The sequence below is a fragment of the Engystomops pustulosus genome, chromosome 7 (assembly GCF_040894005.1).
Source record: "Engystomops pustulosus chromosome 7, aEngPut4.maternal, whole genome shotgun sequence".
Lineage (NCBI taxonomy): Eukaryota > Metazoa > Chordata > Amphibia > Anura > Leptodactylidae > Engystomops > Engystomops pustulosus.
The window spans coordinates 22,062,547-22,129,474 of NC_092417.1; the positions used below are offsets into that span (position 1 = coordinate 22,062,547).

At 42.0% G+C, this 66,928-nt stretch overlaps 1 protein-coding gene across 1 annotated transcript; it reads left to right on the forward strand.

Annotated features, from left to right (window-relative positions):
* The first annotated feature begins 3,069 nt into the window (after positions 1-3,069).
* RPRD2 (regulation of nuclear pre-mRNA domain containing 2) lies at positions 3,070-52,164 on the forward strand. Its single transcript, XM_072115099.1, has 11 exons — positions 3,070-3,507; positions 25,715-25,844; positions 26,129-26,229; positions 34,041-34,109; positions 36,715-36,770; positions 37,757-37,883; positions 37,958-38,133; positions 38,274-38,562; positions 44,599-44,922; positions 45,018-45,212; positions 45,998-52,164. Exons 1-11 carry the CDS (start codon positions 3,312-3,314, stop codon positions 48,448-48,450), a joined length of 4,116 nt encoding a protein of 1,371 aa, XP_071971200.1. The 5' UTR covers positions 3,070-3,311; the 3' UTR covers positions 48,451-52,164.
* Positions 52,165-66,928: the final 14,764 nt, after the last annotated feature.

Genomic DNA, 66,928 nt, shown 5'->3' on the forward strand with positions numbered 1-66,928 from the left:
TGTGGCCTTATGGAGTTCCCCAGGTCTTCCACTGTAAAATAAATCTGAGGAGTAGAACAGTTAAATCATAGGAAACATTAATTTGATATTTTTTCTTACATTTTTCCCCATAGTTTCACCATCCATCAATCAATACAATATCATGTATGTCACTGTGTTGAAGAAAAAAAAAAAAAAACAACAACTCGAACCACATAAAAACAAGCTCTCATACGACTCCAGGAATGGAAAAATAGAAATATATACAGGAGGGGACAATCGTTTTTGTTTTTTTTTGGCTTTTGTAACTTGAAATCCTCCATTTCAGGCCCTTTTCACACAGGCCGTGTGGGGACGTGTATATATACATATACTCGAGTATAAGCCGAGTTTTTAGCACAACTTTTGTGCTAAAAATTCAACACTCAGCTTACACTCGGGTATAAAAAATAATAAACTTATTACTCACCATTCCGACGGCCCAGACAGCTCCTCTTCATCTTCATGCCGCAGGTTCGCGGCAGCTCTGTGGCCACGCCTCTTCTGATTGCATGCCGGCTCGGGGCCGCGGCAGCTCCGTGCGCACGGCCTGGCACTTAACTGAGATGTCATCCGCTGTTGACGTCACAGAGTGCGCCGGGCGGGCCGTGCGCATGGAGCCATCGCGGCCCCGAGCCGGCATGAAGACAGAAGAGGCGCGGCCACGGAGCTGCCGCGGACCTGCGGAATGAAGATGAAGAGGAGCTGTCCGGGCTGTCGGAATGGTGAGTAATAAGTTTATTATTTTTTTACCGGCAAAAGGGGGCTGGCTAGCGGCAGAAGGGGGCTGGCAGGCTGGCTAGCGGCAGAAGGGGGCTGGCAGCTATATACTGGGAGGCTGTGACCAATGCATTTCCCACCCTCGGCTTATACTCGAGTCAATAGGTTTTTCCCATTTTTTGGTGGTAAAACTAGGTACCTCGGCTTATACTCGGGTCGGCTTATACTCGAGTATATACGGTACACTCACCGGCCACTTTATTAGGTACACCTGTCCAACTGCTCGTTAACACTTAATTTCTAATTAGCCAATCACATGGTGACAACTCAGTGCATTTAGACATGGTCAAGACAATCTCCTGCAGTTCAAACCGAGCATCAGTATGGGGAAGAAAGGTGATTTGATGCCTTTGAACGTGGCATGGTTGTTGGTGCCAGAAGGGCTGGTCTGAGTATTTCAGAAACTGCTGATCTACTGGGATTTTCACGCACAACCATCTCTAGGGTTTACAGAGAATGGTCCGAAAAAGAAAAAACATCCAGTGAGCGGCAGTTCTGTGGGCGGAAATGCCTTGTTGATGCCAGAGGTCAGAGGAGAATGGGCAGACTGGTTCGAGCTGATAGAAAGGCAACAGTGACTCAAATCGCCACCCGTTACAACCAAGGTAGGCAGAAGAGCATCTCTGAACGCACAGTACGTCGAACTTTGAGGCAGATGGGCTACAGCAGCAGAAGACCACACCGGGTGCCACTCCTTTCAGCTAAGAACAGGAAACTACAATTTGCACAAGCTCATCGAAATTGGACAGTAGAAGATTGGAAAAACGTTGCCTGGTCTGATGAGTCTCGATTTCTGCTGCGACATTCGGATGGTAGGGTCAGAATTTGGCGTCAACAACATGAAAGCATGGATCCATCCTGCCTTGTATCAACGGTTCAGGCTGGTGGTGGTGGTGTCATGGTGTGGGGAATATTTTCTTGGCACTCTTTAGACCCCTTGGTACCAATTGAGCATCGTTGCAACGCCACAGCCTACCTGAGTATTGTTGCTGAGCATGTCCATCCCTTTATGAGCACAATGTACCCTGTAACATCTGATGGCTACTTTCAGCAGGATAATGCGCCATGTCATAAAGCTGGAATCATCTCAGACTGGTTTCTTGAACATGACAATGAGGTCACTGTACTCAAATGGCCTCCACAGTCACCAGATCTCAATCCGATAGAGCATCTTTGGGATGTGGTGGAACGGGAGATTCGCATCATGGATGTGCAGCCGACAAATCTGCGGCAACTGTGTGATGCCATCATGTCAATATGGACCAAAATCTCTGAGGAGCTTCCAGCACCTTGTTGTATCTATGCCACGAAGAATTGAGGCAGTTCTGAAGGCAAAAGGGGGTCCAACCCGTTACTAGCATGGTGTACCTAATAAAGTGGCCGGTGAGTGTATATGGCTATGGCGCCCGGCGGCAGAATGGTGCCACATACTATACTGTGTACAAGTAAAAGATAGAGCATGCTTTACGGCTGTGCATGGCTATGGCGAGCAGTGCTCACCGCTTCCCCTCCTCTTGGGCGCGCCTTTAGTGTGAAAGTAGCCATACTGTGATTTCCGGGGTAGACATACACATGAAACCATGGCGGGTGGCAACATGCAAATAATACTACAGTGGATAAACAGATTAGCTTTTAGTTTCTGCAGGAAGAGGGAGTCTGGTCTGTGGTCTATATTTACCAGAATTTGAAGGGTGTAAAAAGACATTGTCTTTTTTTAATTTCAGGGATGTTAATGGTTTTTAAGATTACACCGTACATCTCTAAGTAAACTGTGAATGGCTCATTAAATCAGTTACGGCAATTGAATTGCTTTTATACTATTTAACCATTGTGTTTGCATAGAGTTTACATGAAGTTAATATTGCATTTACGTAAACGTGATGTTAACGTATTTGATGACACCATGTAAGTTGTTAGTGCAGCGTAAACGCAACGTGTGAATGCTACTTAAACGAAATACTCGGGCACCATTGTGAAGGTCACTTGACGGATACAGCACTGCTGTCACGTTTTATGAGAATTACCACAAATGTGAACAGAGGCTTATATACTGTGGACAGGGAGCATCCCATGTAAATGGAAGGGACATGGCCATATTATTTCAGGGGATGTTTTTGTGATTATCTGGGTGATTTCTATTTTGTGACTACACATCGTTTACGAAGCGTTTTACACCGTTTGTGTACACCGTTTCCCGCCTCCTGTGGCGCTATGAGACGGGGGCGTGTCTCGGCGCTGTGTGAGGAGAAGTGGGCGTGCCTCAGCGCTGCGCGTCCCCGTCGCGTCCTCGTTATAATTTAGCGCGGCCCCGGTTGCGCGCTCCCGCGTCGCGTCCGCTCTTCGGTGACGCAGTGCTCCGTATTCCCCGTTCGGCCCGAGTCTTCTCTGCCGCCGTATTCGCATCCGGTACCGCTGCGCCTATCCCTATCCAGTGTCAGTTTGTCCTCATGGCGAGCGCCGGCCTGTAACACACCCCCTTCTCCTCAGCGGCCGCAGAGCGTTCTGGGGGAATCATGGCGGCCGGCAGCAGTGGTGGCGGTGGCGGCTCTAGTAAGGCCTCTGCCGGGGCCCTGGAGGCTGCTCTGGACAGGAAGCTGCAGGCGGTCACCAACACCATGGAGTCCATCCAGAGCCTGTCCGGCTGGTGCATAGAGAACAAGAAGCACCACTCCACCATCGTGCACTACTGGCTCAAGTGGTTCCGCAGATGTGAGTATGGCGGCCATCATCATCATCATCACCAGGGGGAGGGGGCATGTCACTGCTGTGCACAACTACAACTCCCAGCATGCTTTACCCTGGATACCTGACAGGATGGGGTAGTACAAGGCGCATCATCCACTCCTGTGAAGTTATAGAACTATAGCTCCCAGCATGCTTTACCCTGTGTACTTTGCAGGATGGGGTACTACAAGGCTCAGCATCTACTTCTGGGAAGTTATAGAACTACAACTCCCAGCATGCTTTACCCTGTATACCTGACAGGATGGGGTACTACAAGGCTCAGCATCTACTTCTGGGAAGTTATAGAACTACAACTCCCAGCATGATCTGTCCTGTATACCGGACAGGATGGGGTACTACAAGGCTCAGCATGTACTCCTGGGAAGTTATAGGACTACAACTCCCAGCATGCTTTACCGTGTATACCTGACAGGATGGGGTACTACAAGGCTCAGCATCTACTTCTGGGAAGTTATAGAACTACAACTCCCAGCATGATCTGTCCTGTATACCGGACAGGATGGGGTACTGCAAGGCTCAGCATGTACTGCTGGGAAGCTATAGAACTACAACTCCCAGCATGATCTGTCCTGTATAGCTGACAGGAATGGGTACTACAAGGTGCAGCATCCACTCCTGGGAAGTTATAGAACTACAACTCCCAGCATGCTTTACCCTGTATAGCTGACAGGATGGGGTACTACAAGGCTCAGAATCTACTCCTGGGAATTTATAGAACTACAACTCCCGGCATGATCTGTCCTGTATACATGACAGGATGGGGTACTACAAGGCTCAGCATGTACTCCTGGTAAGTTATAGAACTACATCTCCCAGCATGATCTGTCCTGTATACCTGACAGGATGGGGTACTACAAGGCTCAGCATCTACTCCTGGGAAGTTATAGAACTACATCTCCCAGCATGATCTGTCCTGTATACCTGACAGGATGTGGTACTATAAGGCTGAGTGCACATGTCTGAGCATGTAGTGTGAATATATTACACATATTGTGGTACTAAACGTCTCACAATGCAAAACCCTCTTATTTTGTTTAAGCTGTGGTACCACACTGTTCAGACGTTAGAGCTACAACTCGCAGGATGCTTGATAATTGATGTTCTGTCGTACTACTAAGCCCAGCATGTATTCCTGTGCAGTGGTTTAAATATTCAAAGAATACATGTCCCAGACTACCTTACCCAGTACCCTGTCCTGTTGTGGTACTACAATGCTTAGCATTTACTTCTGAAAGTACTAGCACTAAACGGCCCAGTCAAAGTAGGACCATAAGTCCCAGCAGGTTGTACTTGGTATACCTGGTATTTTGTATTAGGACAAACCTCCCTGTGACTTTCTGAGAAGAGTGGAACCACAATTCCCATCATGCTTTGCTGCCAGTAGACCTGACATTCAGCATGCACCTTTGCGAAGTACAGCATACAACACTGTAACTTTACAAAGCATAACTTCTAGTAGGACTGCTGAGCATTGTATAAAGGTATATCTGGTATAAAGGTATGGCATTCTGGGACGTGACAGTGGTACCAAGGATTCGCAGACTGCCTTAGATGAATTTCTCTGACCAAACACTGCACATAGGAAGGGACCAGAGCATCAGAATTATAGTTGCTGCTGCTAAGTGGGGAAGCAGGGACTCCATACATCATGTACCATGATGGTGCTCGGAGTCCCTTCCTTTGTATTTAGGTATGTCTCTGAAAACTGCAGAGCACAAGGTCCTTGATCCATGGACTCACCATGGTCGTGTGGCCTAAGCTTAGGAATACTGTGCTACAACAAGTGCAATACCTTTATGCTTGACGCAGTGGAACTACAATGTTCAGCAGTCATACTGGAACTACAGCTCCCAGAATGCATATCTGTCTAGACCTGACATTTGATAATACATGGTTTGTTGTTTGCGCCTGCAGAGTGTAGGCTCATGTGTCCCAACATGTAGTACCGCAGTCTATTAAGCCTTATGTGGTACTACAAGTCTCAGAACTGCATGTTTTTATCTCTTAGTGTTCTAGCACCGCAAGTCCCAGCAGCCTCTCCACACTGTGTTCCTAAATTGCTGTGATACTATAGAGCTCAATAAAGCTTCCTGTGTAGGTACAGCACTACAACTCCGAGAAGACAGTTGGGCTGTTTTGGTTGTTTTAGCTCTACAAGTCTTCCGGAAAGTGTAGGATCACAAGTTCCAGTATGCTCTACAATCAGTATTGCGTGTATGTGCTACCATGCTCCGTATACCCAGTGTGCTGTTCAGTGTCCATCTTGGAAACCACAACTCCCAGCATCCTCTACTTTAAATATTCTTGGCATTAAATAGTACGACAAAGCTCAGCATTCTCCTGTGGGGGAATGTAGAACTACAACTGCCATCATGTTTTACTTGGGGGTTTTTACCACCTCAGATTTTTTAGAGTAGACCTAGGCTTTGTATTTCAGTGTGATAGGATTACTCACAGTAGAGCATGCTGAGAGCTGTGATTCTAAATTTTGTTAAGCTTGTGGAGAACAAGAAGTCTCTGTATGCTCTATCCCCAAACATCCCAGACATGCTGTGATACTGAAAAGCATAGTTTATATCTAAGAAGTAGAGAACCACATGTGCCAGCACTGAAGGGGATAAATTGCTGCTGATGGGGTAGCAGGGTTTTGTGTTGGCTGGCAGCGGGCTTGCTGCGGATGGCTTATGGAGTGTTTGCATCTTCTAAACTAATTATGTATTACAGGCAGTCCCCGGGTTACATACAAGATAGGGACTGTAGGTTTGTTCTTAAGTTGAATTTGTATGTAAGTCGAAACTGTATATTTTATCATTGTAGTTCCTGACAATTTTTTTTTTTGCCCCAGTGACAATTGGAGTTTCAAATTTTTTTGCTGTAATAGGACCAAGAATTATCAATAAAGCTTCATTGCAGACAATTTTAAGCTGATTATTGCAGTCTGGGACTATTTTAAAGCATCCAGAGAGCTTCACCAGAGGTCACAGTGGGCAGAGGGGTCTGTCTGTAACTATGGGTTGTCTGTAAGTCAGGTGTCCTTAAGTAGGGGACCGCCTGTACTTGGGTCTGACTTCCAGTAGGAGGCTGCAGTGCAGCATGGCCATGTGTTTGAGGAGGGGGCCCTGCGCTGTTTTCTCTCACAGTCCTGTGAGTATGCATGTTACCACCTCTCAGGTCATGAAGGCTGTGACCCCACGATCTGGAGGTAGTTGTGGCCTTATTCTTGACTATAAATAATTGGCCATCATAAGGTGGTGCTGAGGCCTTGCGGTCTGTCTGCGTGTTCCCTTCTAGCGGGTACTACAGGTCATGCCAAGTAAAATGTATTAGATGGTAGAACATGCTCCCAAACAAGTGCAATGTATGACAATGTTTTTTATTTTTTTTTGCGGTCGACACGCGCACTGTTCAAAACTTTTATTCTTCTGGCATCCACATGTGCTTGTAGCACCTACTGACCTGGCACAGTGACGGTCACCTGTGTGGATATCTTTGAGCACTCCTGTCCCGGGGGTCATGCTGACCTCTAGACTGTAAGCAGGATGATGTGTGTCAGTGTTTTCAGGTTGATCATTGGTGAAGAGGAATTATTTTATTTGCTTTCTATTTTCTTATACGGCACACGTTGGAATATTTAGAATTTTCCGTTCAACTTGATCTATCTATCTTAACCATTGGGTAGCTCCCAGCAGCGTAAATGCATCTATATGTTTATATATGTTTAAGATGTAAATATGTTTAAATGTAACATATTTATATATGTTTCAAATATGTAAATGCAGCTATAGGTTTTAATGTTGCTTGGCTACTATAGTCATACAATTTTAAGTTTATGTAAATGTAAAACAAGTGCTTCAGGGAGACTTCACTAGAGCCCCTCCGAGGTTGCATGCCCCCCTAAATTCACATGCTGATAATACACTGCTTCCCGGTGTATTTGCAGCCCGATGTTGCACAGGTAAGGTAGCCTAATACATGCTTTACAGCACTGAGGTTTGTGCGCAGCACTATAAGATGTGTAAGTGCCATCATGAGGTCAAATGTCCCATCGGGGAGATCTTGTAAACGGCATGCGATGTGATAGTAAAATATTTACAGAAGTTAAGCAAAGCCATGAAACTTCAGCAGCATTGGGCTGCATTTAGATGAACTTATGCCCTCGCGGCTACGGCCAGGCGGGCATACGTCCGCCGCGATGGAGAAGAGGAAGGGCCATAATACGAGGAAAGATAGGACATGTATGATCTTTTCCCTATGTTGGGAGCGGTACGGTGCCTCGTGTGTGGCACCTTATCGCTCTGTGCGCCCATTGCTGTCTGTGTGGTATATGTACGGCAAGCTTGCGGCGGTTCATACGTCCCCCATAGTTGTCTGAATGCAGCCTAAGTCTTTGGGAGTGAGTGGGAGATTTAAAAATGTGTTCTGTTCATGGAAAAGTTAGCCTGTTTTTGTTTTGTTTTTTTAAATCTGGGGGAAAAACAGTATTTCTATTTACCCAATGAGGCACTAAGAGGTTAGCTGCACCTATAGCTTCTTTATCCACTTTGTGTCTGTATATGTGCTGTTAGTGAACAGGTGTGCAATGGTCTTTGCTTATCCTAATATGTGGTTCAGCAGGATGTGGAAAATATGCACAAATTTCCTGAAGCATGTATTTGCTTTCAAGTGCCCCTTTAGATGACTGTTTTTACTTTGTGAATCTTACCCCATGATTCGGGCTTTGGCTTATACAGGCAGTCCCCGAGTTATGTGCAAGATGGGTTCAATTTGTATGTAAGTTGAAACTGTATATTTTATAATTGTAGATGACGACAAATTTTTTTTTTTGCCCCAGTGACATTTGGAGTTTCAAAATTCTTTGCTGTAATTGGACAAAGGATTATCAATAAAGCTTCATTACAGACACCTCACAGCTGATCATTGCAGTCTGGGACTATAGTAACATCCAGAGACCACCAGAGGTCACAGGGGGCGGAGGGGTCTGTCTGTAACTAGGGGTCGTCTGTAAGTCTGGTGTCCTTAAAGGGAACCTACCACCACAAATCTACCTATAAAGGTAGATTGGGTGGTAGGTGGATCAATGGGACGTGAGGATAGCCCTTTTAAGGGCTAATCCTCACGTCCCTGCACTTTTTTAATAACTTTTATTAGATATTTATTTAAACTTACTTATGCGTCTACTGGGGCGTGGAGTAGCCGCATATGAGATTACACGAGGCGGCTACTCCACGCCCCGGTAGCCACTTTACCCCTCCTACTCGCCCATCTTCGGCGCGCAGCTCTGCGTAGCTGCGCGCCCTCGTCCGGCGATACTGCCGTCTGCGCATGCGCAGAAGAGCAGGCCCGCGCCTGCGCGGTCACTACTCCGAAACAGGCGCGGGCCTGCTCTTCTGCGCGTAGCTGCGCGCCAAAGATGGGTGGTGAGTAGGAGGGGTAAAGTGGCTACCGGGGCGTGGAGTAGCCGCCTCGTGTAACCTCAGATGCGGCTACTCCACGCCCCAGTAGCCGCATAAGTAAATTTGAATAAATATCTAATAAAAGTTATTAAAAAAGTGCAGGGACGTGAGGATTAGCCCTTAAAAGGGCTATCCTCACGTCCCATTGATCCACCTACCACCCAATCTACCTTTATAGGTAGATTTGTGGTGGTAGGTGCCCTTTAAGTAGGGGAATGCCTGTATAGGGCTAATTCTTGCCCTTCCTACTTCATCATGTTTTTGCTTCAATTATTTTTACTGTGTCCTTCTGCAAGCGGTGAATGGAGAGGGCTCATGTGCTTAACCCTCAATATACAGAATGGATCAGCAAACACCACTATCACCTACAGCCATGCCACCATATTCCTTTATCTTAACCCCCTACCCTGTGTGGTAATCTCTGTCCAGTTATTCAGCATGATCTTTACTGTGTGCCACAAAGAAAGCTACACTTGTGCGTGCGCAAGGGCCTCAAGCCGGTTGCCCACAAGGGCAACTGTGCACTGGCAAGTTTCCCTGAACCGAAGCGCAAATCGCTGAACTGAACTCAGAAATTTGATGTTTAGTCCAGGAAATCCATAACACGCCTGGCTGCTTACCTATTACCGTTCAGTTTAATGTCTGTAGTTTGGGCAATCGCCTCTACCTCTAGCAAGTTTGCATGACTGGTCATAGATTATTTTTCATTGTGTGGATACAGTAAAGTGTTATGTTTTGTAGTAACTTGTGCAGTCTGTGCCAGGGATAGTGACATTGTTGTGTACATAATGACTGCTCTGCTTATCATTGTGTTTCAAGGTATAAAAAAATGTCTGTAGAGCTGCAATAACTGCTGATACATGTGCACTTTTATTTTTACTTGGCTAAAGCAATAACAATCCCTCTCTCCAGACAACTGCTGGAGCTTGTCACTGGCCGTGGCAATCTTGTGCTGCGCTATTGCCAGTGATACAGCTGTCATGTTGGTAGGAGATTGCCATTGTTCATGCTAAATAAACTAAACCAATTGGTGTCTTTACGGGGTAAATATGTGTCCTCAATGTCACTTATTTAATTGCAACGCAGTTTATACATTTGTAGGTGAAAAAGTGCCGGAAAATGTTATTTTCCTGACATCCTGTTTACACATCACCAGTGTGTTGGCAAAAGTCTCCACCAAAGGCTACTTATATTGTAGCAGTAGCAGGTTGCAAAAAGTGAATGTTTGTCTAAATGGATACGGTCAAAGTTTGCAAGGTTTGTTTTCTGCTAAACAAATTGTACTTCCTAGTGACTGTATTTTATATTCTCCATGCTGTTTACTAGGAAGCTGGAATTTTTAAATGCAGTGAAATTGGCATGGCATTCTCACCATCTCTTGTGGGCTCTGCTCTTGCAGCTTTCACTCTGCGCTCCAAATGACACCTCTACCTTATTTTTTTAGGTCATGCTTCTGAATAACAAATTAATATAGGTTTTATTAGAATTTTATTAAAAAAATTAAAACCTTTTTTTACAAAAAGAAAAGTTCAACATTTTTTGCCATATTTTTATGGTAATAACTTTGTTATACTTCAGTATGTAAGGTGTCATTTTTGTAGGAGTTATTTTTTCCACCATTTTTAGGATTGTACGACCTTTTTATTTAAAAAAAAAAAAAAAAAAAAAAATTGTTACAAAAATTTGTTGAAATAATTAGGACACTTTTTTCAGTTATGGGTTTCAACGCTGAGAATAAAGTTTTGATGGCTATCGCCGTATCCCAAAAGTCCCTAACATTAACACGTTTTTTAAAATTTTATTTGTGTTCAAGGGAAACGGCAAATGATTTAAAATAAACCTACCATGAGGAATCTACTGTCAGAACCGGGTAGATTCCTCCTCACGACCTCTGCCCTAATCTGTAATTTATTAATCCTGGAATTTAACCTACCGTAATTTGTTAACTTTTTTTTTTTACAGTATGTAAATTACCTGCTCAGGCTACTTGGCCATGTACTAGCCTGGCCGGGCACTGGGAGCGAAGGCTACACCATGCCCAGTAGCCTCTGCAGTTAATGTACATATTACTAAAATAAAGTTTTTAAAAAAGTTAGGTTCCAGGATTATTAATTTACAGAGACAGACTGGAAAAATCTACCATCAGATCTTCTTCTTATAGGAGATTCCTAATGGTAGGTTTCCTTTTAAGTTCTTTGTATTTTTATTTGTTTTTTTTTTCCCCACAACTTTTATTTCAAGACTCCTTAGAGTCTTGTCTGATTTAAGGTGTTTAGCTCTTGGCAATCATTCAACGCCCCCTTATGTTATCAGGGGCACTGGCCGGATTAATGATGGGCCCCTATTGTGTAAGGGCTACAATCATATTTGATGGCGGCTCTTTAGGGGTGGACCCCCGCGATTGGTGCCAGCTACATAATGTAACGAACAGCCGCGGCACCAGCGATGAGTAGGTGTACCTGGTTTATCACACACGATTTTCATTGTGGATTTCCTTCAAGCTGAATAGGTCATGGGTTTTCACCATACAAAGTTACAGATAGTGTTGGGTATTGTCCTTGGATATCTGTTTGTGTACTAGTAGCAGCAGCCGCCGGACTGCAAGAAAAATTGGCTTATTTCAGGATTGTAGCTGAACTTGGATTGCTTGCATACCAGTGGACTGGAGAGATCCAAGTCCAGCTACAATCCTGGAATATAAATGCATTCTTCACAGTCCAGCTGCTACTACTTACTAATAGAAAACAAAAAGGTTGAGCGAATTGTACATGTCAAACATGTTTACTGATTCCTTCTAAGTCTGTTTCCATATGAAAATGTTAATCTTTGCCTCGGTGAGAAGGAAAAGTTCCTCAATTGTAAGCATTTTCAAGGTTGGCCCACGACTTTGTCCAAGTTTCAAGCGTGTATTTGATTTTGTCCCTCCCACCCTGAAGTACAGGCGGTCCCCTACTTAAGAACACTCGACTTTCATACGTACCCCTAGTTACAAACGGACCTCTGGATATTGGTAATTTATTGGGCTTTAGCCCTAGACTACAATGATCAGCTATAACAGTCATCACAGGTGTCTGTAATGAAGCTTTATTGGTAATCCTGGTTCTTATGACAACCCAACATTTTTAAAATCCAATTGTCACAGAGACCAAAAAAGTTCTGGCTGGGATTACAATAATAAAATATACAGTTCCGACTTGCATACAAATTCAACTTAAGAACAAACCTACAGACCCAATCTTGTATGTAACCCGGGGACTGCCTGTATATTCCTTGTGTGCAAGTTTGGGGCTGAATAAGGTTTCCTTCTTTAGTTTTATCTGCTGATTGACTATATTTTACTCTTCTGGGTGACCTTGTGTTCATGAAATGTATTGCAGATGTTGGAGTCTGTACACAATGTATGCATCATAGAGGAGATTTATTGAATTGTTTTCTATATGAGTACGCATAAATGTTATATATGTAAATCTCACCTCCGAAACCATGCCTCTCTAACTGTGGTCAGGGACCCATATATTTGATTTTGAAGTAGCATATACCTCTTCTATAGACCTTGGTCTGCAGGTGAATGTGCATATTGCCATGAACTTTGAACATTATCTGACCGCAAATAGAGCTAGCTTTCACATGTATGTTTATGCTGCGCTGTATGTTGGGGGCACTCTAGTTTAGCTAAACATGGTGGGAAGCTGTGTCCTGTAGCATAATCTATTGCAGTGTGTCCTTCAGTGCATGGGAATGAGATGTCATAGGATGATTTGCTGCATTACTACATATTTGCTGCGTATACTCTCTTCCCCACCGCCAATGACCTTCTGTTTCCATCTTTAACAGCCGGATTTCATCGGGAAAAAACTTTATAAACTATGCAATGAGTGCGTCATGGCTCCACTGATAAGTAATTGAAGCAAGCCCCTCTGGGCAATTGATACACATACCCAATGCTAAGAGCCGGTAACATCAGCAGAGCGCCTTTGTCTCATTTGCATAGTTTATAAAGCTTTTTTTTTCTATGAAATCCATCCTTTCTGAAAGATGTAAAAAAGTTATTGGGGACGTGACGAGGTCAGTATGAGCATCTACTATTTGGTTAGCTGATGGTAGATGTCCTTTAAAGGAAACGTACCACTGCTCGCAGTTTCGCTAAAAAAACGAATAACTTACATATGTAAATAGCCCTTCGGTACTACCCCTGCATCATCCGATGTTTAAATATTCACGCCTCCTTCATTGTACACGTCCTCCTTCAGGTGCCAAGAGCCGTGACGTCACCAAGCTCTCGCCACCTAACGCTGGCCGGATGTGCGAGAGTTAGTAACTGTGCATGCGCGATAGGTGCCGAGAGCTTGGTGACGTCACGGCTCTTGGCACCTGAAGGAGGACGTGTACAATGAAGGAGGCGTGAATATTTAAACGCCGGAAGCCATCGCCCTTCCGAAGATGACATAGGAGTAGAACCGAAGGGCTATTTACATATGTATGTTAATAGTTTTTTTTTTTTTTTTTTTAGCGAAACTAAAGATCGCCGTGCCTAACTAAAGTATGTGCCGGCATCACTATTAAATAGGCTTCCGGGTGGTCTGCTCACATGATTTCATCATGCGAGCAGTGGTAGGTTCCTTTAAGTGAACTCAAAAAGCAATGTAAGGGTGCGGTCACATGTTGCAGTTAAAACTGCATCGCAATTGAGGTGGTTTTATGTGCAGTTTTGTCAATTTCACAGGTGAAAGACTTGAACTGAATGTGTGAATTTGATTTTGAAGGAGAAAGCAGTTCCACTAATTTCATCCACCTTTTGATTTGATGCCTTTCACTTGTTAAAATAAGTAATACCACTTAAAACCACCCCAAAACTAATTGCAATGCAGTTTTAACTGCAACGTGTGACCTCACCCTAAGAACCAGGTAACATGTCCTTGTGTAGTCAACTGGGAAGTAATAAAACCTCCAATACCAAACCATATCCTAGGTGTCTTCAAGATAAGACAAAAGAAGCCTGATGTTTCTGCGGTTATATTGCTTCTAGATATATATATATATATTTTTTCTTTATAGTAAGTATTTTGACAGCGGCTTCAACCCCTAGGGATTTCACATGTGCACAAATTATAGTGTTGAAGTCACTGAAATTGGTACTTGGTTTTTCTGCCGGCATCAGGTGTCGGTATAGTAATTTGACAGAATGATCCTATGTCTTAAAATGATCCTGTCTGCTCCCAGGTCAATCACACTTCTGTGAAATCAACTTGCCCAGTTATGAATCAACATAGCCGTGGTTCTATAGGTGGTGACCACAGACTATTTCTATGTTCTCATTATGTTTGGCAGCTGTTTTGTTCACTTTTGCATTTTCTCATTGCTCTCATCCGTAAAGGTAGCATGAGTGTCTGTCTACAACCCATAGAAGTTGATCACCTTGTGCATCTCATCCAGGATGGCATATTAATGTGATGCGTGGACTTCTGCTGTAAAATAATTAGCCTTTGGCCCATGCCTTCTGGCTTTGTATTAGAACTTTATTGGGCAGATAATGTACATAGATTACTCTTACATGTAACGGGTCCAGAAAACCGTAGTAAATGTGCACTGGTTATGCTGAATGGTCATCTTTATTTTACATCATGTTGTATCATTGCAGTGGATGGGATTTTATCCCCTGTTAATGAAATTTTCAAAGATCTATTTCTGAAAACATGGGGATTCATGAAAGCAGAGGTTGCATTTTTCCAGATGGAAAAAATTTGGAGGAGTATTTTTTTTGGTAATGGAGGAGTGAATAAATTAAAACATAAGCTGCTCTGAGGCACTCTGGTGATGTAGCAGAAGTTCCCAAGACTGATTGGCATAATTTTTAACATGAGTGAAGTTGGAGAAAGGGGGGGGGGGCACTATATGTTTGTGCCACTATAGTTTTCAAGATATTAATAAGTTTCCAGAGGTCAATCAGCCTCCCCACGTTACCCTAATCAAACAAAACTGGTAGCAATCAATTCTGCTACGTTAGTGTTGCTCAAATTTTTGTTTGTTCTGCTTTTGTTGTGAAGATATTAACAGAATTGTAAAGGTCAAAAGGTCAGCCAGCCCCCCCAACAAAACTGGTGTCAAACGTTTGTGCTATCGTTTTTAATGTATTGATTTTTTTTTTTTTCTAGATGTCATCAAAGTTCATTCCTTCGAAAGTACAGTGTGTTTTCTAGCTCCCCCTGGTGGTCAAAGCAGACAAGTGTCACTATATATATGTTTTCGCAGTTCATCCAAAACACCTTGACTTGTGTAAACACCTAAACATTCCTTTAAAACAATAGGGAACAAACAAAAATTTTTATTGCACAAACGTTTGACACCACTTTTGTTTCATTTGGTTAATGTGGGGGGGCTGGATGACCTTTTGAACTTTACAAGTTTAGTTAATATATTCAAAACAAAAGCAGCGCAAAAGTAGCAGAATTGATTGGCACCAGTTTTTTGATTGTAATGTGGGGGGACTGGTTGACCTCTGGAAACTTTAATATCCAATTTTGTTAGGTTTGAACAAGGTGGTGGGCCAACTTCACTCAGATAAACTTTTAGAGTTCTAATAAAAGTCATGTGGAATAGTTCCTCAGGAGCTAGATAGTATGCCACATCTACCCTATAATCTGCATACCAGGGGACCACGGGTCTCTCAAAGCATCATCTGTATTTGGTAGGATTTCTATGTTGGTTTACAAGACAGTCCATTCCTAAAAGACCTACACAGGATGGTGGTCTGGAAGAAAACCCTGTATACATTACAATAGGATTGGCTTACTCTTGTGATTTAAGCTTATCCGATATGTATAGGTCATCCAAACTCTCTTCTGATGAGATGTTGGGGAACAGTTGTATTTTACATCTCGTGAGGAGGAGCATAGGATGTAACCCTAGAAGACGGTCTCCATTTATAGCTTATACTGTTCTCATTGTGTCTACACAATCCCTGGAGGCCAAAGATTACGCCTCCGCTTTTGTATCTATATTTTGCCTATTGGAACACTAAGTACATGAGGCTTGTTTGTTGTCCTTAAAGGAATTTGATTTGATGCATTATGAAGCAAACATATCTTGGTTAATCTCTGAGCTGAGTGTTTTTGCTGATTAAAACGGATATAAAATTATAATGATGCTCTCTCCTTCTGTGGCTGGTTCAGCACTTCTCCTAGCATGTGAGTTATTCTCTGCAGGAGAGGATTATATAATTGGTGGGTTGTGCCTGAAGGCAGAATAATCAATTGCTGCACCATCCCCCAGCTGCTGTGTATGAGTGATCCAGCTCAGGTTGATTAGTCATGCTTGACTAACCTCCATGTCTAATGAAAAGTTCTGTGTGTAATGTGTTTATGTAGGAAGTCCGCCTGACCCAGCTTTCCCAAGGTCCTGAATGATAGAATTATTTTTTCAGCAAAACCACTCAACTCAGGGATTAACCAAGATATGATCCTCCATCAGTGTCGCTACAGCATTCCCAAGGTATGTTTGTTTCATAATGCATCGAATCAAATGGTAGATTTCCTTTAAAGGGAACATGTCCTCAGGAATTGGTAGAATAAACCACTACCAGTTTGCTGTTAAGCAGGTTCTATATCCTGTTTTTTCTTGGCCCAACTTGGCGGCATAATCCAGAAAATAAACTTTCCAGGAGATGTAAGTTAGATGAATAAAGTCAGGGAGTTGGAGAGTTTGTTACTTAAGTTAAACTCTTCCTTCCTCTAAACATCTCCATCCATGTGATTGCCATCAAGAGAAGGGGGCGCTCTTAGGCAGGAAAAGCTTGACTTCAGTGTCAAACTCTCTGCCTCACATCCAGCGTATAGTTGATTTTCTGGATGATGCCACCACACCAGGCCATGAATGAAACATCATCTAGAAGCTGCTCAACTGGTTAAAACATACTGCTAGTGGTTTACTAGGCCATATTCTGACAGGTTCCCTTTAAAGCCTGTGACATGTTCCCTTTTAACTGTACATTTTTATTTTTGTGGATTGCCTGTTAGGGGGCAGTCAGATGGGCTAAAGTATTGGCTGGTTGCTGCTTCACTAAAAAATGGGACAAGTACCTAGTAGTTTACTGCTTTAACCCATTGGTGGTTTTTGCGAGATCTTTGGGATCTCAATCGATTGTTTCTCATCCTAAGACTGTAGTAGCATCATGTACTGAAATATGTCCAATTTTGTTGCATTGTACTATTCTATGAAATGGAAGGATAGCAGACAAAGAACACAACAGCGCTCATAGGGTGATATCGTTTGGTTCAGGGTATCTGACGTGGTTAGACAGTCGCTTACCTGGATCAGTTGTGCTTCAAAGTAAGGCACAACTCTCTTATTGGCATAAAGGGTTTTGGTCGAGGTGCAACCGGCGTCTTTGGGTTTTCCGGGCACGAGATCGTCTGCAGTCAGAGAATAGGTGCAGTGAAGTCAAGAGCGGAAGGCGCACAACAAGACCGGGTAATGGTTCCAAAAGGTTTTCTTTTTATTTAAATCATGGAAGGTACACGGAAGAAACACAACGCGTTTTGGGGATCTGTGGTCCCCTTTTTCAAGTGGATAAGTGATCTTGATCCTGATTGGATGGCAAGAATCTGACTGAAGACTAGTTTACAGCCAAAAATGACTTATGAAAAGCAGAAGCCTCAGGCAGGGAGGGGCTGCTACAGCCGTATTCCAGTTAGCGTCATAAATCTCAGCTACAGTCAGCTCCCAAGCTTATCCACTTGAAAAAGGGGACCACAGATCCCCGAAACGCGTTGTTTCTTCCGTGTACCTTCCATGAAAAGAAAACCTTTTGGAACCATTACCCGGTCTTGTTGTGCGCCTTCCGCTCTTGACTTCACTGCACCTATTCTATGAAATGGATGGCAGCTTAGTAAATCTTCTTTCCAATCTGTGGGGACAGTGCACATACTAGCTGTCTGGATGTTATACAAGAAAAGCACTTGCTGGGTTATGTACAGGCAGGCCCTGGGTTATGTACAGGATAGGTTCTTTAGATTTGTTCTAAAGTTGAATGTGTATGCAAGTAGGAACTGGTATATCTTGTAAGTGTAACTCCAGATTAAATTTTTTTTTTCTTCTCTCTTCATCCCTGCGACAATTGGATTTTGCAAAATTCTGGGTATGAAGGGAACAAGGAATAATAAAGCTTCGCTGTAGACACCTTTTTGATAAATTTTACAGTTGATCATTGCAGCCTTTAGCTAAAGTACAGTAACTTTGCAGAATCCAGAGGTCAGTCTGTAACCCTGGTGTCCTTAAGTCGAGGAATGCCTGTATATTCTTTACAAATGTATATATATCTTTGTGAGTGGAAAAGTTTTACCATTTTTCACATGTCCAGCCTAGGATTCTTGCCTGGTATCCTGAACTATATCATATGACGTTGATGCATTTCACCGGACTCACCTTGCACTTCTGAGCAATATGCTCCTTCTATACTACTTTTGTACCAAAATAGTCATAGACATGATGCTGAGTTTCTATCCCTGTATCCGATGAGACTGGTTAAGTCTCATGGGGGCACTAACCGTACCAGTTCCTTTATCTGCATTAAAAATGTGTGTTGTGTGCAAAGATACAACTTGAAGTCTTATTTATAAATCGGTGTCTTGTCAATGTTTTACACCAAGAACATTTGCTTGTCTAAAAATAATCTTCTTGTTTAGGCTGACAAGACTAATGCAAAACACTGATGTATGAATAGCGAAAACCGGGAATTGTCTCTATCTTTTTTTTGAAACTTGCTGTCAAAGGACACTATTACCCATAATGGGAAGTGAGAGTCCAGAGTAACATCCTATGGACTCAATCACCCAGGTAGTGCAAACAAAATACAGGTTACAGTCTCTTTCCACAAAATTATATAATTTGCTCAGCTCCTCCTGCTCTATAACCTACAGACTGGAGTGTAGTAATCATGTGACGGGTTTTCTTTAATGTGATTCTCTATAATTGTAAAGGGAAAATGCCTTCAACTATATGAATATGATTAGGACATGTCCACATTCTTTTTGCTAATGTTGCTACACTCACATAAGTTTTTCTGTGATCTTGCAATCTTAACCCCTTCCCGACATTTGACTATAAAAGTAATAGTACTGCATGGCGGGATGTGCGTTCCCGCAAAATGCAGTACTATTACGTCAAGCTTCTGGCCCCGGCTCCTGAACGGAGCCGGGGCCAGAAGCTGCGGGTGTCGGCTATATATTATAGCTGACACCCGCGATAGGAAATTTCTCCGATCGCGGGTGTTAACCCCTAACACACCGTTGTCGCGCTGACCGCGGCATGTTAGGGGCATTTCACAAGAATCGCCCCCCCCCGCAGCGCTTACCGGGGGGGGTCCGTGGTTCCGATCGCAGCCCCGGGACTGCCAGTGCCCGGGGCTGCGCGATCCTTCTCCGTGAGCCGGGTCCTGCCTTCTGGCAGGACCCGGCTGTAACACACTGCGCATGCGCAATACATCTGTATTACAGCAAGGTGAAGAATAGCTTGAACCAGCTATCAGTGGATCGCTTGTTCAAGCTTACCTGTAAAAGTGATAAAAAAAAACTGTTAAAAACATTTAATAAAAACCTTTTTTAACAAAAATAAATAATTAAAAAAAGTTAAAGTTCCCTATACACATGTAAAATAAAAAAACCCACAAAATCGCCAAAAAACCCTGCATATTTGGTATCGCCGCGTCTGTAACAATCCGTACAATAACTCAAACATTATTGGGCCCGCTCAGTGAACGCCGTAAAAACAAAACCCGAAAAACTCGCCAAAAATGTAAGTTTTTCATAAAATCTCTTCACAAAAATGTTCTAAAAAATGATCAAAAAAAGTTATGTGCGCCAAAATGGTATCAATTGAAAAGACAACTCAACACGTAAAAAATAAGCCCTGAACCAGCTCTGTCAACCAAAAATTATTAAAGTTACGTCTCCGAAAAGATGGCAAAAACAAATGAGATTTCCTCTGTATTAGTTTTTTTTTCAGTAAAATTGTAAAAATAAATGAAAAACTATATAAATGAGGTATCGCCGTAATCGTAGTGATCTGTAGAATAAAGATATAGTATTTTTAGTGTACGGTGTACGACCCCCAAAAAATACAAAAAGAAAGGAAACCAAAATTGCCAATTTTTTTTCCCTCCATACATTCAAGAGTTAATAAAATTTCATCAATAAGCTCATGACCCACTAAAATGAAGTATTTGTAAAGTGCATCTCATGTCGCAAAAAATAAGCCCTTATATGTCCAAATTGCCAAAAAAATAAAGATTGTATAGCCAATAAAAAGTGACAATGCATAAACTGTTCTGAACGGCGCAGCTTCCCTTCGATGCCCTGGCGTGTGCCCATACAGCAGGTTACCACCACATATGGGGGATTGTTATACACGGGAGAGATTGGGGATCACATTTTGTGGAGCGTTTTGGTATTTTATCCACTGAGAATTTGTACATTTTATGAAAAACACATTAATTTAGCCAAAAGAAATGTACTTTCAAAATTGTATCTGATTTTGTTTTAACCCCTGTAAAACAATTAAAGGGTTAACAAACTTCATAAAAGTTGTTTTACGTACGTTGAGGGGTGTAGTTTCTATAATGGGGTAATTTATGCGGTTTTACTTTTATTTAGGCCTCTCAAAGTGATTTGAAACCTGAGCAGGTCCCTCAATAGCAGGATTTTGCGGTTTTTATGAAAATGTGAAAAATCACACCTAACATTCAAAGCCCCGTAACATCCTACAATAATAAGAGTATGCATAAAAAACCATGTCCACATAAAGAAGACATTTGGTGAATGTTAGTTATTAAGTTTTTTTGCTGTTATGACTATGTGTGGAAAAAGTAGAACATTTTGAAGTTCGAAAATCGAGAATTTTTCCAAATTTTCACCAAATATCTGATTTTCTCATAAATAAATACAAAACACTAAAATTTTTCAACTAACATGAAGTACAATGTGTCACGAGAAAACAATTTTAATATCACTTGGATATGTTAAAGCGTTTCAAAGTTATGACCACTTATAGTGACACAGGGCAGATTTGAAAAAATGGGGCGTGTCAGGAAGGTGAAAAGTGGCTTCGGCGTTAAGGGTTTAATTGCTATTCTTGTGGTATTGCCCTGGCCTAAAGCAATGCCAGGTAATGAATGGTTTGTTGGTGATAACCTTAGAAAACAAAAATGGCTTGTACTTGACTTCGTCAGCGCTCCCCTTGTCCTGCGCTGTCTCCCGGCAGAACACACTGACCCGACCGCTTCCATCTGCTGGACAATGTGTTAGATTCAGACAGCAATTGGAAGTTGTCTGGTCAGCGTCCCCTGCCATGTACACAAAGGCATGGCACTGACGGGAAATGGTGCCATTTGATGAAACCAGAACAGCCCCTTTAAGTTGCAGTAATAAATTTTCCCCTTTATGTCTCTCTCTGATGTGCATCTAGAGGAGATAACTGAGGGATAGATGGAGGCTAGATGTTGCCTGCTCTGTCCAGATAAAAATTGCCTGGCCTCTGGTGAATAGGCTTTCTATGCAGGGGTCACACTTGCAGTTATGAAGTATTTCTTAGATGTTGCAGTGATGGCGTTTGATGGAGACTTCTATGCATATAAAGAAGGTTTTGGAAACTTTGCAGAATCCTGAGAATTGTCTGGTCCCAGCCAGCAGCTACATTTCTATAACTGTAGTAGTTTTAGGTTCACAGTGGTCGTTGAACCAAAACAATTTCATTTACCATATTTTGAGACCAATCACTTTTTTTTTATACTTTGATGTACAGAGCGGTGTAAGGCATAATTTTTTGCGGGATGCAAGGAAGTTTTTGTTGCTATCACTATGGGGGAATGTACAACCTTTTGTTAGCTTTTTATTAAAATTTTGATGTCACAAAATGGCAAAAAGTGACTTTTTTTGGGTGCTATTTTCCGATATGGATTTCACCAACGGGAATCTTAAACCCAAGGTTGTGTAATGGATGCTACCATATACTGCTATACTACAGTATAGTAGTATATAGGGAGTTTGCACATAATCTGTTACAATGTGCCACTGGTACATTGTAACATATCTTCAGAAATGACAAGTCTTGGGGTCTTGTGAAGACCTCAGGCGTTTCGTCACTCCCTGATGACGTCGTGGGAAGCAACCAAAAAGAAGGCGGCGCCTCCATCTGTTACATGCCACTGGCAGCCAGTGTGCCCTCTTCATACACCCCTTGCCGCACCATGACTATGGGGAACGTCATGGTGGGCTAAGGGGTTAGACCATTACATATCTGGGCCCGTCTGAAGTACGCTAGAGAGAATTTGGATGTTGCAGGGGAGTATTGGGAGAATATCGTATGGTCAGATGAAACCAAGGTAGAAGTGTTTGGAGGAGAGTGAAGGCTGAGTTGCATACATAGAACATCCCACTCCTACTGTGCAGTGTGTGGCAACACCATGACAAGGGGGCTGCCGAGGACAATTTGTGTACATGAAAGAATAAATGGGGCCATGTATCGTGATATTGAATGCAAACCTCCTTCCATCAGCAAGGGCATTAATCTGTGTGCGCTATATAAAGGAATTATATATTATAATTGTATGAGCAAGGGGCTGTACAGAAGCACACAGGTGGGGGCTGTGAGCTGAGGTGTCTGTAGCACAGACAAGTCACATGTTTTTTGAAATGCATTCAAACCAAAGCCCGATCCCTGTGACTTAAAGGACATCTATCACCAGGATGAAGGGCTATGCAAATGAGCCTGAGGGGCTCCAGGCTACATTGCCACCAATGGAGCCTGGAGCCCCTTATTTGCATACAGTCCTTCGTCCTGGTGGTAGATGCCCTTTAACAGATGGTTCTGTCAGGAGGCAAGTTAAATCACACAGTTCTATTGTAATGCAAATGATTAGGGAAAGTAGAAAGGCATATTTGCAATACAGCTGTAATGGGCTTCTGAAACCTGTCATTAGTGAAAATGAGGTCTCTGGTGACAGGTTCCCTTTAAGTGGGAGAACTTGCACAATTGGTGGCTGACTAAATATTTTTTTCCCCACTGTATGTCACACTGCGGATTGCTGGTAAGGCTTTGGGAACTAATAAGATACAGGCATATTTCTGTCATGTAGGCTTATAGGACTCGATTTACCCTGTTTTAGTGTTTTACACTATTTAATACTGTGCCCTTCTAAATAATGGCTGGACCATTATACAAGCTCTTTAACTCGTGTCTTCCCCCCTCATCCTCATAGACTGTAAGCTCTTGTGTCCCCCCTCATCCTCATAGACTGTAAGCTCTTGTGAGCAGGGCTCTCACTCCTATTGTTCCATATGACAGTTTGTACTCTGTAATGTAATATTATTATATTTGTATATGTTCCCTATGATTTGTAAAGCACTATGAAATTTGATGGCCCTATATAAAGATTATATTATTACTATTATTACCCTGGCCACAGGGTGTTAAAATGGCATTAGAAGTGCCCACATGGTAGTGTCATCTTGGTTGTCCCATAGTCTTAAAAAAATTAGGGAGCTTTCGGCACCATGTATGGCTCCCGTCAGTAAAAATAAGAGAAAAATGTGCCATGTTGTTGCCACATTAACCCGGCTCAAACACATACATATATGTCCCATAGGTGGAAGCGAAATCTATCCAAATCATGTTATTGGTCACAGGTGACATAAGGTCTACACGCTTGGTTCACATGAAGTTTTTTTGGAGCAGGTTAAGGCCTGTCTGTCTGTCGAATCCACATCCGGAAACCAAATCTGCTGAATGGCTTAGTGGTTCAATCTGTGTGCGGCCTCTCGGCCGGGTGTCCTCAGGCCTTCTGTAACTCAAACTATGGCAAGATGGGGCAGAAAATTAAAAGAAATAAATTTTGGACACCCCTTAAAAATAATTCTGGATGAAATAGGGACATTTTATGGTAAAGGCATTCAATACCTTCAATACATGCTCTCTTTGTGTATCTGTATTGCGTCCTGTCTTGTGGCACAGGTCAGAATGCACATTTAGTGGATGTTAATAAAGAATATTATATGTTTGAGCATATTATATCATGTTTGTAACCATGGCTACAGTATGTGACCATATTTTTGTGCTTTCTGTTTATTTGCAGACTACATGTGTACATCTGGCTACCTGTCCTCTACAAAACCACGTATTTGTTGTCTGCATTAGCTACTCAAACCTTGATTCTGCATATTCTCTGCAGTACCTGATGGGGAGATGTACTAAGTACACAATTTCTATGACTAAACAAGCTAGGTCTTGGAATTGGAGTTGGTATTGGTTATTGCTGTGACTTCCTCTTCTACCAAAACGGAAGGTAGCAAGTGGTAGATTTGGATCCTCGATGTGTCAATTGGTGCATTAGGTGAACACATACTTGACATGCATGATGATGAGGTCATAGGCCATGGATACTTGTGTCTTTAGCATTGGACTGTGGGCATCCAATACCTGGTCCCTCCACCAAGTCAGCTGATCTGGGCCATGTCTGCTGCTGGCACAGGGGACTGGACTATATTGGGTAATGGGCTTGTGTTATACCCCCACTAATCAACTATTCATAGATTTTTAACCCCTTAAGGACCGCAGGGTTTTTTCGCTCATTTTTCACTCTCCACCTTCAAAAATCCATAACTTCTTCATTTTTCCGTGTACAGAGCTGTGTGAGGGCTTATTTTGTGCGTAACAAATTTTACTTTCCCGTGATGTTATTTATTATTCTATGCCGTGTACTGGGAAGCCGGAAAAAATTCCAAATGTGGAAAAATTTAAGAAAAAAATGCACGTGCGTAATGTTCTTGTGGGCTCAGTTTTAAACGAATGTGTACGAAAAATGAAAAAAAAAAATTTGGCCATCTTCTGACACTAATAACTTTTTCATGGTGGTGTGTAATTTATTTATTTATTTTTTTGCATAACGAGACGACGTTTTTATTGCTACCATTTTGAGGATGGTGCGACATTTTGATCACTTTTTATTACATTTTTTATGTCATGTAAAAAGGTGTAGAAGTCGCGGTTCGTACATTTAGGCGCCATTTTGGAGGTCACCTTCGGCAATAACCCTTTTTATAGTTTGATCGGGCATTTTGGGAAGCGGCGATACCTAATGTGTTTGATTTTTTTTTTACTGTTTATTATATTTTATATCAGTTCTAGGGAAAAGGGGGGGGGTGATTTGAATTTTTAATATTTTATAAATTTTTTACATTTAAACTTTTTTTTTTTCTTTTTCCCCCACTATTTCTTAGACCCTCTAGGATACATTTAACCCTAGATGGTCTGATCGTTCCTACCATATACTGTATTGCAGTATATGGCATTTTTGCATATGATTCATTACAATAAGCCACTGGTTCATTGTAATGAATCTGCAGAAACCATGCAGCCTTGTGCGTGAAAATAGGAAGTGGCGGTGATGTGACACGTGCACGGTCGCGCGCATGGTGCACCGAAGATGCTTCACATATAAATATTACAAAAGTGTTTTAACCGCAATACATCGGTTTATGAGAATAACGAAAATATGCTCCGGCACCAGCTCACCCTGAGCTGGTGCTCGGTATTTGATGCTTAGAAGTACAATTTCACGTGGTAGGTTTCCTTTAAAGATGTTTACAGATGCACAGATCTTTATGTTAAAAAAAAAAACACATTCCAAACAAACGCCGCTTTAACTTTTTATTTCTCTTTTATCCTCACAGCTGGCTTCTCACACAGACTGAACCTGTTCTACTTGGCCAACGATATCATCCAAAATTGTAAAAGGAAAAATGCAATCGTATACCGGGAAAGTTTTGCTGATGCAATTCCTGAAGCTGCCTCCTTAGTGAAGTACGTATATATTTAGTATTTACAATATACTAGAACACAACAGTATTGCAGGACTGTCTGTATATGCGCACAGAATTGCATGTGACAGATTTATCTGTGGATTAGTCGGTGAATGGGGCGAAGCTGCTCACATTTGTGTAAAAGTATTCTAGCTAAGGTGTAGTGTGTGTTTCATCGGTTATGACTAAAGCAGACATTGCTGTCACTTGAAGTAGTTTAATTTATCATGTTTTTGGTTGATACAAAATTCATTTGTGGATTTTTTTTTTTCTTTCTCCCCAAAGGGATCCATCGGTTTCCAAATCTGTTGAGAGAGTCTTCAAAATATGGGAAGAAAGGAGTGTGTACAACGAGGAAACTATTGCTTCGTTTCGATCTGGTTTAAGTAAGTTTTCTATTAAAGTTACAGCTACAAAAATATTAAAGCTTCACTAAGATTAGTATATTAGTTAATTTACAAATCAAGTTCAAAGATTGAAATATATTATATACCCATAAATTTATTATACACACAAGACAGTTTGTAACATGCATTTACTCAGTCTGGGCCTCTTAAATATGCTATAAACCAATATTTTAACAATATAAAATGCTAAAGCTTCATAGGGCAAATAAAACAATTCTGTCCCGATCCACTTTACAGATCACTTGAAAATAAGGTCACATAAGACCGTCCTCCATTAAAGTTCTATCCTGATATTCATAGTATCACAATTGATAGGATGCGTCTTTTCCTGTAACAAAAATTGCATCCCTTTTTGTTAAAACATAGGGAACCCTCATATACACAAGCTCCGTATAATATTGTTAGTATCATCAATGCCTGAGCCCAGGCTAATCTCTTTATAACTGGATATGGTCTTTCTACTCTTAAATAAACATCCCTGATTAGGATTTCATGTAAATCCTATCCATGTATATCATCCAAATCTGGAAAATGTTAGCGGTCTCACCTCCTAATTATCTTCAGTGAAAGCCTATTATACTCTCAGACTGCAATGTGCTGCGGCATCACAGAAAGACTTCTATTCAAACTAAGCTCCTGATATTGCTATGCTAGACGCGCTTGGGGCTATCTAACCCCATCCTCAATAGCAAAAGTTATACCTCTTGATGGTATTTAACCTTTTTTATGATGATCCAAGGAAAAACCCTCAATGGAATTCACTCCCAGGATTTCCGGAATGGTCCAAAAACCTGTACTGGACACATTCTGAATACTTAAAGGGGTATTCTCGTCTGGGCACTCACATTCAGTTTCACTAATCTTCCATTTATAAACATTTCTTCAATTGGATGTTATTAAAAAAAAATGTTCCTGTGTGAAGATAATTTCTCATAAATGTAGCCATTCTGTCCCTTAGAAACGAGATAGCTTCCTCGGTTACGATCACGTCACTCTCTGGCAGTGGTGGCCAGACATGCACAATAGAGCCCTGCCGGACCACCAGGATTCAGCGATCATTACCACAGGACGGCTGTGCGACATGTAGTAACTCGCGGACATTTCATATACAATAACCTTTTGTTTCTTTGTGCAATCCCTCCAGCAGACGTGGCCGTATCCGTGGAAGCCATCTCGTTTCTAAGGGACCATATGACTACATTTATGAGAAATTATCTTCACACAGGAACATTTTTTTTAATAACATCTAATTGAAGAAATGTTTATATATGGCAGATTAATGAAACTGAATGTGAATGCCCAGACGAGAGAATACCCCTTTAACTGTCCGAAACCCTCTTCCTACTTGTTTAATACACTTATGCATAATAAATATAACTCGAAAAGGTAAATAAATGAAAATACAAATGCTCCCCAAAAATCTTGTATTATAAAATAATGTACAAAATATACAAATACAATATAAAATTTACAATACACCTAGTATTAAAATCCAAAATTCTTTGGTTTCTTTAGTATGATACTGTCTATCTGATATCGATACTACTTTTCCTGAACCTATAATGAACTGAAACAACTGTAAAACTTACATCTCCAAATAATATGTTGTATTGCACAGATGTTATTCACCTATTCAAAAAATGTATATACAAAATGTGAACTATATAAAGAATATGTAATTATCTGAATATAACCTTGTACATTTGTAGGAATTTGTGAATGTGGTATTGAATGAGGGGAGAAGTGGTCCCCTTGCTGATAAACCGCACATCTCCCCATACAATCCCCTATAAAAACCCAAACAATTACTTTTCAGCATTTAGTCCTCCTGGGACAAATTTATTTAATTTGTATTAAAATGTATTAAATTCCCCTCCTCACCATAATACCGTTAATATTTCTAGTATTCTCCCCTATTCTCTGTTTTAGTGGTCTAATTGTTCTACCGCTATATTGTTTGCCACATGGGCGCCATAAAATATACACCAGAGGTGTTGCTAGTTAGTAATTTTCTTGATGGTGAATGTTCACTCCACTCATTCAATTCCTAGAAATGTATGGGGTTATATTCAGATAATTACATATTCTTTATATAGTTCACATATTTTATATACATATTGCCAAAGAACATTTGTGCAATACAACATATATTGATGTAAGTTTTACTGTTTTTTTTCCAGTTCATTATAGGTTCATGTAGTGTTGATATTAGATAGAAATAACTAACCTTTGCTTAGAATAGTATCATACTAAAGAAACCAAAGAATTTAGAATTTTAATGCTAGGTTTATTGTAAATTTTTTTTATTGTATTTGTTAATGTAGTACATTATGTATTTAATATTATGGGTTTTTTTTTTTTTGGGGGGGGGGCATTTGTATTTTCATTTATTTACCTTTTGGAATTATATTTATTATGTGTAAGGATATTAAACAAGAAAGAAGAGGGTTTTGCACACTTAAGTATTCAGAATGAGTCCAGTACAGGTTTTTGGACCATTCCAGAAATACTGGGAGTGAATCCATTGAGGGTTTTTCCTTGGATCATCATAAAGGTTAAATATCATCAAGAAGAGGGATAACTTTAGCTATTGAGGAAGGGGTTAGATACCCCAAAACTCGTCTAGCATAGCAATATCAGCAACTACTTTTGAATAGAAGTCTATCCCCACTTACAGCTACTATTGGGACCCACAATCTTTCATGTAATATACTTGCACCAACGCTGATGGCACTGTACGAATGTTTACCACAGTTATATTCTAAGAACAATGCCTTGGTATGCTACAGCCACATGATCAGTCAGCTGACCGGTACCCGGCAGCTGCGAGCACCGCGTAAAGAAGGCTTACAGACAACCCATAGTTAAAGACGGGCCCCTCTGCCCACTGTGGCCTCTGGTGAAGCTCTCTGGATGTTACTATAGTCCCAGACTGCAATAATCAGCTGTAAAGTGTCTGTAATGAAGCTTTATTAATAATCCTTGGTCCCATTAGAGCAAAAAAAATTTAAACCCCGATTGTCACTGGGGCAAAAAAAATGTTTTGTCTGGATCTACGATTATAAAATATACAGTTTCGACTTGCATACAAATTCAACTTAAGTACAAACCTCCGGACCCTATCTTGTAAGTAACCCGGGGACTGCCTGTATTAGGATTCCCTCTGTTTTAACAAAAAGGGATACAATTTTTGTTATAGGACAAGATCCATCCTATCAATTCTATGAATATCAGGATAGAACTTTAATGGAGGACGGTCTTATGTGACCTGATTTTTAAGTGATCTGTAAAGTGGATTGGGACGGAGACAATCATTTGATTTGCCCTATGAGGTTCTATCATTTTATATTGTAAAATTATTGGTTTATAGCATATTTTAGTGGCCCAGACTGAGTATATGTATGTTACAAAACTTGTGTGTGTGTGTAAATTTGAGTATATTTACTTAAAAGGGATGTGGTAGCGTATTTATCCATCTTTAGTATATTTGTTATTTTTACACAGATTGACACCTGGTTGGATTATTGCACACCAATGGTAGTTCTTTGTGAAGTTGGTGCAGTCTGTTTTCTACTTGTTTAGGGTCCATTCACACGCGGGCCGTGCGGGCATACGGCCGTGTGCTGGAGAGGAGGAGGAGGTGACCCCTCCTCCCTCCATAGAGAATAGAGGCGCACGGCCGCACACACGCCAAAAGACAGAGCATGCTCTATCTTTTTGCGGTGTGTGGCCCGGATCGGTGCCACACATGTGTGGCACTGTATCTGCGCCGTGCCGCTATTGACGTACATGTGGCCGCAGACGGCCATGTGAATGAGCCCTTAATTTGTAAATTGTTGCAATGGAATTAAGAATTTTTTTTTTAACCACTTCCTTACTGCTGTAGCACAACTTTCAATCATATCAGCCTCTTTAGGACAGCAATACAGTTGAAAAATGGGGGGCAAATTTGGATTATCGTTGTAGTTTCTTGCCATGGTCCCCCTGTACAGGAAGAAACATGGGGCCAGCAGGAGCTCCAAAGATAATCCGCCCCTTTCCACATGTTCTACCTCTTCCTGCAGTCCCAAGCTTTCAAGAATGTGTTGCTTTAAGACAGCAGCATTTCTGGAGTTGCCTGCGACTGCAGGATGATTCTTTGAGTCCTGTGTGGATGGTGAGAGACTCTTTGCTGTATGGATGGCTTGGGTGCCCACAAATAGGGCCCGTGCCAAAGGTTCGCCACCACTGCCCTAGGGGAAAGGGGGGGGGGGATGGAAGAATAGTAAGAATAATTTTTTTTTATTTTAAATATAACATTTAAAATCCCCTTTTTTCTAGAACAAATAGTAAAGTAAAAATGAGAAATGTTGGCTATCCTTGTGTCCCAAATGTCATATCTATCAATATATAAAAACTATTATTCCCTGCGGTGAACACCATAAAGGAAGATTTTACGGCCCCTATATTGGTGTTGATGAAAATGTCGGCTTGTCTCACAAAAAAAAAAAAAATCTGTACACTGACCTGTGCCATATTCTGCTGCCAATAACTTTTTCAAAGTGTGTGTGTATGTGTGTATATATGTATGTATATATATATATATATATATATATATATATATATATATATATGTATATATATATGTATATATGTATATGTATATATGTATATGTATATATATATATGTATATATATATATATATATATATATATATATGTATATATATATATGTATATATATATATATGTATATATATATATATGTATATATATATATATATATATATATGCTTCTACTCGAGTCAACTAAAAACAGGGGCTGGACAGGCTGCATGCTACAGGGGTTGGGCAGGCTGTATGCTACAGGGACTGGCAGACTATATACTGGGAGGCTGTAACCAATGCATTTCCCACCCTAGGCTTATACTCGAGTCAATAGGTTTTCCCAGTTTTTTGTGTTGAAATTAGGGGTCTCGGCTTATACTCGGGTCGGCTTATACTCAAGTATATACAATATATATATATATATATATATAACATACACACTCACTCACCGGCCACTTTATTAGGTACACCATGCTAGTAACGGGTTGGACCCCCTTTTGCCTTCAGAACTGCCTCAATTCTTCGTGGCATAGATTCAACAAGGTGCTGGAAGCTCCTCAGAGATTTTGCTCCATATTGACATGATGGCATCACACAGTTTTTGCAGATTTGTCGGCTGCACATCCATGATGCAAATCTCCCGTTCCACCACATCCCAAAGATGCTCTATTGGATTGAGATCTGGTGACTGTGGAGGCCATTTGTGTCCAGTGACCTCATTGTCATGTTCAAGAAACCAGTCTGAGATGATTCCAGCTTTATGACATGGTGCATTATCCTGCTGAAAGTAGCCATCAGATGTTACAGGGTACATTGTGCTCATAAAGGGATGGACATGGTCAGCAACAATACTCAGGTAGACTGTGGCGTTGTACCAAGGGGCCCAAAGAGTGCCAAGAAAATATTCCCCACACCATGACACCACCACCACCAGCCTGAACCGTTGATACAAGGCAGGATGGATCCATGCTTTCATGTTGTTGACGCCAAATTCTGACCCTACCATCCGAATGTCGCAGCAGAAATTGAGACTCCTCAGACCAGGCAAAGTTTTTTCCAATCTTCTACTGTCCAATTTCCATGAGCTTGTGCAAATTGTAGCCTCAGTTTCCTGTTCTTAGCTGAAAGGAGTGGCACCCGGTGTGGTCTTCTGCTGCTGTAGCCCATCTGCCTCAAAGTTGGACGTACTGTGCGTTCAGAGATGCTCTTCTGCCTACCTTGGTTGTAACGGGTGGCGATTTGAGTCACTGTTGCCTTTCTATCAGCTCGAACCAGTCTGCCCATTCTCCTCTAACCTCTGGCATCAACAAGGCATTTCCGCCCACAGAACTGCCGCTCACTGGATGTTTTTTCTTTTTCGGACCATTCTCTGTAAACCCTAGAGATGGTTGTGCGTGAAAATCCCAGTAGATCAGCAGTTTCTGAAATACTCAGACCAGCCCTTCTGGCACCAACAACCATGCCACGTTCAAAGGCCTCAAATCACCTTTCTTCCCCATACTGATGCTCGGTTTGAACTGCAGGGGATTGTCTTGACCATGTCTACATGCCTAAATGCACTGAGTTGCCGCCATGTGATTGGCTGATTAGAAATTAAGTGTTAACAAGCAGTTGGACAGGTGTACCTAATAAAGTGGCCGGTGAGTGTGTGTATGTATATATGTGTGTATATGTATATATATATATATATATATATATATATATATATATATATATGTATATATATATATATATATGTATATATATATATGTATATATATATATGTATATATATATATGTATATATATATATGTATATATATATATGTATATATATATGTATATATATATATGTATATATGTATATATATATATGTATATATGTGTGTGTATATTTTTTAATTCTTTTTATTTGGTATTAAAACTACAAGTTTCACTGTTATTGAAACAATGAATATAGGGGAGTCGTTATTTGTAAAAACAAAGTTCATAGGAATAAGGTGCAACTGTTTGTTTGGCATTTCTACCACACGGCTTACCTGTACAGTGGACAAAATCTAAAAGTACAATTTATCCACCCAATAATCCCTCAAACTTCTCTCGTACAGTTTTGGTTAGGGTTAAATTTTTGTTTTTATGGGGGAATTTACTAGCAGGTTTGTTACAAAAACAATCTCTGGACTCCTCTAAATGTAATTTGCAGAGACACTTAAAGGGGTATTCCCATTTCAGCAAGCAATTGACATTGTTTAAATAATGTAAAGTTATACAAATTTCTAATGTACTTTATCAATTCCTCAGGGTTTTCTAGATCTCTGCTTGCTGTGATTCCTTGGGAAGCTTCTAGTTTCACTTCCACTGGACAGAGATCTGACCTTGGTCACACAGGTGCTTGGCTCGTTAGTATGAGAGTAATCAGAGCCGTGTTTTCTAACGAGCCAAGCACCTGTGTGACCATGGTCAGATTTCTGTCCAGTGGAAGTAAACCTAGAAGCTTCCTATGGAATCACAGCAAGCAGAGATCTAGAAAATCGTGAGGAATTGATACAGCAAGTTAATGGGAAAATTGTGTCATTTCTCAAACAAAAAGTAACATTCATTTGCTTAAGTGGGAATACTCCTTTAATGTGACACTGGTAATTTTATATTTTAACTGGTTCGCGACCGCCCGCCATGTATTCAAGTAGTGGGTCGGGTCTCGGTGCATGGAGAGGGCTCACAGCCTGAGCCTTCTCCATAGCCAGTAAGTGTTTGCTGCATATTGCAGCAAAGACTTACCGGTAACACCGGCGATCGGTAACATCCGCATGGGCGCCGCCATCTTCCCGAGGATCGTCGCTCCCTGTGACGTCATTGGGGAGCGGCGATCCGTCGCCGTGATAGCGTCTGGTCTTCCGAAGACCCAAGGCTGCCTCCTTTTAACCCCTTCATTACAATGTGCTATCAGCACATTACCAAATATAAGAAGATGGCCACTGTCACGGTGCCTGGATCTATGAGTAGTGTCCCTGGTTTATCAGGATGGATTTTGATGGCAGATTTGCTTTAATCTTGAAGTTCTCTCTTTCAATTAAAGACTTGGCTGATTTATTTTTTTCCTAAAAGTTTTTTTTTTTTTTTTTTGTCATGCTGTATATTTTTGTTGCTCTTCTCCACAACATTTTTACTTTTTATTGTTTCTGTGCTGGAATGTAATAATTGCTCAATTTCTGTGATCAATTTAGGTGGAGGATGGAGTAAACGGGAGAGAAGCAAAAGCTCACGTGCTAAGCCGGTAGAGAAACCAGCAGAAAGTAAGTTTTTGTTCATTTTTTACTGTTTGCCAGATATGTACATCCGAAGGCTCCCGTCTGTGCTGCTATATACTGTGGGTCTCAAAAAGTATTCATACTAAACTTGTTCCTCATTTTAAAAGTCTACAGCCAAAATTTGTGCAAATTTAAGGACTGTAAAGTGTGGTGTGCCAAATGTGGCGATCGGTTCCCTTTAAACACTAGTGGAAATCTACCATTTTGCTTTTATGCATTCTGATCCAAACATACCTTGAGAATGCTGAAGGTACACTGATGCAGAGACATGTCTTGTTTTATCCCTGAATTGAGGGGTTTTGCTGAAGTAAGAATTTTAAAATTATGATAATGAGGCTCTGTCGCTCCTGTGGCTGCTCTGGTGCTTCTCCTCTTACCCCAATTATTTACTGCTTTAGAGAATGTAATCACTATGTTGTCCCTGACAGGCAGAGGTAATCAATCGTTGCACCATCGCCCAGCTGCTGTGTATGCGTCATCCCTTTCAGGTTGATTAGTCCTGTCTGGAAAGTTCAGGAAGCTCCGTGTAATGTGCTTATGCACAGCAGGCAGTCTTCACCAACTTTCCCAAGGCCCGAATCTTATAATTGTTTTTTTTGAGAAAAATTACTTGAATCAGTGATTAAACAAGATAGTTTATGCATCAGTGTAGCTACAGCATTCTCGGAGTATGTTTGGTTCACAATGCATAAAAACAAATAGTAGATTTCCTTTAACGGCAGACCCTTTTTTAGTGTTTGAATTTTTAATTTTTCACTCCCCACCTTCAGAAATCAAACTTTAAAAAAATTTTTTTTTTCCATGTACACAGCTGTATTGGGCCTTGTTTTATGGCTAACAAATTGCACATCATAGTGACTGTATTTAATATTCCAAGCCATGTACTGGGAAGCATGTAAAAAAATAACGCAATTGCACCATTTTCTTGTGAGCTTGGTTTTTACGACTTTCACTGTGCATCCCAAATGACAGGTCTACTTTTTAAATTTCTCTTCGGTTCGATCACAGGGATATACATTTTTGCCTTCGGGAGTTAAATCGTTGCTCCTAAATAACATCACAGTGAGTGACGATTGAAGCCAAGATGGCAGTGTCCTTTTTACCGCAGCTGTAAGGTTAACACCTGATCGCGAGTGTTACCGTTGGGCGTTTGCTGTAATATGCAGCAACACTCGCAGTTTACGCGACTCAGCCTGTGAGACCTCTCCGTACACCCACAGCTGCAGTTAAGGGGTTAAAATCCTATACAATTTTTTTAATTGCTTAATTTTAGGTATTTTTCCTGGAGCGTTGTACAACCAAACTTTGGACTATGTGGAAACAAGTGGCATGACTATGAAAAATATAGCTTAATCCCGGGCTGCACCTCTTAGAGTTCGCTTTAACTGGTTCGTATTCACAGCGCGCGTCGGGTCCCGGTGCATGGAGAGGGCTCACGGGCTGATTGCGGGTGTTATCCCGGCAATGGCATCGGGGAGCGGCGAACCAATGACAGCCTTGGGTCTTCCGAATACCCGAAGCTGGCTCATTTTAACCCTTTCATTACAATGTGCTATCAGCACGTTGTAATGAATGAGGAGGAAAATCCCCATATACTGCCATACTGTAGTAAGGCAGTTTATGATCGGATCGGTCAGACAACCTAGGGTTAAAGTACCCCAGGGGATCTGAAAAATAGTAAAAAGAAAAATATAAAAAGTTTTAACAAAAAATTATAGTAAAAAAAACTAAAAATTCTCCCCCCCTTCACTAGAACTGATATAAAAATAATCAGTACAAATCATAAACCCATTAGGTATCGCTGCGTCTGGAAATGTCCGATCTATCAAAATATTATGGTTTTTCACTGCGTTTAACGCCGTAACGGAAAATAGCGCCCAAAGTTGAAAATGCCACTTTTTTGCCACTTTAAAAAAATATGAAAAAATCTATAAAAAGGCTCAAAAGGTTGTACAGTCTTAAAAATGATGATATTGAAAACGTCATCAAAAGTTGCAAAAAATGACACCACCCCCAGCTCTGTACACCAAAGTATAAAAAACTGATTAGCACCAGAAGATGGCAAAATAACATTTTGTACAGGAGCTTTTCATTTTTGTAAATGTTTGAAACCATTATAAAACCTATACCGAAAATCCAAAGATTACAGTAGACATTTGGGGCGCACAGTGAAAGTCAAAATTCAAGCCCACAAGAAAACGGTGCAAATGTGGTTTTTCACCATTTTCACTGCATTTGGAATTTTTTTTCCCGCTTGCCAGTACACGGCATGGAATATTAAATACAGTCACTATGAAGTGCAATTTGTTACACAGAAAGCAAGCCCAAACACAACTTTTTTATTTTTACATGTAAAGAGCTATCGATTTTTGCTGGTTAGTAGTTTGAGGCGCTCGCTATTGTAATATTGACAGTCATGACTAATGACCAATTGTTGGTTTACAAATGGAGCCATCTGTAACCCAACAAGTCTTGTGCCACCCCAAGTTAGTTCATGGGAAGTTCCTGTTGTCACATGTTGGCCATAATGTATATAGAAGATAGAGTCGAGGGAACTTGTATTAACACAAAACTTTTGATTGTCTCTTAGCTGCTCCAGTAAATCCTAAAGCAGCCTTGAAATCGAAGATTGTGGCAGAATTCAGGGTAAGAATAAGATAAAGTCTCAGGAGTATGAGGTGAACATTTGTTGAAGTCCCTAATATTGGCTTGTATGTATTGTGACCTCCCAACCTTCTATGGATAATTAATTTTTTTAATTAATTTTTTATTTTGTCCCTTTTTAAAGGTCAGAACATTTCTTTGGAATCTCTTCTTTCACTTATTTATTTTGTTACATTGTTTACTTTTCCACACTAAGGCTATATTCACACTGCCGTTGCCCGCCCGTACCGTACCGGGCAACGGCAGTGTACGGGGAGAGGAGGAGGTGAGCGCAGCTCACCCTCGCCCCTCTCCATAGCAACCTATGGCGCACGGCGCCGTATTACGGGAAAAGATAGGACATGTCCTATCTTTTTCCCGGGTACGGAACGGTACGGTGTCGCACGTGTGCGGCACCGTACCGCTCCCGTAGGGTGCCGTGCGCCCATAGAAGTGTATGGGGGACGTATATCGGCCGTATATACGGCGGCCGTATATGCGTCCCCCATACGTTTGTGGGAATATAGCCTAACCTGCATTGCTATGTAGACCCCGTAACAATTGAAAGGGACACCCTAACCGTTACGGTTGTCACTATTTGGGCTTTGCTGGGTGTGGACAGGGCTATGGTCACCGGGATACACATGGGAGCAGCCTCTGACTCTGTCCTATGCACAGCAATCAATTTGAGCACGGTGTATGAGAAATTTAGAAGACATTTGCGCTTTAGATGCCATCATTGCTGGCTGTAAATGAATAATGGGTGACACATAACCACTTAATGAAGGCTGAAGCGTTGGGGTTATGGCTCCATGAACATTACATATTTCTCGGCACAGTAATCATTAGCGTGATAGCAAAGGACATCCCCTACTCCTCTCCTCAGAGAACATGTATAGAAGTTGTTGGTTGGCACACAATGACATTGTAAACTGCATTTTTCTTGTTTCTAAAGTTTTTTTTTTTTTCCCATTTCCTTTTTTCTTTAGCCTCAAGGTCTTATTGATGACTTGCTGTCTTACAAGCGCTCATTAGATAATATTGATCTGAAAGAAAAGCAGCTCTCCAACATGAGGGTGGATGTGTGCAGCACCGAGACGCTTAAACGCCTTAAAGGTATGTAACGCTCTTCAGCCCCAAAGACTTTGTACGGCTCAGCCCAGTGATCTAACATCTGTCTGTTATTCCAGATAAAGCCGGAGGAAAAAAATTCTCTAAGGATTTTGAGGAAGCGAGTGCAAAGCTTGAGGAGTTTGTAGGCATCCTGGACAAGCAAGTGAAAAATGGACCTTCCCTCGCAGAAGTTTTAGAGAATGCAGGGATATTCTATGAAGCTCAATACCGTGAAGTCAAGATTGTAGTGAATGTAAGTAGCTTGTATGCGCTTTGCTATTTCTTATCACCCGCTGCATGCGGTGCAGGCTGCTATAAGTATTCAGCCGTTCCATCACACAACTTTGACCTTTTTCTTGAAATTTATGGTGAAAATGATCATTCCTTCTTCAGGCTTACAAGACCTTTGCTAATCGTGTGAGTAATTTGAAGAAAAAGCTTGATCAATTGAAGTCGACTCTCCCTGATCCTGAGGAGTCTCCAATGGCATCACCAACCTTAGATGCTCCTTCTCCCACCGGCTCAGAGTCTCCATTTCAAGGAATGGGAGACATGAGCCCGCTGTCACCAGAAGTGGAACTGGTGCAATCCGATTCACCTGAGCCCCCCAAGGACAATCGTATGGTGGAGGACATGGAGTTGTCCGATGAGGATGCTGATGAGGAAATTCCAGCTATTATTGGTAAGCTTTCCCTCTACGTTAAAGGCACAGTTGTGTATTTTCATGACCTTACAGTGCGATTTTGGGTAACCTGAAGTCTTATGTAGAGGAACATAATCTAGGCTTGCTGTAAGTGGTTGGCGTAGTGTGGTTGGAAAGAGCACCTCCTCTCATACTTCTCTTGCTACCATAAAATATGAAAAAGCTAAATATTTTTAAGGCCATGCATGTGGTGTTTCATAGGGATTTCAGTGAATTTGTGGCTGCTAGTTGGGCTTTACACTCAATTTTAAAAGGGTATTCCCATCATAGACCTCGTGTTTAATTGATTTGGTCTTGTGCTTATGTTCACATGAAGTAGTTTTCCCCCTCTCACCACGACAGCACCCAACCAGAGAGAGGGATCCGCCCCCAGGGACAGGAAACCCAGACTTCAAATTCTGCGGTACGCCCCATCTCCTTCAGTGGTTTCCTGTCCCTGACGGGGGATCCAGTGAGTCTCGGTGAGACTCAGGAGTTGCGGTGAGAGGGGGGAATGGGAGTCCCAGGTACCCCCAGGTGGCTGCACAGGTCCCCCGCCGAGGCTTACCGGAGGGTGGTCACTCGGCGGCGGTGAAGAGGTGAAGGCTGCGAGGTGCAGCGCAGTCTGTGGGTGCGGGCGGACTCCGGCACGCCTCCGATCCGGAGTGGAGGCGTGTGTGTGGAAGGGCGGCTGAGCGCTGGCCTCTTCCTCTGCGATGGTCTTCCCCAAAATGGCGCCGGCTCCACTTCCGGTGAGGACCGGAAGTGACGCACCGCCCAGCGTCCACATGGGAGATGACGTCAGACGCGGTAATTTTAAAAGGAGATCCCACACAGGAGTCCTGTGTGTTGTTTCTAGCACCCACAGCCAGCCACAGGAGTTGCTCCAGTCGTGGATGAAAACGGAGCTGTATCCTCACCACTGAATAAGATGAGTTCTAATGAAGGTGGTAGAGTGTCGGTGGACACCGCTACGGTAAAGTTTGAGTAGGGGGATAGTCCGCTGATTGGTGAGTGTGGCCTTACCATGCCTTTAAACTGGTTCTGATGATGTCTTATGTGATTCTTATTTTAGAGGGAAGAATCTCGTAAGGGGAAAGCCACTGTAAAGTCTAAGAATCATGCATGTAGAATCTGTGGAGATAATCTACCTGACTTTTATTTAAAACCTAACTGTGACCAGTGTGTTCAGCGCCTGTTAGCACAAGAGCAGTCGACCTTGTTTGAATCCATGCGTATGCTAATCCAGCAGGAAGTGCGTAGTTCTGTGCAAGAAATAAGGAGATCCCTCAGGTCAGAGAATTCCCCAGGCACTTCCAGGCAACTAGAAGATTCTGGCCCTAGTTCGGGAGAATCATCTGAGTCAGAGGAGGAGGACAGGTCAGGCAGACCCCTGTTTCCTATAGAGGATATTGATCATCTAGTAAAATTAGTAAGATCAACTATGGAGTTAGAAGATGAAAAAGAAGAACGCTCTGTAACAGACGTTATGTTCCAGGGTCTAGGAGAAAAGAAGAGAAAGGTTTTTCCTATCCATGAGAATATTTCCTCCCTTATCCAAGCAGAATGGCGCAAGGCAGACAAGAAGGTTTTTATCCCTAGAGCTATGAAGCGGAAGTATCCCTTTCCTGAGAAGGAGACAGAGATTTGGGACAAGGCGCCAAAAGTAGATGTTGCCGTGTCTAAAGTGTCTAGAAAGAGTGCGCTTCCAGTTGAGGATTCAGGTGTGCTTAAAGATCCTATGGATAAGAAGGCAGATGGCTTCTTAAGGCGTTCCTGGGAGGCAGCAGCGGGCGCATTCAAACCCAATGTCGCGGCTACATGCGTCTCTAGGTCTCTTTTTGTTTGGCTTTCCCAGCTGGAGGAGAAGATTAAGGCTGGTGCATCCAGGTCACATCTCATCTCGGAGGTTACCACTGCACAGAAGGCCTCTGCCTTCTTAGCCGATGCCTCGGTGGACGCCTTAAGGTTATCGGCAAGATCGGTAGCCTTATCTAATTCTGCCAGAAGGGCCTTATGGCTGAAAAACTGGACAGGTGACCTCCCATCAAAAAGTCATCTATGTAGTATTCCCTGTGAAGGGGAATTCTTGTTTGGGTCTGCACTAGACAACATCTTGGAAAAGGCAGCTGACAGGAAGAGAGGTTTTCCTAGTACAAGGCCTCAAGAGAGGAAGTTTTTTCGCCCCTCAAGGCGATTTAGATCTCCTCAGAGATCCGGAGACAAGAAGGAGGGGTGGCGACCCTCTAGGAGGTCTAAGGGATTCATGTTTTCCCGGCCTCAGGATTCCAGTAAACGTCCCGGTCAGCAATGACGCCAGGGGTCCTGTGGGGGGAAGGCTCTCCCTGTTCAAGGCGGAGTGGAGCAAGATTTCAGGGAGCAAGTGGATTTTGGGGATCATACAAGATGGCCTAAAACTACCTTTTCTATCCCCTCCCCCACAGCGTTTCAAGATAACCTCAGTGGCCGGAAGAGCAGAAAGACAGGCTCTAGAGACCGAAGTAAGATCCCTATTGGAAAAGGAGGTGCTACGGCAGGTGCCACTGCAGGATCGAGGGACAGGATTTTATTCAACCCTGTTCCTTATAAAGAAACCGGACGGAACATTCCGGACCATTATAAATTTAAAACCACTAAACTACTACCTAAAAGTGGAAAAGTTCAAGATGGAATCGATAAGGTCAACCGTAAACCTGCTCTTTCAGGATTGTTTTATGGCTTCCATAGACTTAGCGGATGCTTATTACCACGTCCCTATTCATCCGGACAGTCAGAGGTTCCTGAGAGTGGCGGTGAGGATGGACGGCAAGATAGAGCACTTCCAATTCAGAGCTCTGCCCTTTGGAGTGGCGATAGCACCGAGAGTTTTCACAAAACTAATATCGGAGGTGGGAGCCTACATACGGAAATATCAGGGCACCTTTGTGCCATATCTGGACGACTTCCTGCTGATCGCAGGTTCGGCAGAAGAGTTGCAGATCTTAATAAAGGTGGTGATGAAGATCCTACATCGCCTGGGCTGGATGGTAAATCTGAAGAAGTCCTCCCTCACTCCGGCCAGATCAAAGATATTTCTCGGCATCACATTAGATTCCACTCAGCAGAGATCTTTCCTTCCTCAGGACAAGGTGCTGAAGATAGTAGCCTCGGTGGAGAGGCTGTACAGACAGCCATCCCCTACCATAAGGGACATTATGAGGACTTTGGGTCTCTTTACAGCGGCAATTCCAGCGGTGTCTTGGGCGATGTATCACGCAAGGCCCTTACAGCTCTTCATGTTGGAGAACTGGAGGGGGGACCAGTCCTCCTTGGACCAGAGGATTACACTTCCTCAACAGATCCTGGATTCCCTGAGATGGTGGCTAAGAGAGGAGAACCTCCAGGCAGGCCGGCCTTGGAGAGAGGAGAACCCTCTATCCATGATTACGGATGCAAGCTCTACGGGTTGGGGAGCCCAGGTCAGGGGCCTCTTATTCCAGGGATCATGGAACGACGAATCCAGGAAAAGGTCCTCAAATCACAGAGAACTAGAGGCCATCCTGCAGGCGATCAGACAAGCTCTACCGATGATTCGGGGGACAGACCTGAAGATTGCCTCGGACAATGTCACAGCGGTGGCGTTCGTGAATCGCCAGGGAGGTACCCGAAGCGGGTCCTTAATGAACCTCTCGCATCAGATTCTAGAACTAGCGGAAGCCAATCTAAGATCAATATCGGCGGTACATATAAGGGGCAAGGACAATCTGCAGGCAGACTTCCTAAGCCGTCATCTCTTACGTCAGGGAGAGTGGTCCCTGAATCGGAGGGTGTTCTCCAAGATAACCAGACTTTGGGGTCAACCAGAAGTGGATTTATTCGCCACAAGAAAGAACAGACAGGTCAGGCTCTTCTGCTCCCTAGACCCGAGAGACCGATCTTTAAGTCTGGATGCCTTCTCAATCAGGTGGAACTTCAGCCTAGCATATGCATTTCCACCCCTGTCTATTCTTCCAAGGGTTCTGAAGAAGATACGGCAGGACCAGGCCAGAGTTATTCTTATAGCCCCCTTCTGGCCCAGGAGGGCATGGTTCTCAGTATTGAGAGAGCTATCGATATCAGACCCTTGGATCCTCCCAGAGAGTCACGATCTCCTCTCCCAGGGCCCAGTATTCCACCCGCAGATTACGAACCTCCATCTGACGGCCTGGAATTTGAGAGGCGCATCTTGAGAGAAAAAGGCCTCTCGGACAAGGTAATTACAACCCTGCAGAAGAGTAGAAAAGTAGTTACCTCTAAAATCTATTTCAGGGTCTGGAGAGTATTCTCAGATTTTTGTTCCCCAGATAAAATAGACTTAGCTCATCCAAATATAGCTAAGATATTAGATTTCCTGCAAGCAGGATTAGATAAGGGCCTAAAACCTGCCACCCTTAAAGTTCAGATCTCTGCCCTTAGCTCCCTGTTTGAGTCCCCTTTAGCCTCTCATCCCTGGATATCTCGGTTCATAAAAGCGGCATCTCGTATGACCCCCTTTAAGAGATGTACGGTGCCCCCCTGGGACCTCACTCTGGTATTAAATTATCTGATAAGAGATCCTTTTGAGCCCCTGGAGTCTTGTTCACTAAAATGGCTGACCATAAAAGTTGTATTTTTGGTAGCAATCACTTCAGCCCGTAGGGTTGGAGAGATATCGTCTCTGTCATGTAGAGCGCCTTTTCTCAAGATCTTGGATGACAGAGTAGTTCTGATGACAGACCCAGCCTTTTTACCAAAGGTAGTCTCTAGATTCCATAGATCCCAGGAGATCAGGCTCCCATCCTTCTGTAGTAACCCTTCTACAGATAGGGAGAGGGAGTTTAATAAATTAGATGTTAAAAGGGCCATTGAGCTATATTTGGATAGGACTAAAGATTGGAGAAAATCTGATAGTCTTTTTGTTCTTTTTGGTGGCAAGAATAGGGGGCAGAAGGCCTCAGCGGTAGTTATAGCTAGATGGATTAGGCAAGCCATTAGCTCCGCTTATTTAGCAGCCGGTCAGCCGATACCAGAAGGTCTAAAAGCCCATTCCACTAGAGCAGTTTCTTCCTCATGGGCAGAATTTAGAGAGGTGTCGGTTAATCAGATTTGTCAGGCTGCCACTTGGTCTTCTCCACACACTTTTTATAGGCACTATAGGCTAAATGTAGCAGGTGCACAGGAACTTTCCTTTGGGCGAAGGGTTCTTTCTTCGGTTGTCCCTCCCTAAAGGATTTCATCTATGTTATTCTCTCTGGTTGGGTGCTGTCGTGGTGAGAGGGGGAAACCGGTAATTACTCACCGGTAATTGTGTTTCCTTGAACCACGACAGCACCCTGGTTATTCCCTCCCTTGTAAATTCTTTTCACACTTGGGTGTTAAATGTTATGTGTATGTCACAGAGGTGTGAGATTCTCTCATTGAAAGTGATGCTGAATGATACGGTGGTCAGAATTAATCAAGAACATTAAGTCCCATACAGTCTCTGTAATCCACTGAAGGAGATGGGGCGTACCGCAGAATTTGAAGTCTGGGTTTCCTGTCCCTGGGGGCGGATCCCTCTCTCTGGTTGGGTGCTGTCGTGGTTCAAGGAAACACAATTACCGGTGAGTAATTACCGGTTTCACATAGATTTTGGTGCAGTTTATTCACTGAAAATCCACAGGGAAAAAGTAATTTTCAATGTACTAGGATACCACACTGACTGAACAGGAAGCATTCAATATTTCTGTCGAGATCCAGGAGAGTTCTTTTTTATGGTCTCTGTTTCCTGGTGACTAATCCTGGAGAACTTGCAGCTCATTAGCTTATTTTAAAACTTAATTTTTATCAAAAGGAGATAAAAAAAAAAACAACTAAAATTGGACAATTTAGACATTTAAAAGTCCTCGTCCTGCATCAGTGACAGAACTGAGCCAGAAGGGAGATTTATTTTTAATGAATGTGCAGGAGCTATTGATGGCAGGCGAGACCAGTTACTCTTCTCTATGATTTCCTAATATTGTGATGTGTAATTATTTAAACTTTTTTTTTTTTGGTTAGTTGAAGAAAGAAAGGAGCGTTCAGATTCACCGGCATCAACCCTGAAGGATACAGTCGGCTCTCCTGTCACCACACAACACAGCGAAGCCACGACTTCTGTCGTGACTTCATCCCCTTCACCAATCTTCAACAGTGCCCCAGCCCAAGTCCTCACCTCTGCTGTGACTGCAGCTACATCTACACCAGTAACAACTTTTGCTAAAACAGTAACCACTCCTGTCATTCCTCCGACTATTCCCCTTGCATTGCCAAACTTGGCCAATGTAGACTTGGGGAAAATCAGTTCCATCCTTAGTAGCTTAACTTCTGTGATGAAGACAACAGGTGAGATCCAGTTGCAATGTCTCTATAGGTCTCTGATAATCAATCTCCAATATGTGAATGTGTTCTTCACAAGATTTATTTCTGGTTTCTTTTAGGTGTAAGTCCAGCAGCTAAGCTTTCCCCTGGTACACCAACAACACCAACATCCAATCTAGGTGTTGCTGCAAAGCCACCGGTTCAGAGTACACCAAACCCTTTGGCAAATATTCTTTCCAAAGTGGAGATAACTCCTGAAAGCATTCTCTCTGCCTTGTCTAAAACACAAGGTCCCTCTACATCAAATTTGCAAGGTAGATGGTTTTTATTATAACTTTTCATTTTATGGCTTGAAATACAGCAAAAATATGACCCATCCATTTCTTACCTAACATTATTAGTGACTGCGCTTACATTAAATTCCCTTTTGATAGTGACCTTCATTAGTTTGGACCTTCAGGGATACATACACAAATTCCAGGCGCAGCACTGTATATGCATAACAAGGCCGGCTCCTTTCTCTAGGGCTTCCTAGAGAAGTTATCTGGAATTTGATTTCCTAGTCAAATGTCTTAGAGGGGTTTTCTGGGCTTGCACAAATATTCATGGGAGGTAAATATTCCAGGTTATGGGTAACAAAATAATAGGTTACTTGTCTTTTTCCAGCTCCCGTTCCATATGTTTAAAGCCTACACTGACCAAAACTGGTGTTCCTCAATTCTGAAAATACCTTGCTTCGCTCATAAAAAGTGGAAGCAAAAACAAGTGTTGAGTTTATATTTTGGGGTACATTCAGACAAACGTCTGTGGAGATATATACGTCCGCATAGACAGCAATGGCAGTAAGGCGCCACACGCTCTTTCCCCTTGTGTGCGGTGCTTTTCTCTATGGAGGGGGGAGGGGTCACCACCTCCCACCTCTCCAGCGCACAGCGGAATTCAGGCAGGTATACGGCTGTGTAAATGTACCCTCACTGTATATTATACAGATGTATGTCCCCCATAAATCCTAAAGATACATTATTGATAAAAATCCTAATTCTTTTTTATGATCATTGCTTAAACTAACTTTTTATTATTGTTTTGTTCCATTTTACAGGTTTATCATCTTTGATTCAGAGTGTTGCTCTGCACAGTGGGTCGTCAACAATCAGTACAACAACTGCTCCAATGAATACATCTGTTCAAACTGTAAAAGATAGAAATACCCCAGCTGTAACTCCACCCTGTATTCCCCAAACCTATGGTTATTCTCCCACAAAGTCAAATTCTGATGTTTCATCCACATCTGTCTGTAAGCCAAATATCCCACCTAGCTCAAATGCAAAGCCGTTAACCATAAAGCCGCCAGTCTCTATCGGATTCCCATCTCAGCCTCATGTAGCTGAAGAGAAGATCACAAGTCAGCCTCAAGAGATGCATAAACCACCCGAGGAAGTGGCATCCTCAAGTCTGGAACTTAAGATTCATAATTTTTTGAAAGGAAATCCCGGTTTTAGTGGTCTAGATCTGAATATACCAATTCTCAGCAATATAGGTCCCAATGTTGTTCCTGAGCCCCCATCAGATTTTCTCAGCGGACCCTCGAGTACTTCTCTAGATAATGTAGATGGGACTCCTGTCCGGGATGAAAGAAGTGGTACGCCTACCCAAGATGAAATTATGGACAAGCCAACTTCCAGCAATGTCGATAGTGTCTCTTTATTATCAAAAATAATAAGCCCAGGCTCGTCTACCCCTAGTAGTACAAGGTCACCTCTGTTGAATAAAGAGATGCCATCTTATAGGCCTTTTGGTGTAGGTGGGACCTCACCAAATGCTTACCGACAGGCAACCGATGTTCTTGAAAAGCCTTCCACGGTGGATTCGTCGTTGAAGAAATTTTTTCCTGAGACCTCATTTCATGAAGATGAAGACTATCGAGATTTTGAGTATGCAGGACCGCCAAACGCTTCTGTAGATAAAAGGCCAACAAAACCTACTCAAAAACCAAACATGCATTTAGATTCTATGGAGTACCCACCAAACCAGGCCTTTGGCCAGGGGCAAGATTTTAGACAATCCTTTAATCGCCCCATGCAGCCTCCTTTTAATGCTGGAGATATGGGTGCTTCAGTGTCCCCGTCTTCTGATCGGTATGGTGGCTATAATGTAAGGGGCAATAATCCTGAGGCTGGTGTGACTTCTCCCCCACCGAAAGATGATCCATTTTTCTCATCTGATACGAACCATAATATACCGATGCTGCACTCTAGTATGGGGGGGCAGTCACAGTTTTCTGAATCCACTCATAATCCTCAAAATAGACATTCAAACTTTCACCCCAAAAATAATCCCCCTCTTGCAAGAACAATTGGCTCAGAGCAATCGGGTTCAAATCTATCAGCAACCACAACAATAGAATTTAAAAACATGCTAAAAAATGCTTCCCGCAGGCCCACTGAAGAAAACAAGTTTGGAGCTGCGAGCTTTAATGAAGATATGCACATGCCTGGCCGTAGTCATACTGGTGTAACTTCAGAAGATCGTTCAGAAGAGCAATATCGCATAGAAACAAGAGTTTCCTCATGTGTCGACTTGCCAGATAGTACTGAAGAAAAAGGAGCGCCCATTGAAACTTTGGGTTATCACAGTATGGGAAACATGAGGTACTCGGGGGAGCCCATTAAAACTGTAGAATCTATGAGGGTTGGAATGAAAGCTGGCAGACCACATGGGATTGAGGGGAGTAGAAGTGGTTGGTTTGAGATGGGTAGCGCAGGGAGCTCTTTCGATGATGGTCCCCCGAGTGCTGATGAACAGCCTTCTGTAGGCGGCAGCACTGGGGGAGGTGGGTATAAAACGCAGTACGAGGAGCACTTGCCGCGGTTTCAGGACTCAGTCGGTGACTTTAGAGCCAAAAATATTCCTTTTGAACATCTCTTGCCACCACCTCCTCCACCACCCCTCATGTCTCCGTTGGATCGGAGTGGACCTTTTCAAATGGATCAAACAATGCCACCCAATGTGCCCCCACCAGGCTTACCACCTGATCACGGATCTATGTTTCCCAGAGACATGCCTGTCCCCTCGCGTATGCAATCTGGGGAACCATCAAAAACATTGCCCCATGTATCTCACCCTCCCCCTTCTGAACACGGCGGAAATCCTTTTCCAATTCATCACCCGTCAGAACATGGTGGCATTCCTTTTTCACCACCACCTATACGTAATACGTTCCCACCGGACCACGGTGCAGTCCATCAAGGGACGATGGAGCATTACCCCATGCATCCGCGAGATCATGAACCCCACTCTCGTGAAAATAACCAACACAACCAACCTCATGGCAGGTTAAATGAACCTATGGGTCCTGGCCATCACGGGGGTTTTGGTGGTCCTCCACATCATGGTGGGCCACATCACATGAACACTGGGGGCATGCGGCCACAGCGACCTCATTTCCGACCTAGAGAACCATACCATAACAATTTAAAACGACCGCGGCCACCTTTCGGAAGGGGCGGGCATTTTTTTTCTCCGAAACGTCCTTATTATCAACCGAGATACTAATAATACAGCACTGTTTTGAGAATTTTTTTCACGTTGGGACACTGGTTTTCGTATGTGTCCAGTTAAGCCGGCATTTGGTTTTGGAAGTTCTTGAGGTACCTGTGATGAAAGCTGAAAAATGTGTGTTTGTCCAGCCAGATAATAAACCGAATAACACACACGCATAGGAAAAATATTACATGGGGGACTTTTTTTCTTTCTTTCCATTTTTAAACACACATGGTGTCTAAGTTAATAAGAGGGCTAATCGGACTCTTCCGCTCTGTGGCAATGCTGATGCCTAGTATCCAACAATTCCTAATAAATCCTAACTGAACCAATCAGTGAAGTCAAAAACTGTCCTCCTGTTCTTTTCTATGAAGCCCATCCAGATCAGCCCATTGCTTTCCAAACCCCCAGATAGGTGAGTCACAAGGGAAATAAATTGTGTTTAGGAGATCAGTGTTTTTTTTAATTTTTTAATTTTTCATCTTTTTTTGAGTCCATTTATTGGAATATACACATTAAATTTGTTAACTATTCTATTCCTACCTAACCCCTCAAAACCCCTACAGTTGAAAGAAATGCAACTCCCAAATGCAGTTGCTACATTCCGCCATGACGCGTGTCAGGACTCAATCCGGCTATGTTGAATTGCAGCCCGATGTCCTTGCAGTAGGAGGAGAGTATGAACGCTTGGTGGCTTTAGCAGTACTTCCAAGTTGTGCGTGTATCTGCTTAGTTTCAAGAGTAGTCCATTTCTTAGAACATGTTATATCATATGCCTAGTGTTTTTAAAATGCATAGACAATACTTTCCACCTTTATAAAAGAGACCAATCTTAAGATCGTTAGTTTTACTTGCAGAGTATGTCGAAGTGGGCTCTACAAGGGTGACTACTTCTCTAACTTCTAATCAAAATTACTACGCAATATTGTAAGACTTCTCTACTCTCAACTCTTGGGTGCTCTTCACCCAGCCAAGTTACAGCTCCATAGCAGCTGAATTGCACGGAGGTGTAATAATGGCTACCTGTCATACTTCTGTATACTCGATGTTGTGAAAGTATTAGTGGTACCACTGCCATGCTCTTGACTACCACCTAGCCATATTCATACCAATTAATATTTCTGTAATTAGTTACTGCTGTACTCAACCCAGTCCTGAAAGCTTCATTCTCTAACTAAACAAAAAAAATGTATTAGTGGAGAATAAATCATTCAGATGTTGGAGATGGAGACTTTAGATGAATCTGTTAAATATTTAAAGTTTAGAAGACCTTCCGTGGCGGCAACCTGTTACCTCTCAGCACTTTCCCACAGCTTCTGAGATGCCTGTATAAATTTCAGGATTTTTTTTCTCATATGAATGTGCTTGGTTCTGAACCCAACACATCAGTTATAATTTTTTTTTTTTTTTTTTTAAAGAACCTAACTTACTGATTATTAAAGTGTGGATTTTTGGAGCTTAAAAGCCCGACTAGTTATGTTCATCATTGCTTCTATATGTCTATATGCTAGTACTTAAAGAGGACCTGTCACCCATACTGAAGTAAGCAGCTCCTAGTGATAAACGGCTAGTTTATTGGAACCCTCCGTTAACGCTTTCAGACAGTACTGCGCCATACCTTCAGAAACCTGGACCGAGCTCAAAGCGGTTCGGCGTATTCATGAGGGGGTGGTCTGAGGCGCTGCTTCTTCCTTGTACTGCCCCTCCCACTCCATAGGCCTGCGGTGACTGCCAGGCTTCATGCGACAGTCACCGCCTCCTAGTTCCGCCCCCTCATGAGTACACCGGACCACTTTGAGCTCGGTCTGGCGTTCCTATTGTACAGCGCAGCATTGTCTACTCGCTCCTGGTGCGTTTATAATGGGTGACGGGTCCTCTTTAAGCAGTGTATAAAAAAAAAAAAAGAGGGAGACAATATGAGTATTAACCATAACCATATAAAGTTGTATCTCTTTGTACTTGGCTTCATTAACAGAATGTTGCTATTGCGAGTTTGGACTAAGCAAATCATCAAATTTAGAAGTAAGGCAATTTAGTGAAGTCCTCTATATAACAGGTCTTAAGCTCAAGACCCAGCACAGACTTAATCTATAAATTGCTTGAAATATTTAGAGACCTCTCAGAAGCAAGAGTGCTGGGATGTGAGGCTTTGTTTTATTGCAGCTAAATAAATAAAAGAAAAGATTTGCAACTAATTTTAGAATGAGCCATGTTCTCAAATCTATGGCCACTTTCACCTATGTGCAAACCACCGAGCATATGGATGTGGTAAAGACATTGGAATTGGACTCCTCTGTTGTGGACAGTATAAATGTTCCACTTGGAATCCTTCAGCACCGGCCTCCTTCCACGCCTTAGATTTCTGTTATTAGCCACAGGAAATTTCTTGGAAGGGGATGTAGTGACGTGAACCTATTTTCTGCAAACATTCAGCATCTTTGCATTTATAGCTCATAAACAGCTAACAAACTTTTAACTAGAGTTAATGTTATTGGCTACTAACCCCGAAGTGAAAGATGATTAAACAAAAACTTTAGCTTTTGTCTAGCATAGACATGGTATTACCGTAGTTTCCTAGTGACACCTGGGTACAGTGAAAAGGGGGCTTCTGCTGCAGCCAGTTGTCTTACAGCTGGAACCAATTTATAATTTGATGAGCGTGGCTGATCTAAATGACTGATGTATATTTGATTCTGAGGCCCGGTTCACATCTGCGATTTAAAGTCTGTTATGCTCTACCAAATTACCTTTTTGATATTTAGTTTTCCATATGCTTTTCTAGATCAGTCTTCCGTTCCTCACAGGGTTGTATGTACAGAAGGCTCTCCTCAGTCATGTTTCCGTTACTTATACCATCACAAATGACGCAGACTGCTGCACTAATTTTTTTTTTTTTATTATTTTTTACTTGTGTCATGCTGTTCAGTTATCTAATAAGCGTGTTCATTGTGGAGTGAACTAGGCCTTAGTAACAACAACTGACTTTCGTCATCAATCCCCAAGTTTTAAGTCTCTGACGTAGTGTAAAAACTATTTACAACTTTTATGTGTTTGCCTGTTTCGACAGCAAAAGATTTAGGTTTTTAATCCATAAATGTCAGAAAGTGGTAAAACTTGTAGAAGTACCAACGTTATCCGACGGCAGTCTTGGCATCTAAAAAACAAAGTACATTGCTAATGTACTATATTTGATTGTATCTTATAAATGAGGGTTTGTTTTGCCCTCTTTGTCCATTGTAAGCTTTATTATATGGGGTTTCCAAAAATATTCTACTGGGGGAATTCAGATTTAAAGGACAGCTACCACCAGGATGAAGGATTGTAAACCAAGCACAGTGATGTACTGGTGTGTGCCCCCCCCCCCTCAGGGCATAAGAAGCCAAAGAGCAGCAGATTCTGCCAGAGGGGGCAAACATGAGTATGTCAGTGTTCTTGGTTTACAATCCTTCATCCTGGTGGTATTTGTTCTTTAAGCCCGAGACATCATCAAAAATGTAATGCTTCACCATAGGTGTTTATAAGGTTAGTAGTCACAGGATGTCTGAGCTTTTGTTACAATGCTGTAAATATGAATCGCTTTCTATTCCCTAATCTTCCTCCCCACCTCTTCTATAATGCTTCATATGTGCTCTTTGTCAAATCAACCTTTTGCATTTCAGCCAGTAACAATAAACTGGAGGCGGTCTGATGTGTGTTTATGTAATAAAGTAGAATGTTTGCACTACATTTTTTTTCCTGGACATTTAAAAATGTTAAAATGTATTCACTACACTCCTTGTATTATACATTGTATGAAAATTATCATTTGGACCAATCTAATTGTAGTCTTGTTAAGACGCTAGGTAAACATGTAACTCCTTCTGGAGAAGAGTAAGTTCTTTACGGAATCGGTAAACTTCAAGGGTATTCATAGCGAATATAGCTCTACCCGGGCCCTGGACTCTTAGGGAGGGCACATAAGGTATATATTCCAGTACTATAAGAAATACAGAAGTGTCTGGTAAACATTTTGGGCCTTTTCATAGGTTGGTAGCAGTTCAAAAACGTTTATTGACCTGGATTATTCAGTGGTTCTGCTCTCAAAACCCCTTTAAACATGAAAGTAACATGTAAAACAAGACCTATATTGATGTTTAATATATATTCTATGCCGAATCTGTAGAATTAATTTTACGAAGTGTATAATTCCACAACTATCTAACTTTAGAAGGATCTTCTTGCCAGGAAAGGGAAAACACTGTGTGATTTGGGACACAAATGGGATAATTCTAATACTACTTTCCAGTTAAATGAAACAAATGCAAACTAAAGATGTATAGAAGTTTACTCTATAGGTGCCATGGTGCAAATCATACCAGGGATATTCTTAGTTTGACCAAAAAAAAAAAAAAAAAAAAAAGCATTCATTAGATATAAGGTAGTGTAGAAAAAGTGGTCTTTGCTCTGCGCTCGCTTGGAGTATGGTTTGGAAACCGTTCTTTCAGAAGTGGTTGCAACTTGGGCAAGAGAGAAATGTAGAGTTGCCAATGGCTTTCTGCTTAACTCCTTTGATCCCACATCTGCCAATATGAGTTCTCAGTTCCACACTTCCCATTCGCATCCTTTGACCATCTTTGCAGATGTATTAAGATATTCTTCTTTTGGTTTGTTTGCTGGAGATGTCCATGCTCAAGAAACTAAAATCTGCCACCAATAGGAATTGGTTCAAGTAAGAGTAAATGAGATGAGTCACAATTTGATTTACAAATAGACAAGTGAGAAAAGTTTATTATTTTTTTTAATGCAAACATGCCATGTGCCATAAGTTGGCCATACGGTTTTAAATATTTACCATTGTAATTTCATATAGGATCATGGATCTCTTCTATGTAAGATGATTTTGAGCATTTGAGTTAGGGAGTTCAAAAAGGAGGACTAGAAAATAATCAGTGACCAGTGTTTCAGGGTAGCACAGCTAGTAGAGCTGAGAGGATTTTCCTCCTTTAAAATAGGAAAGGCTCCAGTAATCTGGCCTGTTGTTTGTTGTCAGATTTGGGCTAACTGTATGGTTGGCATTATACCCGCACATAAGGCTAACTTTCTTGGGACTGGTCCTTACTGGTTTTTCCCTGTGGCAGCAAATTTAGCCCATGAGCAGGTTCCTATCCTGACCAATGGTCTGTTTATGGACCTTGTGTCATTGGCATACTAGGGCTGCCCACACACCGATAATATAAAGCACTGCCTAAGATACAAACGTGCAGGAATAGAGGCTTTATGTGTTTTACAGCTTGGGGAGTCGGCTCCTACACACAGCTGTGTAAGCATGGATATGTATGGGCCCATATAACATACATGATGGTGTGTGCTAGCTGTTGAAACAAGGGCTAGCACATGTGCTTGAGGCCTCTGTATAAGGCTGTGTTTTTTGTCTAACCCCCCCCCCCCCCCCCCCCATGAGCTATAGCATGAACACACCCCGGCTTTTGATATGTGTGCCAGCATTGTCCTTCAACAATAACTAATACTTCAGTTTAAAATACAATTGAGCACAATGCTGTTACCATTAAGAATTGGTAGATTTGAAATTGTTTGAACTACCAAAAATTTCAGGTAATGAAGAGACGAAAAAGAAATAAGGAGACGCACTTGTTTGATACGAATGGTATATAGAAATATATACTGCTCTATTTGAGTAGAAGTGTAGAATTTTCTCGGGATGTGTAACTTGCGTAATATTATTTGCTGCCCGCATTCTCCACCAAACCTTAATTCACACGAATACTGATTCACATTGGCAACATTCAGTTGTTTGGGTGGAGCAGTTAAATTTACAATGAAGTAGGGTAGTACTTTTGTTATATTGCTGCGTAGAGTCTAGTGTATAGGCTACGCACTAACCTGAGAGAATAGTGAGGGATTTAAGTTCTAAATCACAAAACGGGCTAAAGATGTGTTTTGCGTCTTAAATCTCCTGGGCATTTCCCATATTTTATTATGCCCTGCGGATGTGCCCATCTGTTGGCTTGCTATGCCATACAGAGAAATTACACACATGGCCACGCCTAGCAAGCAATAATGTGGTGTAGTATTATTAAAGCAAAAACCTTTGTAAAGAAATGCCTCCCATGCTTGCCCATTGTTCAAGTTCCTTTTGACCTCATTGCCATAGTCTACTTTGCACAAAGCTTTTCACTTCTGATTTCCCGCTCTGCATCCTGGGTCTCACACATGTTGAAGTAAAAAGTAGTTCAATATCAACCAGGCAGAGAGTAATTAATAAAAATAATAAAACGGCCGAAATGACATAGACAAATATAGCTGTATCCACGGAGATCTAATAGGATGATCTACGCGCAGTTTATTTTATACCTTTTCAAAGTAGGAGTGTTTATGGAAGATAATTCACTTGTCGTAACATAATGAAACTGGAGAACCCAAGACACAATGACCAGAGATCTAAGAGTCACCAGTAATCACATTTATAAATAAATGGTGATACTCAAGAAAATAGGTTGGAAACGCATCGGGAAAGATTTTGTAGTGTTACAAGAGTTTTTGAACCCATAACCTTTTCATAAAATCTTTTAAAAGTTGAAACTTTTTTTGATCACACACCAAAAAATGCCTGAAAAAGGCATGTAAACATGTTCATATAATGCTCACAATATGCGACCTCCATTGAGCAAGTCTTCTGAAGACCTTACGATGTGTATTGTGGTGGAAGAGATTACTAGATTATTTGCCATTCTACTGGAGGGTTTGACCTTCAAAATAGGCCTTGAATGTGCGAAAAGATTACATGGCTGAACCTTTGCAAGTCAGGAAGATTGTAAAGCTGCTGCGACAACTATGAAAGAACTGATTCCGGGATTAAAGCATAACATAAATTGCATGGGAAGAAATATCTTTGGACAGAAAAGTTCTTAAATTTGTACTCTGGAAGGCGTGAAAGAAGATGATGCTGCCAACAAACCCCAGACCTGGATCTTATCAAAGATGGAACTAGGCTCAGAATTACATGAGATTAGTTAGATATAACGTAAACTGAAAAACGCAGAACTCCCCAGGTTGTCTTGAATTATAAAAAACCTTTTTATATTTCAATCTTTGGATGCACATCTAAAAACAATACGAGAAAAACATTGAGCTGTAACCAAACTGGTTCTTAATTTTAAAGCATTAGATAACCTGAAGCTAAATGAGATGGAACAAGAGAAAAATCAGAACTGTCCAATAGTTGATAAAAAAAAGATTATGTTTAGGAAAAGCAATGCAAAAGTTTTGACAAGCTGAAGAAATCTAATGGTACAAAATTAAAAAAAACATTGAAGTAATGGAGTCTTTTCCAAGCCAATTTGTTAAGGTTAACTGGTTCGTCAAATTAGAACAATTCTTTATTTTGGAGAAGGGTCATCCAGTCATAAGTTGCTTATATGCTACTCGCGGAAAATGTGGCTTTCAGATGAAATGTATGGATACTTTAAGTTCACGCTACAATGATAATTTATTCTGAAAGTAGGGCATGTAAGTAGAAGCATGCAATTTCAATCTCCTCTCAAACAATTTATTGAAACAAGCTAACAGTAATTAGTATATCTCCCCAAAAAGTCTCTAACTTTCCACGTGACCTTGAGCATCAATTACTGCTGACCATGGTGACTCCTGCTGCTCACAAGTCAGCTTATTGAGGCGGCATCCCACTTTTCTTGAAGGGGAAGCCCTTAGGTCATTGAGATTCTGGGATACAGATTTACAAGCCTTTATACAGCAACTCCGTTCATCCTTTGGGTTTTCAATGGGATTCAAATCAGGAGAAAGTGCAGGCCACTCCATTTGAGGTACAGGCCAAACCTCCAGCAGCCTTTCCCTAATGAGGGTGGTGCCTTGTCCTCAATGAAGATATAAGATGTGTTGTTCACGTAGAGGCACAATATCTGAATAAATGATGTTATTCAAGTAGTTTGTGAATGCTACAGTGACAAGCTCAAACTGTTGGTCAGTTCTGTAACGACTGAACACCCCAGTCAACACTACCACCAGGTGGCAAAAGTGGTTGATGCCTTGAAGAACGCTGACCGTTAATTCTACTGTGTATCAATTGACTTTCATCGATGGAAAGCCCTACGTCCCTTAAATGTGGCAGTAGTTTCTTGCATTTTGTTCCGCAGAACATTGTTTACAGCGAACCGATCAACCAACGGTGTGGCATGTGGCCAAAGAACATCCACTTTTTTTCTTTCTTTATGTGACTCTTCCAGTATCTCTGGTACAACCTGTTGTTGCTGACACATTGTGACCCTTAAAGCTCAGTAGCCACATCCATCTCTGAACATTGTCTTTTAAGACTTGCAGTAATGAAGAGCTGTTGATCAGTTGGGCGTCGTCTTGGTCTTATGATGATGAAATGAGAACAGCATGATGAGGAGGACTGTTTAAATACCAAATCCACTGGAGCCAGGAATTTTATTGAGCTGTTCAAGAATCAAACACCGGTTTTTAATTTCCCTGTTAAGCTCCTTGATCCATTACTTTCTATAACCTTGATCAGTTGGACATTCAAATATTTTGAGAAGGTCACAACGAACCTGTCAGGCACATCTAGAGCCCCCTAACCCTCGCCCCTCAAATCTCAGGTCATACCTCATTTACTGTAGAGGATGATGATATTAAAATGAGTCTGTGACTCCTGTGAGTTATAAAATGAGCCCCCTGTCTGCAGTGTAAACCTGTGAATTGAGTCAACTGGGTGTTCCTGAGCGGAGTTGGGCTTTAACACCCCCTTCCTGCTCTGTCCTGGTGTAATTTCCCCCCCCCTCCCTGCATGCTTCCTGCGCATTTCATTCATGCCCCTTTCTGTACTGCTGCTTAGCAGGGGTGTGTGTGCGGTGGTTGTGTCTACCAAAATGCGATGTTGCAGCCTGACTCTTCTCAGAAACACCCAGCTGACTCAATTCTCAGGATTACAATGCAGAGTGCTGGGGGGGAAGGGTTCATGTTATAGTTCACGGGAGACGCAGACTCATCTCTGTATCATCATACAGAGCAACTTACTACAGTAGATGAGGGTAGGACCTTCAGTTTGGGGGCTAAATGTGACTGATGGATTCCCTTATAGCTCTTTTAAGGTTCCTTGACATTTTAAGGATCATTCTGAAATTTCACCCGTGGGAGTATTTTCTAATTCCCTCCAACCAGAAGCAGCAGAAACCAGGTGTTCTGTCAGAATTGGAGACCAGGCACCCCGTCACTGGGCCCATCGGACCTCTACAGAATATGAATTTTAACTAATTTGACGGTCTATGTGGCATGTAGATCTGCTCTGTCCCAACTGGAGTCGTCTCATTTTGGATTTTTAATTTTTAAAACTAGGCAATTTATTTTTTTGGACCGGTTACTGTCGGCTTTCCTGTTCACATTTTATTGCTCGGAAGAAAAAGTTTGCAGTTTTAACATTCCATTCATAAAGAAAAGTATGGGTTCAGATCTATCTTGTGGCACTTTAAAATCCAAATTCACCATCAAAGATTTTATACAAAATTAATTATTGGGAGCAGATATTCCATTATTTCACACAAATCATCACTTCTATTTGGGGATGACGTTCAACCCATGTAGTTTCCCACACCCTGCATGAAAGATGCAGAAAAAAACACATTTTGATGCATCATTCGCACTTTTACATGAGTCGCTCAACATTTCCCGTTTCCCGTAGGGTGATGGAAGGGTAATTTCTATCATATTTCAATGTTTATGCTGGAAAAAATGTAGACTGCTGCAGTATTTTCTACACTCTATAAGGAAATTATTTATGAACCATACCTACCTTGAGAATTCTGTAGCGACACTGATGCAGAAACATACCTTGTTTAATCCCTGAGCTGAGTGGCTTTACTGAAAAAACGAGTATGACATTCAAGACCTTGGGAGAGCTGGATTGCATGCTTCTTGCAGTACATAAACCTATTACACGAGCTGTCTGCACTGTCCAGGCAGGACTAATCAACCTCAGCTGGATGTCTCATACACAGCACCTGGGGGGTGGTACAGCGATTGATTACGTCTGCCTGTCAGTGATTACATCATTCTCCTGAGAAGTGTAAGAAGAGAAGCGCTGAGCCAGTCATAAGAGAGACTCATTATCCTGAATTTGATGATTGTTTTTTCAGCAAAACCACTCAGCTCAGGGATTAGACACGCTATGTTTCTGCATCAGTGTCGCTACAGCGTTCACAAGGTATGTTTGCTTCATAATGCATCAAATCAAATGGTAGGTTTCCTCTAATAAAGGGCACACCGAGTGTGAACTTTAGTCTAAATCCAGTGTTTCATGGTCAGCGAATTTCGATCATGGTATACTCCTGAACTGAATCCATAAATTTGCCGCCCGTTGTTGGAAATGGGTAACAACAAAGTAACATGTCAACTTTCCTGACAAGTAAAAAATAGAATTGTAAGTTTCCAAACCTTCCAGTATTCTTTAGTTTTGGAGAAGATTCAGCTTTTATCTACATGCAGATAAGCTCCGCACCTTCTAGTGCACAGAGAAGCTCCTTGTCATAAAAACTATTTTTTCTTAAAAATTTACATGACTGGGGAAACGCCAAAGATATGTATGGAAAATATATAAAGCGCCTTCCCCAACTCTGAAATTTCTTGTGTGCAAGGCGTTAGATCCCTTTTAACCCCTAAACAACTGCCATCTCAGCTTTTTACGGCGGTCATTAAGGGTATTTCTTTGAAGTAGTTTGAAGGCCGTCGGGTCCTGCTGGTGTTAGGGCTGAGCTTTGTTATCACAGCCTAGTACCAGCACCAACACCCGGGATTGGAAAATCTCTGATCCCAGCCGTTTAACCCCTTGGACATTGTGGTTGAACATGAAGCGCGGTGTCTAAATGGTTGAAGTGGGAGCGAGCTCCCCCTGGCACCTATCGCCACCCTGCAGCTGTGATTAGTGCCGATGGTGTCCTACAGCCAGGGGCCTAAAATCACAGTAACCTCATATTGTACTTACACTACTCCACGCCATAAAACTATAATAGTATCTTTCACGTCCAACAAAAAAAAAGTCAACTATATAGATAAATAAAAGCATAAAATTATATTATTGCAATCAAAAATCTTTAAAATATGCAGGTCTTTTCGCAAAACGAATAGGCCCTTCAATAGTTATGTCGCATAGAAGATGGCAATGCAAATCCCCCCCAAACTCTTTCATTATGCAAAGAAAGCTCATTGGTTTTTGTTATTTATTTTTGGAATTGGAGGCAGAAAACTTTTATTAGGAAAAAAAAAGTCAGATTTACATAAAAGAAAATACTGCACAGAACGGGTAAATATAAGTTCCCAAGCCAAGTCGTGGCGGGGAACTAGGAGAGCGCACATGTCCTGCTCTCTGACGTCACCGGCCGGATCCTAATTCCCTGGCCTGTGGCAGGAGGAAGCTTGCAGCGCGGGGTGCGAATGAGGTGCTCGGGCGCTGTCAGCCTGAGCGCCTCCAGCACTTTTACAAAGTTTCTTATTTTGGCAATAAAACTTAAATGTAAAGCACAGTCCCCCAGCCCCTGGGGACATAACAAGCAGCCTATTTGGGACACTCTGCCAGTAATCTGGTGGTAGATGTCCTTAAACGTAGAAACCGTTGTGGAGATAAGGGGTTAATGGCGCCCACACGTGTAGCGTTTCATTTGTGGATTTGCTGCGCTGCAATTGACGGCGTAAGACAGTAGTGTGTGGGGTTATAAAAATCCTCTACAGACATTGTGGAAATATTCTGCAGCGCTTACCGCTGTAGATCGTGGTGGGGAAATAAATAACCCCATAGAGCGTATGTCACATGGTTTCTGATGCCGGCAGAATTACCCCTATATGTGCAGATATGATGCAGATGTCCCTGATCAAAATTGTTTATAATAACCACCAGAGTTGCATTCACAATTCTGCTGGGTTTAACTGGAACTTGATAAATATTGTTGTAGGACAAATACCAAACGGCCTTAGAAATGCCACCACCGCACAATCGCTTTTATACTTATTATGGGATTCCTCAAAGACACTTTTGCCGGCTTCAGGAATGAGATCTCCGCTCAGCAGTGTGTGCTTACCTTCCACCTATTAAAAAATAGGTTATAAGATTAGGCCAAAAAGGCCAAGATGCCAACTTTATCCACTTCATCAAAATCATGAACTGTCCACTAAGCTCTTAGTTATAGAAACCCTAGTAGTGTCTTCCAGTTCATTACCTGATGGTGGTTATAGACCATGTATACTGTAATATAATATTCTTGCATCCCAGATTTTATTCTGCACTTATCTGATATCCAATATGTTAGGCTCTACAACCTCGCAACCTTCCTTCATCGCAACCCTGTTGGACGTGATGGGATTCATCTTTGTTCCCTTCTTGAAATTAGCGCTTTAATATGTCCCGTACACTTCCAGTAACCAAGAGCCAAACGTTTTAGCCTATCCCCTCCCCTTCCTTGCTTGCTAGGTCCACCTGGATGAACATTGGCTCACAGTTGGAGGTGGGTCGTAAGATATAATATTGCCTTTTAACTTTGCTGTGAGGGTAAGAAACCAAAATGCTTATGCTAAAAAAGTAATTGGAACTCCCCTGTGCTTATAGTCTTAAACTGGGCCGGATTAGGTGGAGGTACTCGGTGAATGTAGCCCAGATCGTGGCACACGTTACTATTATAAATAATCATTAATGCTCTAAACTTTCCTCTACTTATCTTACCTGTTACCTTAGCTGCTGGCACAGTGGTAGTGGTGTTGACCAAGCTGCTGGCCTGGCTGGCACAGTGGTGGTAGTACTGACTACAGTCATGGCCATAAGTTTTGGGAATGACACAAACCTTATATTGTCACATGATGTGTCCCTCTGGTTTGTCAGATGTTTTTAGCACATACAGAAATACAAGTGCAATCATATTATGAGTAACAAAAGCTTTTATTGTCAGAAGGAGTTACTGCAGCGAGTCAGTATCTGCAGTGTTGCCCCTTCTTCTTCAGGTCCTCTGCAATTCTCCCTGGCAGCTCTCATTCACCTTCTGGACCAAATCCTGACTGATAGCCGTCCATTCCTGCACAATCACTGCTTGTATTTTGTCACAATTTGTTGGTTTTTGTTTGTCCCCCCGTCTCTTGATTGACCACAAGTTCTCAATGGGATTAAGATCTGGGGAGTTTCCAGGCCATGGACCCAAAATCTCTATGTTTTGTTCCCTGAACCATTTAGTTCTCCCCTTTGCTTTATGGCAGGTGCTCCATCATGCTGGAAAAGGCATTGCTCATCACCAAACTGCTCCTGGAGGGTTGGGAGAAGTTGCTCTTGGACTCATTCTGGTTCCATTCTTTATTCATGGATATGTTTTTAGGCAAGACTGTGAGAGAGCCGATTCCCTTGGCTGAGAAGCCGCCCCACACATGAATGGTTGCAGGAGGCTTTACAGGTGCCATGAGACAAGACTGGTGGTATCGCTCACCTTGTCTTCTCCCAACAAGCTGTTTTCCAGATGTTCCAAACAGGAAAAGGGGACTCATCAGAGAAAATTACTTTCCCCCAGTCCTCAGCCGTCCACTCCCTGTACCTTGTGCAGAATATCAGTCTGTCCCTGATGGTTTCTGGAGAGAAGCGGCTTCTTTGCTGCCCTCCTTGACACCAGGCCTTGCTCCAAGAGTCTCCTCAGTGTCACAGTGCATGCAGATGCCTCACACCTGCCTGCTGCCATTCCTGAGCAAGCTCTGCACTGCTGGCAGCCCCATCCCCAAGCTGAAACACTTTTAAGAGACGGTCCTGGTGCTTGCTGGTCCTTCTTGGGCGCCCTGGAGCCTTTTGGCAACAATGAAACCTCTCTCCTTGAATTCCTTGATGATGCGATAGATCGGTGACTGAGGTGCAATCTTTCCAGCTGCGATACTCTTCCCTGTTAGGCCAGTTTTGTGCAGTGCAATGATGACTGCACATGTTTCTTTAGAGATAACCATGGTTAACAGAAGAGAAACAATGATGCCAAGCACAAGCCTCCTTTTACAGTGTCCAGTGGTGTGATTCTTACTTAATCATGACAGATTGATCTCCAGCCCTGTCCTCATCAGCCCCCGCACCTGTGTTACTGGAGCAATCACTGAAACCATGTTAGCTGCTCATTTTAAGGCGCCTGCAATGAAGTTGAAATGTGTTTTGGGGGAAAAAGTTCATTTTCTAGGCAAATATTGACTTTGCAATTAATTGCTGTTAAGCTGATCACTCTTTATAACATTCTGGAGTATATGCAAATTGCCATTATAAAACCTGATGCAGTAGACTTTGTAAAAATGAACATTTGTATCATTCTCAAAACTTTTGGCCATGACTGTACTACTCCTAGTCCAATGCGCCACTGCTTCCCTGAGAGTTCTCTCTCTTCTTCTCAGATCAGGGCGATTTAATCTATGAAGTAAACCTAACACTGGCTAGGACTTGGCTGGCAACCAAGTGATCCTTCCAGTGTTAGGATGGGTGGAATCAGGTGTCACTCTTGAACAGCATGCTGCATGTAGAATGCAATTGAGTATAAGCCTGCTCTCACTGACAGTGAGCCACTGTCATAGCTTCAAGGCACACATGCTGTGCGGTGGCACCACCACCGAGCATCACTTACAGAGACACGTGAGCTGATTTTCGAAAATGGCTGGTGGGGGCCCCGGGGCATGTGCCCCTGGAGCCCTCCTTATAATGGGGCCCTAGATTGCAGCTGACCTCTATACCCATTGCATCCTCATTTCAATTTTGCCCATGCTAGAAAACTATCCAATCTCTATGGGGGAGACCCTTTTTTTATTTTTGATTAACATGATGCTGCAGTGAAGTGTGGAGCTACCATCAACAGTTCATACAGACTCTTCATTTCTGGCCATAGACTGGATATGGTTGTCACTTTTTAAAGTAATTTAAAATTTTAAGCTTTTTTTTACATTTTATACAGTTTTTTAGCTAGTTATACAGCTATTCTCTTGCCTCATCCCTATGACCAGTGTGAAGTATAAAGAAGATTTGAAACTGCCTTATAATTCTATAATTCTATGCCTTATAATCCGCATCTATCTAGAGACCCTTTGAGTCCACCATACACCATCCATCAATAAAATCCACAATCCTTACACAGTAAACTAAACATTTTAAAGATTTTTGGAGTATTTCTGCAATAAATTTTGTTCTGCTTTGTGTGTAAAATATCAGTTACCTCTTAGTAGAGCTCTCTATACCAGTCTGTATAGTGTTTGTCTATGGAGGCTGATTATGAGCTTAGATCTAATCTCCCTGTCTTTGTACATCTCTAAGCGGTGAGAATGAACCCTTTTGTGCTCTCTCCCTGGCTATAGTAATCTATTGGCATTATTTTCTAACAGAAGATCTTTTCCATCCCTGCTCAGCTCATATTAAGGTCAGAGTAAGTCAAGGAGAGAAACAATTCTGCTAGAAAGTTGTGTTGGTTGAAGACTCTGATCAGAGTTGTATAAACAGAGAGCAGAAATTAAAGCTGTAGTCTGCCTGGATTACAATCTTGGTTCTAAACAGAGAAACAAGCTTTTGCATAAGGACCTTTGCAACCTTTACAAAGGATTTCTAATATACTTTTATTAAGAAATGCTGCTTAGTTTGTAAAGTGTAAGGTTGCAATGTGCCCCAAAGTAACAGCCAATTTCTCTGTTCAGAAGCTCCTATTCCAGGCATAATACAGGTTTATTTCCTCTGTTGATACAGCTCTGAGCAGAGTCTTAACCCTTTCTGCTTTGGCCATATAAATCTATTTGCATTGTTTTCTAACAGAATATCTTTTCAATCCCTGCTCAGCTCACATTCACTTTTTCTTATCAAGGTGAATGTAAGATACAAGGAGAGAAATGATTCTTCAATACTCCAAAGAAGACTATAGCCAGGGTAAGAGAAGAAAGGGGGAACTCTCTGCTCAAAGCTGTTTACAGAGGAGAGCAGAATTACACCTGTAGTTTGCCTCTCCGAGAAACACTTGGGGGGCACTTTGCAACCCTATGTTTTACAAACTAAGCAGAATTTCTTAATAAAGTGTATTAGAAAATTGTTGCCCTGACACGATATTAAATATCTCAAAAAAGTCGTAAAATAAGAATCTGTGTAATTATTTTTTGCCTCTTTCTTTTCCTGCAGTGAGCAGAGTTTCTGAAAACCTAAGTCTATAAAACAGAAAACAAAAACAGAAGGCTAAAGATTTACTCCTTACATATCTAGAGAATATTTTGCTTAATAATTCAGCTCCATAAGGAGATAAGACTATATAATGACTATAAAGAGTTAAAGGGGTTTGCCCATAGAGAACATTCTCAAATCTTTATCCCCCATTGATGTTAATATGAGAAAGAGATAACTTTCAACCCATATGTTCTATTGCTTGTTTTGTTCGTATCACTGCCTGTAAGATTCGGCTCTGTTGGTGGGGAGTAGCTGAGCAGGTACTTCCTGATCCCTCTGTGCTATGAGATGCACACTGGACCAAACACACTTAGTTCTTGTATTCTCCCTCTCAGATCAAGACACTTATCTTGTCTCCTCTTCACATTGCTGGGCAGGAAGTTCCTCCCCCTGCCCTGCTCCTACAGTACAGGAGACCTGCATTCATTCCAGAGGAATCTGAGCAGACAGGAAGATCTGCCTGACCATAGGACTTAGTTTATGGTCGTATCCAATGCCAACCAAAACATACAACGGCAAGGCTGATAGAATTTTAAGTTGTTTCTATCTGTAAAATGCTGAACTTTTGTTAATAACATTGAATTAGAGAATGTGTCATTTTGCCATCCTGAGTAGATGTAAGAATTTTGTATTGTTGGGAATACTCCTTTAATTCACTAGCAGCTTTAGCAGCTTCTCCTTATTCAGTGAAATATGAGAGGGAAAGCTGATTCATACAGATTGTTAAAAGCAGGAAGAAAGGGAATGGAAAAAAAGGATAATATTTTCATTATTGAAAGTATATTATAAAGTTACTTATTCCCATCTACACTATGGATTTATGCTGCCATAGTATTCCACAGGTTGCAGTAGACTCCTCCCATCTACAAAATCTACATCTTCCAATGCAGTGTCGCTTATTTAGGTATAATAAAGCAGTTTAAAGGAAACCTACCACCACGGATCTACCTATTAAGGGCTAATCCTCATGTCCCCTGCATCTTTTTAGAACTTTTATTTCCCTAATATGCTAATTTTATAAAGAGGCTACTGGTAGTAGCCGTTTTGATCGTCCTACCCTGCCGTATGCGCAGTAGCTCCGGCTTCGCAGACGAGGGCTTGCAGCTCTTTGTAGCTGCGCGCAGAAGATGGAAGAGTAGGCGGATCAAAGAGGCTACTGGGGCGTGGAGTAGCCTCTTTAGAAAATTAGCATATTAGGGAAATAAAGGTTATAAAAAGATTGTGGGGTGTGAAGATTAACCCTTTAAAGGGCTATCCTCATGTCCAATAGAGGCACCAGGGGGGCGGAAAGGGCACTGGGCAAATCACTGCGGGCCAAAAACTTGCTCAGTTTGCCCCATGGGATAGAATTTTGGTCAGGGGGTAGTTGCACAGATTTCGACCATGATCAGAGAGTCTACACCCAATGGAAACGGACCCGTCTGTGATCCCAAGGACTGCACACATTGCCCAGTATGGAAATATGAATCAAGGACTGGCGAAAAGCAGCTCTATTTCTGTACTTGGGCCAGCAGCCAGGGAGTCCTTGCATCGTATTTCTAAATGAAGCAATGTGTGCAGTCAGGGTGGTTGGAGCAGCCTGCGGGTCCATTTCCACACGCTGTGCGCCTTTGTGTGCACCCGGACTTAGGTTTCCGCACAGGACATAAGGTTTTTCGGCGTTTAGCTGGGGGGTTTGAATAAGTAAAGGGATGCGGGTGCTAGAATCCTGGTGATTGGCTGCGGATAACCGGGGGGAATGTACTGGTATTGGGATCATGAATGTGGCCTGTTATATGATATGTGTAGCCCCCTACATATGGCGCTGCATGTGGGCCCATCGCACGTGGCCGGGGTCTTACCTGGACTGGATCCCGGTGTAGAAGGGAGGAAAAGTGAGCGCTCCTCATCCCGTGTGTACAGGACACCAGTTACACGTAGCAGAAGTGTAATAACTAGTGTCTCCATACACCTCATTACCTGATAATTTATTCCTCATTAAATACCAGGGTTTTTTTTTTTTTATTACTTTTTTCTCCGTCTTTTTGCTTAATTTACATATTCTCATGTGTTCTCTAATTTCTTACAGCCTCGAAGTTAGAGAATTATTTTTCTCTGCCTGATGCCACCACTAGGGGGTAGCACATTGCATACTGTTTATAGACTGGATTCCAGTGTAAATGTGTCTGCACTTAGCTCCCCCTGGTGGTTTTGTGTGAGATTTTCCTTATATGCCATTCTGTAACGTGGTCTTACAAAATACATAAGTAGTGTATGTAGTGGGGGGGTTTGTTTCTCATTGCCCATAGTTTGCTC

What these genes read in the sequence shown, in the direction of transcription:
- RPRD2 (XM_072115099.1), top strand. Translation starts at nt 3,312, where the DNA reads ATGGCGGCCGGCAGCAGTGGTGGCGGTGGCGGCTCTAGTAAGGCCTCT. An exon ending in AGATTGTGGCAGAATTCAGG is followed by an intron (nt 36,771 to 37,756) that starts GTAAGAATAAGA and finishes TTTTTTCTTTAG; the next exon opens with CCTCAAGGTCTTATTGATGA. An exon ending in CTCTACATCAAATTTGCAAG is followed by an intron (nt 45,213 to 45,997) that starts GTAGATGGTTTT and finishes TCCATTTTACAG; the next exon opens with GTTTATCATCTTTGATTCAG.